Consider the following 72,089-nt stretch of genomic DNA (forward strand, 5'->3'; position numbering starts at 1 on the left):
GCTCGTTATGACTCGATTGTATAGCATGTGAATCACATTGTCAAGTTTCATGCAAGATACAAGTATAGAATCATGTCAGAAAGGTTGCATAATCATTTGGTTAAGTTTGACAAAAAGTCAAACTTTGGTCGGGTTAAAGTCAACGAAAAAGTCAACACGTTCGGGTCGGGTCCCGAACAAATTTTCTGAGGTTTTTAATCATATATAAGCATGTTAGAACAAGTTTCATGTGAATCGGAGGTCCCTAGCATAGCAAACATTTTTCTTAGAAGTGACAAGTTGGTCAGCCCACTTTGGCGCGCCGCGTGGGGATATGGCGCGCCGCGCCATTTCCTGTGCAGAAAATTCTGGCCATTTTCAAGTTTAATGCACGGACCTAACTTCAAACAATCACCATTTATGACCCGCAAACAACCAAAACATGTATCTTATATCATCGGAAAGGTATTTTGACAAGAAAAACAACTAAACACATTTCATCAATCACATTTACTTTTACAACAACCAAAATCACATTCAAAGCTCCTCATTTAATGCATTCAAGCTCATAAATGAAATTCGATGATTCGGCAACCAATTTACATGAATGATATGCCGTTTCGAAGGTGATCAAGCATACAATATAACCTAACACTTACAAATAACATTTCATGTCATTCAAAGCATCAAAAGTCCATTTCAAGTTCATCAAACCCTAACCCAATTTCACCAAAATCACTAATCAAGTTCATGAAGTTTTCTAAAGCAACCTACACATCAAATTGAAGCTAGTGATACTAGGAACACATTTAATACTTGCACTTTATCATAACAACAACATTTAAGCAACCAATTTATCAATCAAACACACCAAACTTTCAAGTTCATGCTAGTTACCAAAAATAACAAGATCGAACATACAATTTATATATTCATGTTAGACTTGAGCCATAGACACTAATTAACAACTTTATAAGTTAAGAACATCAAGAACACAAAATCTAGTAATTTTATAAAGTTACCCAAATTAGTTGTAATCGGTATGGAATCGAAGAGGAAGTTGCAAGGATTCCAAGTATGTAATTTGTTTGGATTGAAGCTTGCTAGATTTGAAATGGATGATGATTCTTTGTGATGAAGTTTGAGAGAAAACTTGAAAGTATTGAAAGAAAATGAAAATGAAAATGGAAAAAGAATGGGGAGGTGGGTGTTGACTAGTCAAAAGCTAGTCACTTCTTTGCTCCCTTGGCGAAATTAGTCCCTGAAGTTCGGTTGCGGATGCGTGAATTACCTAAACAAGATACTTTGAATACGCGTAACAACGAAGGATGTTATAATCATATAACGGACTTTAAATAAATAAACGGAAAAGTAAACAAAAAAAGGCGGGATGTTACATTACCTACTCCTTAAAAGAAATTTCGTCCCGAAATTTAAGTAGGCGTAGTAGTCGTTGTTTCTTCCTCGGGATCTTGCATTTCCGGAACCGGAAACAAGTGAGGGTGTTTCTTTTGCATTTGATCTTGCCTTTCCCAAGTAAACTCGGGTCCTCTTTTGGCATTCCAATGAACCTTAACAATCGGAATTCGGCTTTGTTTCAACGTCTTGACGGAGGTGTCCACAATTTCAACCGGTTCTTCCACAAAATGAAGTTTGTCATCAATAGTAAGTTCTTCGAGAGGGATGACGATATCGGGTTCGGTAAGACACTTTTTCAAGTTAGATACATGGAAGGTAGGATGAACGGAGCTCAATTGAGGTGGAAGATCTAAACGATAGGCAACGGTTCCAATACACTCCAAGATTTCGAAAGGACCAATATACCGCGGATTTAGCTTCCCGCGTTTCCCGAAACGGATTACACCTTTCCAAGGTGCAACTTTTAACATTACACGGTCACCGACTTGAAATTCGAGGTCGTTGCGTTTCTTGTCGGTATAGCACTTTTGACGACTACGGGCCGTCCTAAGCCTATCTCGGATTTGAACGATTTTCTCAGTTGTTTCATGAATGAGTTCGGGTCCGGTGATTTGTGCGTCGCCAACTTCGGCCCAACAAAGAGGAGAGCAACATTTTCGGCCATACAACGCTTCAAAAGGTACGGCTTTAATACTCGCGTGATAACTATTATTGTAAGAGAATTCGGTGAGAGGTAAGTGCTTGTCCCAAGCTTTTCCAAAATCGACAACGCAAGCTCGTAACATGTCTTCCAAAGTTTGGATTGTGCGTTCGCTTTGTCCGTCGGTTTGAGGATGATATGCGGTGCTCATGTCTAAACGCGTTCCCAACGCTTCTTGTAAAGTACGCCAAAATCTAGAAACAAAACGGCCATCTCGGTCGGACATAATCGATAACGGTACACTGTGTCGGGCTACTATCTCCTTAATGTAAAGTTGTGCAAGTTTCTCCATTTTGTCGGTTTCTTTCATAGCGAGAAAGTGTGCGGATTTGGTGAGACGGTCAACAATAACCCAAATAGTATCATAACTGCCCACCGTCTTTGGTAGCTTGGTGATAAAATCCATTGTTATTCTTTCCCACTTCTATTGCTGGATTTCGGGTTGTTGAAGTAACTCTGACGGTCTTTGGTGTTCGGTTTTGACCTTGGAACATGTCAAACACTTGGCAACATAAGTAGCTACGTCCCTTTTGATGTTCGGCCACCAATATTGTTCTTTAAGGTCGTGGTACATCTTATTGGCACCGGGGTGAATCGAGTATTGTGACTTATGGGCTTCATCTAAAATAAGGCTTCGTAGGTCCCCATATCTAGGCACCCAAATCCTTTCGGCGAAATATCGAAGTCCGGTCTCCCTAACTTCGAATTGAGAGACGAGAATGTTCAAGAGCTCGTGTGAAACGTTTTCATCCTTGAGAGCCTCATCTTGGGCTACCCGAATTTGGCTATTAAGGTTTGTGTGGATGGTGATGTTTAAAGCTCGGACACGAAGAGGCACCGCTCTTTCTTTTCGACTTAAGGCATCGGCTACTACATTTGCCCTTCCAGGATGGTAACGAAGCTCGCAATCGTAATCGTTTAAGGTTTCAATCCACCTTCGTTGTCTCATGTTTAGTTGCTTTTGATCGAAGATGTGTTGAAGACTTTTGTGATCGGTAAAGATAGTACTCTTGGTTCCATAAAGATAGTGTCTCCACATTTTAAGTGCAAAGACAACAGCTCCAAGTTCGAGATCATGTGTCGTGTAGTTTCGTTCATGAATTTTGAGTTGTCGAGAAGCATAAGCAATGACTTTCGTTCATTGCATCAACACACACCCAAAACCATGTTTCGAGGCATCGCAATACACAACAAAATCATCGTTGCCTTCGGGAAGTGACAAGATAGGAGCGGTGGTTAGCTTCGTTTTCAAGATTTGAAATGCGGATTCTTGTTCGGTTGCCCAAACGAATTTTCTTCCCTTATGAGTTAACGCGGTTAGAGGACGAGCGACCAAAGAGAAATCTTTGATGAATCTACGATAGTATCCGACGAGACCCAAGAATTGACGAGTGTGAGTAGGAGTAGTAGGAGTCTCCCATTTACTAATGGCTTCGATTTTTAATGGATCGACTTTAATACCTTGATCACTTACAACATGACCAAGAAATTGAACTTCCTTCAACCAAAATTCACACTTGGAGAATTTGGCATAGAGTCGTTCTTGTCTTAAAAGTTCAAGCACAAGTCAGAGATGTTCCTCGTGTTCTTCTTCATTTTTAGAATAGACCAAAATATCATCGATGAACACGATAACGAATTTGTCAAGGTACGGTTTGCACATGCGGTTCATAAGATCCATGAACACTGCCGGTGAGTTAGTGAGACCAAATGGCATGACAAGGAATTCATAACTACCATAACGAGTCCAGAAAGCGGTTTTGGAGACGTCTTCCTCCTTAACCCTTAGTTGATGATAACCCGAACGGAGATCGATTTTCGAATATATACAAGACCCTTGTAATTGATCAAAGAGGTCATCGATGCGAGGAAGAGGATATCGGTTCTTAACCATCAATTTGTTTAGTTCACAATAATCAATGCACATTCGTAGGGATCCATCTTTCTTCTTAACGAATAAAATCGGAGCGCCCCAAGGTGAATGGCTAGGTTGGATAAAACCACGATCAAGTAGTTCTTGGATTTGACTTTGCAATTCTTGCATTTTAGATGGAGCGAGTCTATATGGTGCACGTGCTACGGGTGCGGCTCCCGGAATAAGATCGATTTGGAATTCAACCGGTCGATGAGGTGGAAGACCCGGCAATTCGTCGGGAAATACATCGAAAAAGTCACTAATAATTGGCACATCATCGACATGCTTCTCATCGGACTCGACTTTCTTAACGTGGGCAAGGATCGCAAAACAACCCTTACGGAGTAGTTTTCTAACTTTAAGGCACGAAACGAGGTTGAGTCCGGTGCAACTCTTATCGCCATAAACAATCAAAGGTTCACCATTCTCGATAGGAATTCAGATTGCGTTAAGATCACAAAGGATATGAGATTTCGTTTTGGCTAACCAATTCATACCGATTATTACATCGAAGCTTCCTAGTTCCATGGGTATCAAGTAAATTTCAAACTCATTACCCAAAATGTTTAACGTACACCCCCGATAATATGTGTCAGCGCTCAATAGTTTCCCGTTGGCCACTTCAATGGTATAAGTGGTATCTGATGGAAGTGGGGGAATGCTAAAAGAATGAGTCAAAGTCTTGGATACAAAGCATTTATCGGCACCCGAATCGAATAAGCAAGTAACATAAGAGTTGTTGAGAAGAAACGTACCCGTGACTAATTCATTGTTATCTCGGGCTTCCTCGGTGTTGATATTGAAAGCTCGGCCGCGCGTGTTGGGGTTATCTTTCTTCTTCGGGCATGCATTTCTATAATGGCCCGTTTGGCCACATTCGTAACAAGTGCCCGTCTTTGGTGCATTGGGCCCCTTTCGAGCGATGGGGGCGACACTTTTACATTCGTTGGCCTTATGACCAACTCCTTGGCACCGATGGCAAATTAGCTTGCCACATTCACCAAAGTGATGTTTGTTGCATTTGCTGCAAAGAGCTAGGTTTCCGGCATAACCCTTCTTGCCGTCGGAGGTGAAAGGCTTCTTGTTATAGTTGTTGTTGCTTGATTGGGGGGCTTCCCATTTTCTTTTGTTGTTACCCGACTTATCCTCGGCTTTAGGTGTCGGCACTACAATTTCGTCCACCGTTTCTATCAACTTGTGGGCCATGTTCAAAGCTTCTTGATGATTAGTGGGTTTGGATGACATTACCCCGTGTTTGATGCTCTTTGGGAGACCATCCATGTAAAGTTCAACCCTTAAAGCTTTAGGGTTCACAAGGTTTGGGCACATCAAGGCTAGTTCAGAAAATCGTTGATTATAAGCATTGAGATCGTTTCCGACAGCTTTCAAAGTTCTTAGCTCTTGTTCGAGCCTTCAGGTTTCTTCACGAGGGAAATATTCGACGATCATCTTTTCTCTTAGGTCAGCCCAAGAGAGGGCGTGAGCTTCATCGGTACCCACCGATTGTACATAGGTGTTCCACCATGTGAGGGCGACACCGGCGAAAGTGTGAGTGGAGTATTTGACCTTATCTTGGTCCTGACAACCGCTTATGCTAAAGACGGCCTCCGTTTGTTCGAACCATCGAGTGAGAGTAACCGGTCCCCCTGTCCCATCAAAAGTATGAGGTTTGCACCCCATGAAGGCTTTATAGGAGCATCCCTCGCTTGAGTTACCGGCTCCTTGATTGTTGTTGTTGTGGTTGTTGTTATTGTTGTTATTGGAGGAGTGACCGGCCATGGCCGCATCCACGGCAGTGGCTATCATTCGTTGTAGAGCTTGTTCGGGAGTCTCATGGCATGGCACACGACGAGGAGGCATTGTTCCTTTAAAACACAAGAATACCGTTGATTAGTATTTTCAATAATACTAATCATGATATGGAATAAGGATAGAGAGAAAAAATTTCCTTGACTCGCCTTAAATTCTTTATGCCACAATGTCAGGACGTTCATATGAGTCACCATAATATAATCCCGGAAATTATATTACCCTGATTCATATGTGCATTCGACATCATTTCATATAGTCAAGGTGGCGTGTCAATCAAATTAAATAACGTGAGATTAAGATGAACAAAGAGTAAATATGAGTAGAAGCGTTCGAGTATAATGCACAAGTAGTCAAGTAATTCCTACTTCAAGTCTATATGTCGGTTGTAGTCTAGACTCACTAATGTACCCTATGACCGGGGGTTGACACCAATGAACTCTAAATCCCTACAACCAATGCTCTGATACCATCTGTAGCGACCCGACAAAATCGTCATTGACGGCGCCATCTACTTAGGTCCCGTTACGTGGTCATAAGTCTTTAAAACAACGTTTGACCAAAAGTATGTAAGATGTTTCAAGGTTTACAAAGTAGTTCGACAACTAGTTACATTACAAAGTTTTAAAGTACGATTGAAACATATGCGACACAATTTAAGAGTAGCCAAAAGACGCTCCACATATGCATGTATACTCGACATCCGAGCAAGTATCAAAAGTAATGAGCGGAAGCATGTATCATAAAACGTTCAAGGACCTGAGAAAAACATAGAAATCTGTCAACGAAAATGTTGGTGAAATCATAGGTTTAAGTAAGTAAGTACAAGTGAACCACAAGATTTGTAACATTGATATAATAGTAATACATTCCAAAAGTTTATATTCACGAGCACCCAATTATCAATGCTTAACATTCCTTCCATAGAACCCCATCACAATAGTGTTAGAACATACACTGTTTCTCGAAAATATATTCCATTCGTATACGGTAGTGAACCGTTTGAATGAGGGTTTTTCAAACCCATATGGCCATATAACATAAGTTCTCGCTTACACTCGGCAAGTGTAACTAATGATAATCGAATTGAGGATTTTTGTTCAAACTCGTATGTAGAATGTTTGTTTTCCTGTACTTGTGTTCACTTAGTAAAAAGAACGTTTATGTTTTCTCATCCTAAATGTAATTTCAAAAAGAGTAAAAGTGGGACTATGATCTCACCTTGAGTGTACGTATGTAAAAGTACTTCAACAAGTAAACGTGTGCAAGAACGAATGCTAGTCTTGACCTAAACAAATAGGTTTGTATCAATATCGGTAAACACGATAGGTCAAAGTGTTCAATTAGTCCTATGGCTCGTTACGACTCGATTGTATAGCATGTGAATCACATTGTCAAGTTTCATGCAAGATACAAGTATAGAATCACGTTAGAAAGGTTGCATAATCATTTGGTTAAGTTTGACAAAAAGTCAAACTTTGGTCGGGTCAAAGTCAACGAAAAAGTCAACACGTTCGGGTCGGGTCCCGAACAAATTTTCTGAGGTTTTTAATCATATATAAGCATGTTAGAACAAGTTTCATGTGAATCGGAGGTCCCTAGCATAGCAAACATTTTTCTTAGAAGTGACAAGTTGGTCAGCCCACTTTGGCGCGCCGCGCAGGGATATGGCGCGCCGCGCCATTTCCTGTGCAGAAAATTCTGGCCGTTTTCAAGTTTAATGCACGGACCTAACTTCAAACAATCACCATTTATGACCCGCAAACAACCAAAACATGTATCTTATATCATCGGAAAGGTATTTTGACAAGAAAAACAACTAAACACATTTCATCAATCACATTTACTTTTACAACAACCAAAATCACATTCAAAGCTCCTCATTTAATGCATTCAAGCTCATAAATGAAATTCGATGATTCGGCAACCAATTTACATGAATGATATACCGTTTCGAAGGTGATCAAGCATACAATACAACCTAACACTTACAAATAACATTTCATGTCATTCAAAGCATCAAAAGTCCATTTCAAGTTCATCAAACCCTAACCCAATTTTACCAAAATCACTAATCAAGTTCATGAAGTTTTCTAAAGCAACCTACACATCAAATTGAAGCTAGTGATACTAGGAACACATTTAATACTTGCACTTTATCATAACAACAACATTTAAGCAACCAATTTATCAATCAAACACACCAAACTTTCAAGTTCATGCTAGTTACCAAAAATAACAAGATCAAACATACAATTTATATATTCATGTTAGACTTGAGCCATAGACACTAATTAATAACTTTATAAGTTAAGAACATCAAGAACACAAAATCTAGTGATTTTAAAAAGTTATCCAAATTAGATGTAATCGGTATGGAATCGAAGAGGATGTTGCAAGGATTCCAAGTATGTAATTTGTTTGGATTGAAGCTTGCTAGATTTGAAATGGATGATGATTCTTTGTGATGAAGTTTGAGAGAAAACTTGAAAGTATTGAAAGAAAATGAAAATGAAAATGGAAAAAGAATGGGGAGGTGGGTGTTGACTAGTCAAAAGCTAGTCACATCTTTGCTCCCTTGGCGAAATTAGTCCCTCAAGTTCGGTTGCGGGTGCGTGAATTACCTAAACAAGATACTTTGAATACGCGTAACAATGAAGGATGTTATAATCATATAACGGACTTTAAATAAATAAACAGAAAAGTAAACGGAAAAAGGCGGGATGTTACAAGGGCTTCGGGCCAAAAACTTTTCGGAGCCATGGATTCAATTAATAAGGCTCTTGTCATTTCTAAAAGTAGTCGATTCTTACGTTCGGTTACGCCATTTTGCTCAGGGGTATGAGCACACGAGGTTTGATGAATAATCTCATTATTTTCGCAAAAAGATTTCATTGATGAGTTCACAAACTCACCCCCATTATCGGATCTTAACATTTGTATGTTTTTATTAAACTGGGTTTGAACCATTTTATTTTTTAAAAATGAGAAAAAATTTCAAACACTTCCGATTTGTGAGTTAAAAAATAAATCCAGGTCATGCGAGAATGATCATCAATAAATAGGACAAAATATCGGAAGTTTTTCCCTCCAGTGACCGGTGTAGGACCCCAAACATCCGAATGGATTAAAGCAAAAGAAACATCTTTTCTTGTATTACTAGGTTTAAAAGTACTTCGGTGGCTTTTAGCCAAAATATAAGTTTCACAATTTAAAGTAACGTTTGATGGAAAAAGACTTGGAAATAAAGCATGTAGGTATCCGACAGATGGGTGACCCAACCTCCTATGCCATAACCAAGCTTCCCTCGAAGGTGTTCTGTGAGCAAGCATCACGGTACCTTGCTAGGTTACTTCGTTCACATAGTACAACCCGCCCCGTTCGGTGCCACGCCCAATAATTTCCCCAGTTCTGATATCTTGAAGGATACAGAAAGTGGGATGTAGTAAAACGGAACAATTCAATTCTTTTGTAACGTGACTAACGGATAAAAGTTTATGTGACAAGGTTGGAATATATAAACAATTAGATAAGTTCATAGTCAGAGTAATTTCAATTTTTCCACCCCCTTCAACTTGTACAACACCTCCATTGGCCGTTTGAATTTTACTAACCCGAGGTTCTGTTTGAGCATAAAAATCTGATTTTTCAAAACTCATGGTGTGGGTAGCACCACAATCAAAAATCCATTCGTTATTCTTAACGTTATTTGAAATAATATTGGCTTTTCCGATATGATAAACATTATCAGTTAAAAAATTTTCAAAATTTTGGACCTCAAAAACTTTAGACATTTGGGCCTGATCTTGTTGAGTCTTCCCAACCCTTTGGCCCAATATCATATCCCTTTCTATTTTTGGCCCAATATCTTGTCTTAGCCCAAAACTATTTCCCTTTATTTTACCCGATGTATTTATGTGGTCAACACATACGTGACCAGTTGTCTTCCCAACTAGTTGAGATTCCCCATATTTGTTCTTCCCAACCCTTTGATTCTTTTTCCTGATTACGCATGGGTTCAATCCCCTATTTGTATTATCCCAAAAAAGTTTATGTTTACTGGTATTATTATCATCTTTATTGATAGATCTCGATTGAAAAACGGGTTTTAATCCCTCTTCAGCTTCACTATTTTGAAGACATGAAAACCGATTGTGGTTTTCTTTGATGAATTTGGGATCTTCCTTTTTCAATTTAATCGATTGATGGGAATAAATGGCCTTAGGGTTTGAGGGATTAACCCTCACCTATTTTGCAGGTTCAATTGGTTTGGGATTAACCCTAATCGATTTGGGGCTTTTCCTCTTTAAATGAGGTACATAATTAAAGTTTGAGGTACCTCTTGTTAAATTCTGAGATGATTGAGAGATGCCGTTGCCGGTAACTCCATGGTGGTCGCCGGTTGTCTCCGTTATCATCACCACTTTACCACGTTCCGGTTTGTACCACCATTTGGGATATCCAAGAAGCTTATAGCAGTTGATTATTGTATGTCCTTGCATTCCACAATAAACACAACTTATCGGTTGTGGTGGTTGATGGTGATTAATGGTGACGGTATTTTATGGTTTACAGAGCACACTCAGGTAACTCTGATCATTTATGACTTGAAGTTGTTCTTGGTTATTGGCCAAGCTGCCGTCAACATTTGACATGGTAGCTTGGTGTAATAAGCTTTTCTGTATTTGCATCTTAAGCTACCGTCAATTTTGACATGGAAGCTTATTCAGGTAAATGATTGAAGCTTAAAAACGTGTGAATTGATCCTAGATCTTCACCGTTAGCTCTGATACCATGTTAACACTTAAAGATTTATGAATGTATTGATCAGTTTGATATATAACTTGAATTGATACAAGATGAATTAGTAATCTGTTTTACATATTGCTAAGTGTTTTATACACAATGAGCTATAACAGCTGATTCTAATAAAGGAATGGATCCAATACATCATTTGGAACCTCCTTTTACTAAAGTGGAAATGGGCAGCTGCTGGAACCGTTATCTTGGCATCTTGTTGAATCTTGTGACATGTCTTGAAAGGGAAAGAATGAAAGTTTACTTTCTGATCCCAAAAGTCAAATTACCAAATATGGTAATTTGACTTTGAGTTCCTTATTGCAGTATTCTAACATCCACTACAACTCGAATTTCACTGGTAGTATGTGCTACCGGTCACCACCATATAGATCCGCCCCTGCTTGACCTCCACATTAGAAGGTAAGAGTCTTACCATGCCACCACCACCCCCATGTCACACATTCACAACTTGTGTGTTAACTAAGTTTTCGAATAAATGGGGTTTACGTAGCACACACGCTCTCATGTGTGTTAACTTAATTTTGCGAATAAATGGGGTTTACGTAACACACACGCTCTCATGTGTGTGGACTGCTGAATAATAAGGGGCTTATATGATGTGTGCTGAATTGCATACTGAATGCCCATCCAAAGGCTTATGTATGCCACTGCCTAGATATTCCAGATACCCTTGCAACACAGATGGTTTGCACGACAGACAAGGGTCATGCCAAATGGAGCATCAATTAAGTAAACTTGTCTAACACAAATGTATTTCATTTAGTGATATTGAATCTGCTGCAAACGGAGGGCGTATCATTAAATATCATCTTAATGCCTGAAGTTTGGTTATAGCTGTTTCCAAAAAAACTAATCCTAACTTTAATGGTCCAAATATCCTTTCCTTTCTACCATCAACTTTTTAACGAGGCATTTTGGACCACATTTCAGACATATTTTGTTGTTGATCAAGTGTTGCTGCGAACTACAATATGCAGGGCTGCTTACTCATTATACACAATAACATCTTGTTCTTGGTTCTTCACTTCTTTGTAAAAGCTTACTTATGAATACTGATATGAAATGAACAGCGTGTTGGGTCCAGATGGTGAGATAAAGCAACTTGCTTGATTATGTGGTGCACTTGATTGTCGAAAGTGCCTGTTTCAGGTAATACATCAGTAACTCTTGGATGCACAAGTTTGATTTTCTCGAGCCAACTTTTGTAAAGATTCGTAGGGCTGACAAATTCCAGTAAAAACGCGTGGGGCTGAAAATAGTGATTTTTTTATGTCATCGTCCTTTAATTGTGCTTGGCTGATTATTCGTATACCTTCTGCTATCATGTTCTAGAATATTAAGTTTTAAGTTTTCATGAATTACGCCTTATAACGTATATCCTAAAATAACAGTACTAAACATTTCCTTGTAGAAAAAATGATTGTTTATTAAACACAGCAACTGATTATTTACGATTATCCTAACCATGGTCAGCTAAGCAATGTAATTAGTAGCCTTAATGGAGCTGCTTAATAGAACATATTCAAGTGTAACCCTTAACTGATGATTTGTATATAGCATCCTGATAATCTATTAATTATGTATATACCATCTTTTAGTAGTTGTTATTAAATCGTAATCATTGGGATGTTGACAGTGAATAAAAAGATAAGTGCATAACTGCATCCGTAAGGGCTATTTAGAAACAAACTTGTTTTCTCATTTAAGCAATTAGTTTATAGTGCACATGTATGTTATGACATTGTTACAGTTTCAAGCAAAACCCTGAGTAATGGGATGTAACTATCAGTTCTGAAAGTTATAATTTGATAGTTAACGGCTATGTTTGGCGACTAGCTTTTTAGAGTTTTTTGGAGCTTTTAGCTTTTGTGAAAAAGCTCTTGTATAATTATCTAGCTTCGTTTGGATTAACAAGCTCAAAGCTTTTAGTTTGCTCAAAAAGCTCTTAATTAAAACGCCACTCCATCTAGCGTTTATGAGCTTTTGGTTTGTAATTTACTTAAGTACCATTCCAAAATACTAGAACCTCTTAAGAATCCTATTAAGAATAATTCATACATGTCCACAACATATATATTATATTTTTATTATTATCATTATCATTATTATATATTATATTATATATCTTATATCTATCTAATTCTAATTCTAATAATAATAATAATAATAATAATAATAATAATAATAATAATAATAATAATAATAATAATAATAATAATAATAATAATAATAAAATAATAATAATAATAATAATAATAATACTAATACTAATACTAATACTAATACTAATATAACAATAATAATAATAATAATAATAACGCACTAAATATGTTAATTTAGCATTAAGTGTTTTTTTTCTTCCTCGTGTCTACTTTTGTCATTTAACATTTTTTTAGCAGCTTCAGCTACTTTGCCAAACGCAAATATATATTTAAAAAGTTTCAGCTACCAGCTTCTAACTATCAGCTATCAGCTTTCAGCTAACAGCTACCAGCTTTCATCTAACAGCTACCAGCTAGTTTTGCCAAACATGCCCAACATTCAGTAATGGACTTTGCATGAGTCATTTGAGCACATTTCAAAGTTTGTAATACTTGTATCCTTTCTGTAAGTGATCATCATTATTATTATTGTTATCTACTAATACTAGATGTTTACTTTTTTTCTGAATTAAGCTTTGTTCTATTTGACTCTTATTCTGAAGGGGTGTCTCATTCTATGTCTCCTGAAAATAGACCTTCAGATTTAGTGAAAAAGATACAACAATTTTACTTACTGGAGATTAAGAGTTGTACATAAACAGACCATTAAGTGAAAAGTATACGGGCCTTACTGTCTTTATGGTGCAAACTAGGGTGATATGTGAAATAGGTACTTGCATACATCAGCTTGTGCCTCTACGAACAATACTTGGTTAACAGGTAAAAATGTTTTAAGATGGGCTCAAGCAATAAGTTAGTGACTTCTAAACCGCCAGTAACAAAAACAAGGATAACAGACTACAAACAAGAGGATGAATCACTCATAGTCTCAAAATCAAGGTTATATTGCTTTTTTTTTTCTTGAACGGCTATTTCGACATCGAATACTCCCATTTGTCACCCACACGCGCGTTAGGAGGAAACTCAGAGCTTATATAGCTTTAACCTCATGATTCGCCATTTTGCTGTTAAATACTCTAATGATACCGCAGCCCGCATGCGCATGTAACATACACACGGGCATGCGCTATGGTGCGTATGCGGGGTGCTCTCATGCGTCATGCGGCATGCGGATCCGTATCTGGTCCCTTTACGGCAGTTGCTTAGCTAACAAGCAAATATCTTTTCCATAATTATATCCGTGATTCGGGGGAGATGGTTATGGAAACGATTCTCACTATCCTATGACGGTTCTAGAATTAGGGTTGGCCTATAAATACAAACCCTAATCGTCGTTAGTAACATACCACGTTACATAGCCATCTTCTACCACACATCCTACGTAACTTACATCCTCTATCATCTTCTAAAGGTTAACAGGTTAGTCCTTTATTAACTGGTACCTACGACCTTGCTTGGGGCCTTCTGATCGACGGACGTCATCGAAGGTGGACTTAATCACTTGGCCACCCCGCCGACATCATCATGTCGGCCAGGGTTATTCACGGTAGCCGGACCGGAGAGCCACGTTCTAAGATCCTTAAACCCCTCCTTTACGTTGAGCAAGCATGTTAAGACCCCTCGGTTAAAATATGCATGATCAAGTGGTGCTTTCATTGAGAGTCGAATTAATTCAAAACTGTTTAATTGTTCTTTCTTTTTAGGTTTTGAATTATGATTCGCTATTTACAGAATTTTTTGAATTTTTTCTTTTTAACAGTATCATGACTTCCGAGGAATCATCGGAGCATACTCAAACAGCAATTCAACACGCGCCGTCTGGTAGTCAGCAAATGCCAGTTTTGACTACGGAGGCGGCTGCTCAAGCAGGGTACACAATGTACCCCCCACCTGTATCCGGCGAACCCTTTCAGCGGTTTAAGCCGATATATCCGGATGGGGTTACACCGCCAAGAGCAAACTCACCAGTCACAACCACGCGGTTGGATTTTTCATCGGTGGGTCCAAGGGTTATCCCGATAAATGCTGGTGGCGAAACCATGGGACCACATGTAGTTTGCTGCGGCCAGGTACCTATTTACAGTACCACTGTTTCGATACCTCTGCAGACGCAGACTATTCAGCAAAACTCGTCGTTTACACCCCTGCAACCTTGGCAACCACCGCGCCCAGTTTCTCAATTCTTAACCCCTGCGGATGCGCAGGCGTTACTTAACAGCTGGGGATTTGGTGTCATTCCAGACGCAAACTCTCATTGGGCGCCAATAACAGCGCAACAACAAAGCACAGCGCAAACGGTTGGGCTCTTGAGTGTGTATCCTCAATTTTCGCAGGCATCTGCGCCACAGGTCTCGCTCCCCTTACAACCTGTGTATTCGGCATCTTCAAGTAATCCCTCTTTTCCAACACCGCAGCCGTGGGTATATCCGCAGATGCAGGGTCAACCTTGGCAAAATATTCAGGGGCAGGCTAATCTTGCAGGGCAATTTATGCAGGCCGCACCCCCTGACATGGTTCACTTATTTTCGCAGCCTGACTTCGTTCAGGACATGATGCGGCGTTTCTTTGCGGGTTTAAAAGGGGATCCTGTTAAACCACCTTTCGAGCTGCCGACTACTTTTGACAAATTTCCTCCGCACATAACTGCATATCCGTTTCCAGCAGCACCAAAGATACCTGGTACGCTAGGTACTTACAATGGTTTGTCCGATCTGGATGACTTTTTACAGCGCTTTGAGGGTGCAATGCGCACTCAAGGTTGGGTGGATCCGGTTGCGTGCCAAATATTTCCAATGACTTTGCAGGGCATTGCTCGCGAATGGTTCAATAAACTCCCGGCAGGCAGTATTGCCGGATTCATGGATCTGCGAACAAAGTTTTTATTGCAGTATCAGAACCAAAGACCACGCAAGCGCACTCACATTGAATGCCATGATATTACGCAGAAATCCAAGGAATCTTTGGGAGAGTATCTCACAAGGTATACTAATGAATGTTTGCGCATTCCAGATCTCAAGCCAGAACAACAGATATCAGGACTCATACATGGCATCAATTCAGAACGGCACCCAACGCTAGTCAAGCGTTTGCGTCATACGGTGCCAACAACTTACGCTGAGGCGCTTAAAGAATGTCACGATTATATGCGGAGTGGCGAAGATAACGATGTTCCCACAAGCAGCTCGCGAAATGAAAAAAAGGATGATGATGACCACTCACGAGATCAAAACCGCGGAAATAATTCTCGCGGGCGTTACCATAGTGGCGGTCCTATCAGAAGTGAAAAGGGGAGATCTAATGGCAATTATCGAAGCAATAATCAGCGCGGCATCAACAATCAGAACTATGCGCTTCTTAAAAGCTTATCCAAAAAGCCCAAAGAAATTTTGGCGACGGAGCCAGTATGCGCGACCTTCGCGGTTCCAACTCCGCTTACAGAATTTGGTAAGCGGGATAAGACAAAGTATTGTGAATTTCACGATGATTACGGGCACGATACGAATAGGTGTAAAAACTTGATGGAACGGGTACTGGAGGCGCTCCGTGCGGGTAAGTTGGATCACCTCAAACCGCCAAAGAAAGATAAAGGGAAAGCCGCAGAAGAGGGGTCAAAAATAAAACCTTCGCGTGGCAGAAAGTGGATAAGACCAAAAATGCTGATTTAACCATTAACATGGTTGACGCAGAGAAATTAGGTCAGCGAAGAAATTATAACGATCATCAGGATTGGGAACTTCTTCCAATCACTTTCCCTCCTGTGATGTCAATTGACAGGGTGAATGAACCTATCATTATCAAGTGCCGCATTCCTTCTTGCGGGGTGCAGGTCAAGCGCATGCATGTCGAAACTGGGAGCGGCGTTGACATTATGTACGAGCATTGCTATCAATTTCTTCCCGAACACGTGAAGGCGCAGCTACGTCCGTCTGATATCACGCTGTCTGGTTTTTCCGGAGAAAGCTCATGGCCCGTGGGACGGATAGAGTTATTAATAGAGCTCGAAGATGACAAGAATCCGCAGTTAATAAGGAACGAATTAGTTGACTTTTATGTGGTTCGCTCGACTTCGCGATATAATGCGCTACTGGGAAGAAATTTCATACGGCGTTTTAACATCATACCTTCGGTAGTGCACGGTTTGATTAAGTTTCCTACTAAGGGAGGAGTTGCCACAATGGCGTCACATCAAACGATTGAGATATGTGCGTCAGTTGTGCAAATTAACATCCCTAGAGTCGGGGAGCAGATTGCAAGCAGTACGGTCATTGCTAATCGCTTGCATCCAGATAAGCGTATAAAAATCGGCGCAGGTTTATCAGCTGAAACCAAGGCTAAGTTACATGGTATATTGTCCGCAAACGCAGATGTTTTCGCATGGAGCGAATCAGATATGACAGGTGTCCCGCGGGACATTGCGGAACATAAATTGAATGTTAATCCATCGCTCACACCTGTTAGACAAAAGAAGCGGCATATGGCTTTAGACCGCAGTGATTGGCTATGCCCAGAAGTAGACAACCTTGTGAAAGCAAACATTCTACGCGAAGTGCGTTATCAAACATGGGTTGCCAATCCGGTGTTGGTGAAAAAGGCTGATGGTAACTGGCGAATGTGCGTTGATTTTAAAGACATTAACAAAGCATGTCCTAAAGACAATTACCCTCTCCCGGAGATAGACTGGAAGGTTGAATCTTTGTCTGGATTCAGATATAAGTGCTTTCTGGACGCATACAAAGGTTATCACCAAATTCTAATGGCTGCGGAAGACGAAGACAAGACTGCTTTTCATACGCCGCAGGGTATTTATTGTTACACAAAGATGCCTTTCGGCTTGAAGAACGCGGGCGCGACCTATCAGCGTGTAATTGACGCAGCATTCAAGCCTCAAATTGGCAGAAATCTTGAAGCGTATGTCGATGACTTGGTAATCAAAAGCAACACCGAAGAAGACATGCTCGCAGACATCCTAGAAACGTTTGCGTCTCTGCGAAGGATCAACATGAAGCTTAATCCGCTTAAATGTAGCTTTGGAGAGGAGGAAGGCAAGTTTCTAGGCCATGTGGTGACAGCGCGGGGTATCAAGGCTAATCCCAAAAAGATTGAAGCTATTGATAATTTACCATCTCCGAAAACAAAGAAAGATGTGCAGAGTCTCACTGGGAAGCTCGCAGCAATCACGCGGTTTTTGTCAAAAGCCGCAGAGCGTCAGCTACCATTCTTTAACACTTTGAAAAACTGTTTGAAGAAAAAGGATTTTGTCTGGACTCAGGAAGCAGAATCAGCCTTTCAGGAGATGAAAAAGGTGCTTGCAGAGTTACCAACACTTACTGCGCCAGTCCCTGGGGAGACGTTAACGCTGTACCTTGCGGCATCAAAGGAAGCAATCAGTTCAGTTCTCATCGCAGACCGCGAAAAGGTAACTTATCAATTTACTTGCATTATTTATTTCGCAGAACTTTAACGCTGAGGTTTTCTCAGACGCAAATGCCGGTCTACTTCGTAAGCAAGACGCTGAAATCAAGCGAAGTAAACTACTCGCCAATAGAGAAGCTAGTATATGCGCTTGTCCATACAGCGCGGCGTTTGCGCCGATACTTTCAAGCACATCCGATTGTGGTTCTAACTGATCAGCCAATCAAACAGGTTGGTACATGATTACTTTGCGGCAATGACCGGGGTTACCGCATTGACTAACGCAATTATTTTATTTCATTTAGGTACTGTACAAGCCCGAGATTTCTGGCCGAATGGCCAAGTGGGCAGTCGAATTGGGAGAACATGAAATAAACTTTTCTTCTCGCAGTGCGGTTAAGGGTCAAATACTTGCTGACTACCTAGCAGAAATACCTGCGGATGTCGAAGCGTCAGCAGAACATCAAGATCCGCCCGCACCTGTTCTATCACCATGGGAATTATACACCGATGGTGCGTGTAGCGCATCTGGCGCAGGCGCAGGTGTAATTTTGACAGGTCCAGGCGGTGAGGAACATACGTACGCACTGCGATTTAATTTTGCTGTCACAAACAATGAAGCAGAGTATGAGGCTCTGCTAGCAGGTATGCGCATCGCGCATAAGTTAAATGTTAAAATCTTGCACGCTTACGTGGATTCAAAGCTAGTATGCAATCAAGTCTGCGGAGACTTCGAAGCGCACGACATTGCTATGCAGCAATATTTATCGCTTGTTCATAATCTCGCTGACCAGTTCGAGGCTTTTCAAATCTCGCACGTAATGCGGGGGCAAAATAAGAAGGCGGATGCGCTAAGCAAACTAGCTGCCTTGGCTTTTGATCATATGGGTAAGAAAATTCTAATAGAGGAACTCAACGCAAAATCTATTGTCATGATGCCTCTAGTGGCACCGGTTGAGGAATCAAGCCCAACGTGGATGACGCCCATCATCGCTTTTTTACGGGACGGCACTTCACCCGCGGACTCCTCTGATGCGAAGAAAGTCCGCACAAAGGCACCGCTTTATGCCCTTGAGGGTGACGTCTTGTATCGAAAAAACTATTTGGGACCGCATTTAAGGTGCATAGGTCCGAAAGAGGCAGAGGAAGTTATACGCGAGGTGCATGAGGGTGCATGCGCCCTTCATTCGGGACACAGGTCCATTGTGTCAAAAATCATGCGATTAGGATATTATTGGCCTACTATGTACGCAGACACGGCGCGTATTGTCAAGCAATGCGAATCATGCCAAATACATGCACCTATCAGCAGGGCACCTGCGCATCCAATGATACCGGTCTCCTCACCATGGCCATTCTGCAAATGGGCGATCGACATAGTCGGACCATTCCCCAAAGGCCAAGGTAATATTGCCATTCATTTGCTAAATATGCTACTTACGTCATTATCTTACGCATACTCTGCACATGCAGGAAATGTCAAATTCTTAATTGTTGCAATCGATTACTTCACGAAGTGGGTCGAAGCGAAACCGCTGGCAACAATTTCAGGGAAAAGAGTGCGGAATTTTGTATGGGAAGACATTGTCTGTCGATTCGGCATACCCAATGAAATTGTTAGTGATAACGGTACACAATTTGCCGGCGATCCTTTTCGCAGTTGGTGTGCGGAGCTTAATATTAAGCAAACTTTTACTTCAGTTGCGCATCCGCAGGCGAATGGCCAGTGCGAAGTTACCAACCGAGATATAGTTGCTGGAATCAAGGCAAGGTTGGGTCATGACCGCGTTGGTTGGGTGGATGAGCTTCCAAAGGTTTTATGGGCGCATAGAACCACACCCAAAGCAAGCACTGGTGAGACTCCGTTTAGTTTGGTTTATGGGTCAGAAGCTGTTGTACCCGCAGAGATTGGGGTGCCAACGTTCCGCATACAAAACTTTGATGAGCAAAATAACTCTGAAGCTCTGCGGGAAAATCTTAATCTGCTTGAAGAACGCAGACTCTCTGCGGCTGTTAACGAAGCAAATAACAAGCAGAAAATCGCAAAGTATTACAATCAGCGTGTGCGTTCACGCACTTATAAGTGCGGTGATTTGGTTTGGCGCCAGAACGATGCAAGTCATGCGGAAGATACTGGGAAACTGGGACCTCGTTGGGAGGGCCCATACAGGGTAGCAAAAGCAAGCAACACCGGGGCATACCATCTAGAGACATTAGATGGCAAACCTGTGAAACGCACTTGGCATGCGACGTTATTGAAAAAATGTTACATGTAGCTAGATGGACTTGATCACTCCAATTTGTTTAGCACATTATTTTATTTTTCATCCTTTCGGATATGTCGCAGTTGTAATCATAATTAATGCCAAATAAAAATAATTACATGCGCATACTTTTGTTGTCCATTTATATTTTTTGTATGCGTTTCCTGCCTACTTAAGGGGTGTCCTCTAGCCCCCGTGCGGCAGAAGCCTGTTTGGTTACAAGGCTAGACAATAACGGCAGGCGAAGGGAATTGGTTTTCCCCTAGCCAAGCGCCACGCAGACTAGATGGCTGCAAAGTCGACTTTTTAAAAAAAAAAATACAAGCGTTGGTTTGCTTGTGCTTAATCGCTCTCGCATTGGTTTGCTTGAGGAACTCCTAAGCATAAAAACATTGGTTTGTTTTTAGTTGCGTTTGCTTACCATACAACTAATAGTGCACCTCTAGTACATGACAAAGCAATAGCGCAGTAGCTTTTGAGTCTAAATTATTAAAGGTAAGTTAAAATATTGGTTTATTTTACGCAGTACCATCCGCATACGCATAAGTTGTGGTTAACTATGCGCATGCGCATGCGGTTCATAATTTGTTTTGATTCGCGATATATAAACAAGGACATCACGCATGCATAACAGACAAACATATATACACATCCAAATAAATTATTACATAAGTAATTGTTTCACATGCCTGCCCAACATGGGACTTAGGGCTCCAAAATACATTTACAATTACCTGCCTAAGATTAGGGCTTACGGCATGTAACAACCCAAACCAACCGCCGACTAAACCTATCAAATTTCGAGACAAAAAAAAATTTTTGCTGGATGACAGGTTGCGCGCCGCGCGGACACCCTTGCGCGCCGCGCAAAAAGGGGCTGTCCCCGGTGCGCTTTAATGCGAAAAGATTAGGTGCTTCCCGACACATTTAGCCAAAACGCTTTTAACCGAACATTTATATATGTAAAACTAACACATAACTAAGGTTTAAACGAGTTTTACAAAGTGGGGCCCACACGTGCCCAAAACGCCGCTAAGTGTAAAAATACAAATTTAATACAAATTAGAGTTTCGACCACAAAAAGTTTAATTGCCAAACGACACAACGAGCATGGTGTTTGGGGTTAAACTACCCAAGTCTCGGTCAAACTCCAAGCCAAAGCCAAAAGCGCTTCCTAATCATCAAAGCGGGAAACTTAATCCAAGGTAATGCCCTTACCCTTATCCACACACGAACCTATAAAAAGGTAAACAACGAGAGGGTAAGCAAAGCTTAGTGAGCAAAATAATTATACATATACATATATAATCTACCTACTTGCATCACTTACACACCATCATACTCGGTTTAACATTTCGACAATCATACAACAATATTATGCATATACCATGAACCGCAAATCCACGAGTAGCTAATAATACAATAGCATACGATTCATAATTAAATACATTCAATACATAATTCACGCAACCTTGGTTAACCAATTCGAACAAGGGAAACGGTACTTACAAGACCGTTGGAGTTCATAACATCCACTAGTGTTACTTACACACCGCGTAATCACTAATCCCCCGGGTGATGTCTTGAACACCGCGACTAACTCACCCTTACGACAATGTGGCGTCTTAAACACCGCGACGAATCCACACTTCATTCAATACAATGAGTGGTGTCTTAAACACCGCGACAATTCCACTCCCATGACAATGTGGTGTCTTAAACACCGCGACAATACCACATGTCAATTAAACAATGAGTAGTGTCTTAAACACCGCGACAATACCACTCGTCAAACATACTATGAGTAGTGTCTTAAACACCGCGACAATACTACTCGTTACCTAGAATGTGGTGTCTTAAACACCGCGACAATTCCACATTCGTACACACAAATAAATACATTATATACGTACACGCATAATTATTCCACTCACCTTAGCAAAGCTTAGATGATGATTATGCACTTCCGATCTTCAAAGCAATCGTACCTAATACATAAGTACACATTCAATTACGCAACTAGTGGAATTAACCACAATACTTACACTTGAGCATTTAATGACCCAATATGCATTAAATAGCTCGACTATACCAAAACCGCCCATAAATGGCCAAGACTCAACTAACATCAATAAAGCTAGTGAATTAAAGTCTATTAACTTCAACTAGCATAAACTTAGGGTATTTCATGCCCATTTCACCCCATTAGGTCAACCTTGACTCATTTCACCCATTTTAATACTTAACCCTAAAATTGGGTCAACTTCACCAAAAACCCTAACTCTTAACATTTAAGGTCTTCATACACATTTAATCACTAGGTTCCAACACAAAACACTAACATTAACCAACATTGGTCCATTTTGACCCATTTGACCTAATAAAAGTCAATACACTCATTTTGGGTCATCTATACCCAAATAGCACCCATTTATACATCAAGCAAGTGTTCTAACCAATTATTAGCCAATTAGGGTTTCTTAACATCAATTAACACTTTTAAAACCCTAGCTAACCCATTATTGAGTCTACATGACCCAATTTACCCAAAACACCCAATTTACCTAGAAATGGGTCTTAGTGTTCATCTTCAACACAAACCCTAACCCATACACAAAATCAAAACAAGAAATGGAAGTTAAGGCATACCACAACTATCAAAATGTAGCAAATGACGAGATGAACAACTTTAAAGCTTGCGATTAAACCCGAAACGAACTCCTTCTCCTTCAAAATGAGCTTCCTCTCTCAACAATCAACTCTCTCTCTCTAGAGTGAATGGGAGAAGATAAGGTTGGTGTAGTGGGAGTAAATGAGTTCCCAACCAACTGATCTAGGTAATAAATTCGGGTTATAGGTGAATTTACCAATTTGCCCTCGCTTTAAATTAAATAGAACAAGGAATCTGGCAGCTCGATTATGTGCGGCGCGCGCCTCATCTGCGCGGCGCGCAGGTACCTGGACAGTAACAGTTTCCCCTTTTTAAATTGTAAAACAAAACCCCAACTTCCGAATCATTTATATTTACATATATACAAGGAATACACGGGTCTTACAACTCTCCCCCACTTAGAATCGATCACGTCCCCGTGATCCACGTCACTTAACTGCCCGGAACCACGCTCTATGGTACTCAACAAACGTTACGATCCGATTTCCATCACAACACGCATTAACCCAAAGATTGACCCAAGAACTAAATACACATTTGCACGCATTCCGTAACGTGCAATACACACCACACCCGAAGTCTATAACGAGAACTCAGGATACGCGAGAACGCCACGTACCCTTTCCACTCTTCTATGCAATCCTCCCCTAAGAGTCATCACCAAAATTGATTCGTCACTCGCGATTTGTCAAAATCCCTTTCTTCAGGAAAAACTCAACCGACCTCGTACCGAGATACCAATGCCAAAAACAACCGAACTCAACCGTCACGTACCCCTTAGCGTACTCTTACCTAGTACAATGCTAAAAACAACCAAAATTCTCAACCCAAGGTCAACGACCCAAACGATGAAGACCGGACAAAAGAAAATCCTTACGGATAACACTTATTACTCAACATTCTTAGTAGCGCGCAACCACGACTAGTTCACAACTATCGTAAAATCGTAAGCAAGCGACCAAAAACCGCTGATGTCGAAAACGACTATTACTCACCACCATGTGCACAAAACGGCTAAGTGCACAATTTACACGGGCAATTAACATCATAAACCTACGAGTAACGGTTCTTTCCGAAAACCGCTCACCACCAACCACAACCAAGAGTGGTTAACGAAGAGCTAATCCTCCCGGATATCACTCATCACCTATTACTAGTCAAACGCGGTCAACCTAGAGATAACCCCAAATAAATACTTACATGTAACCATCTCGTAATACACAATAATGGCTATTGTGTAACTATCACTCAAAGTATACGATAATGAGGCATCGTGCCCTTTCTCAAAGTCCCATTATGCCATTTCCAAGGTAACCAAACGGCTAACACAATCGAGCCAAAAACAACCCATATTGCGCATAGGCGCAACAATAATCCCCTAGAAGAGAATCCGGTACGCACATCCCTTAACCGAGGGACCTTACCTTACTCGTCGAATACATCAATTATCTCCCAAGGAGATTTTCCACATTACCACCTTGGTGGTAATTTGAACCCAAAACCATAAGCACAATTTATTCCAAATTGTACTTTTGCCACCGTCGACCAATGTAGGTCTCAACACTAGCTTCGTATCCATACGAACGTCATCCAAAATAACATTACAGTAGAGCACCTTCGTGCGAGAGTATAACTCCCCCACTTAGGACTCTGTTCCGTAACCACATCGTGGAATAATAGCATCCCGTGGGAGGTCCACTTATCCACATACACCATCGATGTCCTCATTGGTCATAGTTCTCGAATTCTCGCGAATTCATCCTTAATAATAAATCCCGACGATAAACACATATTCGCGTTCGCAGAAAGAGTGACCACTAACCTAACAACTAATTCGCCAAATCGCATTATCGTAATTCCTATAAGAGAGACGAGGTTCACCCGTCTTGCATCTCTTAATACGCACGTCACCAAAACCTTGCTCCAACCCCGAGCATACGAAGGAATTTAACCTAACCTTAAACTCTTTAAACGTAGAGTTTACCACGATATACACAACCTTGCACTTGCAATAATCCCATTGCTATAGCTCATCAATTTTCCACACGAAGACGAACACGCCCTAACATCCAAAACCAAAGCCCGTCTCCATGGCTTAGTAGAAAACATTTCCCAAACATTAAGGAATGCTTGGTTGCACCAAGTCTTACGCCCTGCGGTCGACGATCCCAACTCCAACGTAGGGTAATTCCGTTAGGAATGCTATCCGTAACAATACCACGTATTTACACTAATGCATTCGCCCCTCAAGTCGCATTCACATGAGTCAATGACTCAAACGCTACCCTAGTGCGCTGTCATCTTATCACTAGCCACGCGCCCGTAAGGGTACGGTTAAAATATACGTTCGCTTAAAACTTATTAGGTTTGGTAATGAGATTTAGGTCTCAATTTCATAACCGAATACATTGGCACACAACATCAATAATAGTAAGGCATATTTGCATCGAGAAGTGAAGGTACCTGAAACAACATCGCTCGGTGCTTCACCACCCATCGAATACTCGCGCTCTAACCTCTTAACCCGATCGGCAAACGCTTCCGAACACTCTGACTTTCGATGTCCCTCCTTCTGGCAAGCAAAGCACTTGATCGTGCTCAAAGGTGTACCCGTACAATCCCGTGCCAAATGGCCTCGTCCTCCACACTTAAAACACGTAAGCACCCAACCTCCAAACCTCCTAGTCTGATTACTAGCTAAATCGGGACACTCAGACCTTTGGTGCCCTTCCTTCCAACAATAAAAACATACAGTTCTGCCCGACGGACAATCGCGAGACTTATGTCCCCGTTGCCCACAATTGTAACACTTAGACCCACCGGAGCCCGTTACTACCTTCCTCATGCTACTAGACGCCTCATTTACACTTCTACCTTGATCATTGAGCAACTCGGGACACTCCGACCTTCGGTGTCCCTCTTTATGGCAATGGTAGCACATTCTGTTTTCGTTTCTCGGCAACGTGCACTCCCATATCTTGTGGCCCCTAACACCACAATTGAAACATCTAGATGTGTAACTTCCCTTGTTCTTCTTTTTCACATACTCTACGCCTTCAGGCGTACCTCTTTTCCTTTTACCCGAAGTACCATGTGGCTCTAGCCTTGCATGTACTTCTTCGTCACCCCTACCTCGAGGTTTAGGAAACCTCTTCTCAAACTCTTCCCTTACGACCTTCGTCACTTGGTCTCGGACCATTTCGGTTACCCGTCCTTCGATTGACTCTTTGACTACTTGGCCAACTCCGTTGGCGACACCCGAGACACATTGTTCAATCGCGGCTTCAACCATTACCGCTAATTCGTTCTTCTTTTCATTAGTAGACCCTTCCGTTCCGTATTCATCTTCCATCTTCATTCTTAAGAAACAAAATAGATTAACCAATGAAACGAAAAGATATAACACGTATGTATATATATACATATATATATACATATGCCACACTACCCCATCTTGCTTAACAATCGTCGTACATCGCTTGTTTGACACGATTTGCACCCGTAGTAAGGGTAGCTAATCATTACTACGCGAGCACGTCGCGTTAACTCGCTAGTACAACGTCCATTTCGCTTGATGATCGCTACACAACACAAACAAATAACGCATGATTAGTTCATATAAATCTATGTGCTAACCAAGTCCCGGTCCGACCCAAAGTCCTACAAGTCCCGCACAATGCACACACAAAAGTCTAAGTCTAGGCGCCTATCTCAAGTCACCTAAATCCCTTAGACCAGGCTCTGATACCACTTGTAACAACCCAAACCAACCGCCGACTAAACCTATCAAATTTCGAGACAAAAAAAAAATTTTGCTGGATGACAGGTTGCGCGCCGCGCGGACACCCTTGCGCGCCGCGCAAAAAGGGGCTGTCCCCGGTGCGCTTTAATGCGAAAAAGATTAGGTGCTTCCCGACACATTTAGCCAAAACGCTTTTAACCGAACATTTATATATGTAAAACTAACACATAACTAAGGTTTAAACGAGTTTTACAAAGTGGGGCCCACACGTGCCCAAAACGCCGCTAAGTGTAAAAATACAAATTTAATACAAATTAGAGTTTCGACCACAAAAAGTTTAATTGCCAAACGACACAACGAGCATGGTGTTTGGGGTTAAACTACCCAAGTCTCGGTCAAACTCCAAGCCAAAGCCAAAAGCGCTTCCTAATCATCAAAGCGGGAAACTTAATCCAAGGTAATGCCCTTACCCTTATCCACACACGAACCTATAAAAAGGTAAACAACGAGAGGGTAAGCAAAGCTTAGTGAGCAAAATAATTATACATATACATATATAATCTACCTACTTGCATCACTTACACACCATCATACTCGGTTTAACATTTCGACAATCATACAACAATATTATGCATATACCATGAACCGCAAATCCACGAGTAGCTAATAATACAATAGCATACGATTCATAATTAAATACATTCAATACATAATTCACGCAACCTTGGTTAACCAATTCGAACAAGGGAAACGGTACTTACAAGACCGTTGGAGTTCATAACATCCACTAGTGTTACTTACACACCGCGTAATCACTAATCCCCCGGGTGATGTCTTGAACACCGCGACTAACTCACCCTTACGACAATGTGGCGTCTTAAACACCGCGACGAATCCACACTTCATTCAATACAATGAGTGGTGTCTTAAACACCGCGACAATTCCACTCCCATGACAATGTGGTGTCTTAAACACCGCGACAATACCACATGTCAATTAAACAATGAGTAGTGTCTTAAACACCGCGACAATACCACTCGTCAAACATACTATGAGTAGTGTCTTAAACACCGCGACAATACTACTCGTTACCTAGAATGTGGTGTCTTAAACACCGCGACAATTCCACATTCGTACACACAAATAAATACATTATATACGTACACGCATAATTATTCCACTCACCTTAGCAAAGCTTAGATGATGATTATGCACTTCCGATCTTCAAAGCAATCGTACCTAATACATAAGTACACATTCAATTACGCAACTAGTGGAATTAACCACAATACTTACACTTGAGCATTTAATGACCCAATATGCATTAAATAGCTCGACTATACCAAAACCGCCCATAAATGGCCAAGACTCAACTAACATCAATAAAGCTAGTGAATTAAAGTCTATTAACTTCAACTAGCATAAACTTAGGGTATTTCATGCCCATTTCACCCCATTAGGTCAACCTTGACTCATTTGACCCATTTTAATACTTAACCCTAAAATTGGTTCAACTTCACCAAAAACCCTAACTCTTAACATTTAAGGTCTTCATACACATTTAATCACTAGGTTCCAACACAAAATACTAACATTAACCAACATTGGTCCATTTTGACCCATTTGACCTAATAAAAGTCAATACACTCATTTTGGGTCATCTATACCCAAATAGCACCCATTTATACATCAAGCAAGTGTTCTAACCAATTATTAGCCAATTAGGGTTTCTTAACATCAATTAACACTTTTAAAACCCTAGCTAACCCATTATTGAGTCTACATGACCCAATTTACCCAAAACACCCAATTTACCTAGAAATGGGTCTTAGTGTTCATCTTCAACACAAACCCTAACCCATACACAAAATCAAAACAAGAAATGGAAGTTAAGGCATACCACAACTATCAAAATGTAGCAAATGACGAGATGAACAACTTTAAAGCTTGCGATTAAACCCGAAACGAACTCCTTCTCCTTCAAAATGAGCTTCCTCTCTCAACAATCAACTCTCTCTCTCTAGAGTGAATGGGAGAAGATAAGGTTGGTGTAGTGGGAGTAAATGAGTTCCCAACCAACTGATCTAGGTAATAAATTCGGGTTATAGGTGAATTTACCAATTTGCCCTCGCTTTAAATTAAATAGAACAAGGAATCTGGCAGCTCGATTATGCGCGGCGCGCGCCTCATCTGCGCGGCGCGCAGGTACTTGGACAGTAACAGTTTCCCCTTTTTAAATTGTAAAACAAAACCCCAACTTCCGAATCATTTATATTTACATATATACAAGGAATACACGGGTCTTACACGGCACAAACTACTCTAGTAATCCTCCTTCAAAAACCTATCAAGCGGCATCGTCGGGTCAGCCGCAAACGCATTGATCAAAGGGATAGGGATGGACTTGATTGCCTCTTCCGCCTCCAGCAGCGCCGCGGCCGTTCCCTCCTTTAATTTCTTTTGGACAATGTCGGGGAACGGTGGAGTTAGGCCGCATGCCTGGATCACTTCCCGCACAGCCTTGTTCACCTCATGGTCCTTGACCGCATCAACATAGGCATTAAACCGGTCGGACACGGGCTCGGAGTCCATCACTTTCTGCGCAATTGCGGGAAGTGCGGTGCGCAGCATTGTCATATCTGCCTCGGCCAGCTCGCGGTTGGTAACCGCATCGTCCCTCTCCCTCGTCACCTTTTCCAACTCCAGCCTCACTCGCTCAGTTTCCCCCTTTGCCTGATCAACCGCACCCACAAGCTCTTGATTCTTTTTTCTTTCTTGAATCAAGAGGGTCTTGGTTTCGGCCGCAGTCAATTCAACAGCTTTGCGGGCCTCCTCAGCAGCGTCCCTGTCCTTCTTGACCTGATCTACACCCGCCTGCAGCAAACCCAACTCCACCTCTTTGCGCAGTGCAACATCGTATAGGCTGGAGGATCGACGGGCTTGATCCGCAAACATCCCAAAGAATACCAGCCCGTTCTGGACAAAGGCGTTGAGCGCCTGGTTGAACGGCAGTGCGGCCAGTTGCTCGCGGAACTCTGCTGGGAAGATTTGCTGCAAAAATGCAGATTGCTCCGCAGCATTTTCTGCGGAGGACTGGCAAAGTTGGCGGAGGTTGGCAACACGGAAGCTGCCTTGCGGAGGAGGTAATGTAGACTCAGACTCGACGGGGATCGCCTTGTCTTTGGATGTGGCAGTGGCCTGCAGCTCGGGGTTGACCCGCGGTGTTGTTGGCTGCGTCTCCTCCACATGCTCTGCAAAATACTCAGATTAGTACGCAGATTTTTCTACGCGGTATACATGCGAAAAAATAAACGCTCACCATTAATGGGGGGAGGTAGGTCTGCGGACCGCGGCTCGATGGCAACAAAATTGTCGTTGCGCATATCCTCCAGCTGCTTAGGAGTCTTCTTCTTCTTCTTCTGAGCCTCGGACGTCCCAGCCGCCTTGCGTTTATTGCCTGACTCCGCCGGCGTTTCCTCCACATGTTCGCTAGCAGCTGCCTGCTCTAGCTGTTTGTCCACATCCTGCTTGCGGAAAGAGATCCCAGCAATCTCCTCCGCGGTAAGCACCTTCTTCATCCTCATCTCTGCAAACAATAAACACCTGCGTTAGAAAATATACAAAAATTTATGTAAGTACGCGTTTATGCTATTCCTACCCTTTCCATCGGGGCCAACTATGGCCGGCCGCACATCCTCCCAAGGCCAATACGCGGAGATCTTCCCCAACCGCAGCATAACATTACCATACGAACGGTGCACCAGTTGTGCGTTGACGCACTGCTTCAACAACTTTTTCTCCTCGTCATCCAACGCTGGCATCTTGTTCACATCTTTTTCTACCTTCTCGCACCAAATGAACGTCTGCGGGAAGCCAGTGCCTACTACGGTCTGGTCGACGAAGAAAAAAGTTTCTTTCCAACTTCCCGCATTCGATTTCGGGGTTTTTGTGAAATTTTGGCGTGCGAAGAAGGTGAACCAAGATTTATGGTGGTTGGCTAAGCGGAATAGGTGGCAAAAAACCTTCACCAATGGTACTGTGTTGAGTGCAACACACCACATCTCGAATAGAACGATTTTGCCTATAGCATACGGGTGCAATTGCCCTAGCCCTACTTTGAAATGATCTAGTACGCCTAAAAAGAAGTCGGAGGGTGGAACCCTAAAATTACCATGCTTAAAAGCATGTTCGTAGATCGCCACCTTATTCTCTGGTGGCTGATGGGCTCGCTGGCTAGGCAGTGGTGGTACCGGATTGTAACCCGCTAGAGGGGGGTATTGCTTAACTAAGTGGTCGATGTTTTTCTGGCCTATGTTGGACTCTACATTCTCTACGAAAGTTTCATTAGCTTTGGTCATTTTTAGATGAATGGAGAACGACTGACCTTTAAATGACGATCGGAATATGACGGAGTTGATCGGAATTGATAGGATTTGGAGGCGAGAGCGTATTTGGGAAGCTTGACACCGGAAAAGTGAAAATGTGTGTGATTTGGGGCTATTTATAGGCAAGATTGGGGGATCGTGGGTTGGAATGGTGTGATCGTGGCCATACACGTGTAATGCAATCGACGGGTAGCATTTGCTGATCGCGCGTGGTGTCAGTTAAGAATGATTACAAACGCGCGCGTGGTTCGCACGCGCCTGCGGCACTGTTACTTTATGTCTTGTCAGCCGAATGGGCTTCTGCGATTGTGACAGGCATCGAGGCGCATGCGAGGACATTAAATGCTCGTCGTCCTTTTGTTTTCTCTTTTTCGCTTAATAGTTTGATATCATATGACTTGCGTCATATAACATCAAACTGGGGGGACTTAATGATACCGCAGCCCGCATGCGCATGTAACATACACACGGGCATGCGCTATGGTGCGTATGCGGGGTGCTCTCATGCGTCATGCGGCATGCGGATCCGTATCTGGTCCCTTTACGGCAGTTGCTTAGCTAACAAGCAAATATCTTTTCCATAATTATATCCGTGATTCGGGGGAGATGGTTATGGAAACGATTCTCACTATCCTATGACGGTTCTAGAATTAGGGTTGGCCTATAAATACAAACCCTAATCGTCGTTAGTAACATACCACGTTACGTAGCCATCTTCTACCACACATCCTACGTAACTTACATCCTCTATCATCTTCTAAAGGTTAACAGGTTAGTCCTTTATTAACTGGTACCTACGACCTTGCTTGGGGCCTTCTGATCGACGGACGTCATCGAAGGTGGACTTAATCACTTGGCCACCCCGCCGACATCATCATGTCGGCCAGGGTTATTCACGGTAGCCGGACCGGAGAGCCACGTTCTAAGATCCTTAAACCCCTCCTTTACGTTGAGCAAGCATGTTAAGACCCCTCGGTTAAAATATGCATGATCATACTCGTAGGCCAAACCAGGCTAGGATAAAACAGGTTTAAACGCATTCATAGTTTCTAGAATGTCACCTACAGTCTACACAGTTGAATGCTTGATGGAAAGAAACATCTCATACACCCCTAATATGTACAATCAAGGTTTAAAAAAACGGAAAAGCGCCTCGAGGCGTTTCTCCTTTGTGAGGCGAGGCATACGCCTCGAGGCGAATCGAGGCGTACGTTCGAGGCGGAGTTGACTTATGTTGACTTTTTAATAATAAATATATATATTATGATAATATATAAATAATAGGGGCTGTTATTGTCATTTTATTAAAGTTTTAAGAGTGTATATTAAGTTTGTTCTTATTATTAACATTTAGTAAAAGTTTATGGGCTGTAATTAAAATTTGACAAAAGAAAACAAAATTATACTCCGTAAAGGTATATATATGTATATAATAGTATATAAATACTCATTAATAAAAATAAATAATAAAATAAAAAGCATTTCCCTATACTATTTCACTAGTCACTAGAATGGTTAAAAGTAGTGTAGCTTCATACTTTTTCCTGACAAAAAGCAACTTATCTTTCAACTACTTCGAGGTAAAAAGAAATAAAAGATAAAATATATTCAATCTCTTTCTTCAACCTCCGGTTCACTCCAATCACTGTGTAAACTTTTAAAGTCATATTTACAGGTAAGTTCTTCTTCTCTCCTTTTTCCTTCTTCCTGTTTTCTTTATTCATCTTTTCTTGTTTCCGGCAACATTTAAGGTTTCCGACGCCAAAATCGAACCGTCTGGGCTTATGAGGCGTACGTTTTTTAATGACCATCAAGGCGTACGTTCCAAAACGAGATTTTCCAAAAACGTACCGAGGCGCGCCTCGAGGCGTACGCCTCGACCGTTTTTTAAAACCATGTGTACAATACTGAATATTTCAAAGAGTAAGATTAAAATTTCAAGCAACTGTATCTCATATCTAACATAAAAATTTCACAAAAATACAATCCAACAAATACACACAGTTAACTATAACGAATGCTAACCAAACAATATTCCATACACAAGAGGTAAAATTAAGAACGACATCAATATCAACACAATGCCTACCTCATTCATCACGGATACCACCCTTTGTTCGATACCTGCGACCACCTTTCAAGCCGCTACCTTTATTTGTAGCCATTTCAGGTTCATCTTCATCCATCATGCAAACGTCCTCACTATCAACAATACTAATCGGAACAACTTTCTTATCTTCATATCCAACTCCCTTACTGTTCTTCATTATAACATCACCCGACTTCTTTTTCGGAGTAAACGTAATCGATTTCAAAGAATCATTCGAAACATCTTCTGTGTCCATCATATCAGACCCCTTCATCGAATTAAACAACTCTATATACACTTTCCGATTTGTTTCTTCGTCCACATCATCCTTTGAATCAAAGGTGTAATGTGTGTACTTTGAAGGGTTGCGTACATAATCCGGAAGACTAGATGAACTTTGAGGGAAAAAGGGTACTACTTTCGTTCCTTGAGGTTCAGTATTCACTAATTGTTCCTTATTTTCTATTGCAGTTTTAGTTGACTTTTGAATGTTGTTCTCAGAAACTTGCAGACCTAATTTTTTAAGAGATTCATCGTCTTCTTTAAGTCTGAGTTTTGCAGCCATGTGATTTGCACGTGGGTCCTTGATCACATCAGAAAATGAGTTGGGACGCTCATTGATGGAATCTATATCAACATCATAATCATTAACACTTTTCAAGTAATAACGATCTGCAGCTTCTTCCTTGCCCACAGCAACCTTGTCAAAAGCATCTTCCTCTTCCTGTATCAGATTTGATAAAGTGACGGCAAACAAAAGTCAGATTAACAGGGCATGTTACATATACTATAATTTAATAGCATAGATGTTCCACCTTGGTGCAGTACTTTATTAAATATTTTCTCATTATAAGTGAGTGTGTTATTGTAATTACATTTGTTCCAATTCCAATTCAGTATGTGAGTCTCACACTTATTTTTACTCGGATTTGGTCAATGAAAGTACGGAAAGCAATTGCTGACATGACACAAATCTGACAATAATACGCAGGTAAGGGGCTGCAAACTGATTGACATAGGTAACCTGTAAATTGAATGGTTCACATTGACCTTCCCAATTAACTACTTAAATTACTATATTTCCACCCAAAATTTAACCATTGTATGGTTCCCTTATGTTTATTCCCTAATATATATGATTGGTTACACTTATGCCCTAATGTTTATGTGTACATTCAGAGTATTCAGACTCTCACCTTCTAATGTTTATCTCCTACCTTTTGATACCAGATCGGGTCATGAATGGGTCAGTGCCACTAAACCATTTGATAAACTTCTACATGTTAGGGTTCAATTTTTGCTCAAAACGACAGAATGGACAAGTTATTATTTGGTTATGAGACAAGTATAATGTATCCGCCACAACCCACAAGCACAAATTGCAAGCCCTAAATAACAGTATGTATGCTTTCTTTATACCCTTTGTGTGGTTTGCTTTTCGACATAAACTAGAAAAAAATAACGTTTACTGTTAATAAAAAGCAAAAAAAAGGCAATCAAGTGAATGCACATTCACCAAGGTTGAACATTAGGCTAATAAGTTGTTTATATTTAACAATTTGCACTAAATAAAAACCCTAAACTAAAAGAAAATCAATTAAATATGATAAAGTAATTACCTCGTTATCGAGAGTGCAATCCATGCCAACTGAAGTACGAATATTCCATTCTTCATTATCATGATCATCCGGTTTAATCAATTCCGGTTTCCGATTTTCATCATCATCATCTTCGTCATCATCAAGCTCTTGAATGTCAGATTCTAGGTTTTTTTGATCGGAAGTTTCGGGTTCAGCAATAAGGCCTTGCAGAAAGGGGGAATAAGGTTTAGGATTTTTAAGACGGTGAATTTGTTCATCGATATCGTCATGAGGTTGTTCGATTTTATCCTGTAACCATTTGTTTCTTTCGATTTCTTCGTCTGTAAGACACCACAAGGAGTTTAAAGATGAAGTTTGTTGTGATTTAATGGTGGAAGATGAAGAAGATTCTAGAGATCCGAAAGCTTTGTCAACTCGAACTTTGAAGGTATCTTCCATGGGTTTAGATTAGGGTTTCTGAAGGTGTATGTTTTGTGCGTTCAGTTTGAATGTATCTTGTGCGATTTAAAAGAAGTTTAGAGAGTTTACAGAAACCACCCTTATAGTTTACTTCAACTTGCATACATAGTCGAATTTCTTTCTATATTATTTAATTTCTTTCAATTTTATAGTCCACTATTACTTTGATCGTCAACTTCGATATACATTCCATACCAACAAAACTAAAACAAAAAAGAAGTAAACAACTTTTAAGTATTCGAATATCACTTAATACCAAGGTGAATGAGTTTAAATGAATCAGTGGTTGTAAACATGTTAATTAACCAAACATATCTGAGAACGAAGTAAATGATATATAAATAAGAGTTATTGAGATGTTAAACTCACAATAGAAGAGCAAATACTTCTCTAGTGAATGATACATACTAATTTATGTGGTCAGATTCAATATTTATCATATCTTTAATAATAGTGTATTTTATGTAAGAATAATGTGTATGTGAATCAAAATACAAAGACAAAGTTATTTAGATAGTCCTTATGTTTAAAAAAAAAAATTGTGTTTAGTTATACTTTTTAGTTACGCTAATAGTCCTTTATTTCATAAGTGTTATCTAATTTAGTCTTTGTACATCAACGATCGTTAAACTTTATGTTTAAAGATAAATTATAATGTGAAGGACTAACTGAAGGATAAAGAAAACATCACGAACATATTAACGGTCGTTAATGTAAATGACTGATCAGGATAACACTCTTGAAATAAGAGACCAACATCATATTTAAAAAAATATAAGGAACTAAACACATTTATTAAAAATAACTATGAAGATCATATACATAATTTTTGTTGGTGCTAATAGGGATCCTAGATCAAACGTTGACTCGATCTAGAGGCGAAATTCACTAGAACAAGCTTTAATCGAATAACTGTAAACTTTCAAGATCGAATAATCAAACCTACAAGAGATTAGAACGATACCTAGAGTTGTTATTCATGTTAGGGTTAATTGGAATCAGAAAACATAGAAAGTACTCGGCTAGGTTTGTGCAAAGTGTGTAACCTCATAATGAAACCCGTAACCCATATTTATACACTGTCAACACTACGTCGTGCCACAGATTCTGTCTATCGTACATTCGTACAACAGACTCACACTATTGTGTGTTTGTCAAGTCTGACAAGTCTTACACCGACTTAACTATATCGTGTGACAAAAACACTCTCGTGCGATAGTCTCTGAATTTCGTGTTGAATTTTAGCAAAATTGTTACAAAAATGTTATAAAAATAACATGAACTACGGACTTACACATTATGCACTAACAATTTTTTTTAAAAAAGTAGACGAATGAGACTATACAAGTCGCATTTACTTCATAAAGCTATTACCATTCAACAAGGTCAGAAAACAGAAAAAAGAGGTTTAAGCAGGGGGTATATTGAAAATATCATAGTCGGTACGAAGAAGATTCCACCGGTATTCGGATCCATCAATTCAATTTTCAATCCACCATCCTCCAATCCTCCAAACAAATAAAAATACAACCAGAATCATAAATTAGCTTCTCATATGCGATTGACCCTAACATATTTACTAAATCCATCTGCTAAATTTTCATGTCCATCTTGCCCTCTCAAAATCTAGGTTCATCATCGTCATCTTCATCTCATACTCACTCTCAAAACCCTAATTGCAATCATGGATCCAATCACCCCCAATTTGACTCTCCTTCCAACCAAACACACAACATTCAATCTCTTCGTATCTCCGATCCCGTTGACATCCCGGATAACGTCACAGGTTATATCTCTTCTTATATTCCAGTGTAATTGTTTTAATTCTTTTGAAACCCTAGAATTTTTTAGCAGTCAAACCTGTCCAATTTTAGGGTTTTGCATCGTTCTGCACAATTTGAGTTCATACTGTTACGATAATTTCATTTTTATGTAACAATTTTGTTATCTGCTTCTTATGCATATAAAATTATATATATATATATATATATATATATATATATATATATATATATATATATATATATTATATATACATGTGTATGTGGTATGATGCTGCAGCTGTTAATACATCACCTATATCTCTTGATGTATTTTAGTTTATTCTAACTGTTGTTACATTTATGCTTGTTTGCAGCACCAGCTACTGCATCACCGGAAGCTTCTAGTGGATCATCCAAAAAGGTAAACTTTTGTGTGTTGTTATTATTTGCATAAGAAACACCTTGCATTTACATGGATCAGTAAGTTAAAAGTTCGAGTTTTTTTAATCGTTATAGGTGAAAGATGAACATAAACCAAATGGTAAAAAGAATTCAGACCACCAAATATCTCGCGGACATAATATTTCTGACCAATCTGGTGTCGGGTTTACTCAACATAGAGGCTCTTCAGGTGGTCAGCAGAGATTTCGCTCCAGCAATCAAGGCACTCCGACATCATCGGGACGGAAAGCACAGGGAGTTAATGCTAATCACTTGCTAAATTTTCATTATAATCCAATTGCTCATCCAAAAGCAAGAGTTAATCCTCCTAGAAGGTTACCAAAGATAAAACCTTACAATAAAGATTTGTTTCTTCAAGCGAATTATAAGTTTGTTTTGTTGGATTCTGGCAATCATGCTCCTGAAATGATGGATCCGGATAAGATGTTGCAGTGGGAGGATATTATATGTTTGAAGTATTTCACTCCACATCCGACTAACTGTCCAATATGTTTGGAGGAACTTTTGTGTCCACAGATGACATCATGTGGACATATATTTTGTTTCCCGTGTATATTAAGGTACTTTTTAATGGGAGAAGATGATCATAAACGTGAATGTTGGAAGAAGTGTCCCTTATGTTTTATGATGATATCATCAAAAGACTTGTATACCATCTACATTGAGAATGTTAAGCAGCACTGTGTTGGTGATGTCATTGAATTTATGCTTTTAACACGTGATAAAGATTCGTTAACTCTAACTGCAAAACAGAATGAAATGGTCAATGCGCAGGAGGAAGTTTATGATTCCTTTTCGAAGTTCACTTTTACTGGAGATGTTGAGCTGTCAGTTAGGAAGGCCATGTCCGATTTAGATAGTTGGCTTGCTAGAGCTGAATCAGGGCTTGTTGATGACCTGGAAAGACTACCGTATGTTTGTGCCGCAATGGAACAGCTAGAAGAAAGGAAGAAATATTGGAATGAACATAGGAAGGTTAATGGGGTTAATTCCCGTAAAATTGAATCTTCTCATGCAGGTTCTCCACCTAGTTTGAATTTTGGTTCGATTACGCCTGAAGAAGTTGCTGTTGTTGATGAATCGTATCTTGTGGGTCGATCGAAATTGGCTGATGTTAATGAATCTTTATTTAATCAAACTGCTGATGTGGATGAATCAGATGATGCTCAAGCTCAAGGTCTGTCATCTTCTTATGATGATAGCAAGGGTTTGCAAATGCCCTTTGATGGTTCTGCAGATAAGAAGATCAAGGCATCATATGATTTCTACCAGGTAACTTATTTTGTGCTGTTCTGTTGAAATATTTATGCTTTTCTAGTTTTAGTTTATTATCGCACTAATTTGTTAATTATTTGATTATCAGGCAGCTGATGGTCAGCACCTCATACTCCATCCGTTTAATATGAAGTGTTTTCTCCACCATTATGGAAGCTATGAGAGGCTTCCACAAAGGTATGGTGCTTTTATAAATATTACTATCAAAAATTCTACAATAAATTCTACAATTTACCCTTTCAAAGAAAGAAATCACCAAATCGGTTGTTCGCTTGTATTGATATCTATAATTAACATATTTTATAGTGCATACATATACATATGACTAGAATCTCAAGTTGATTCTGCATTGAAGTTGTATCTGTACATTCTTCACGGTTCCTTCTGATACATACATTAACATATTTGCAGGATCAATGGTAAGATTTTGCAATTGGAGACGATCACACAATCAGAAGCCATGAGGAGGAGATATCGCTACTTGAGCCATTTTTCTTTAACAACCACATTTCAGGTATGCTGTTAAACACTAATCTGAAAACTAGCTGTAATGAATAAACGGGTAGAGGCGCCTGCATATGCAACAAATGTCATTATTTTATGTTGATCTTGTCTAATTGGTGTTCCTATTTATGTTCAGCTTTGTGAAATCGATCTGACTGGAATACTACCTCCTACTTCACTTTCTCCCTTTGAGGACGAGTTGAAAAATAGGGACAAGCATCGGAAACGCATTGCTAGAAAGGTCTGAATGTGCTGCTACTGTGAATTAATAAATTTGTATTAGTTATTGTAATATGGGAGAATGAGCAACAAATTTACCATTTTCTTATGAAAGCAACAAATTTACCATTTTCTTTTGTATATACTTTTGATGCCGCTTAGGGGTCCCTACCATATGGGAGTATTTGTCTTATTTTTTTATTTCTTTTAGGAACAAGAGGAGAAAGTCAAGGCTGAAGCTGCTGCTGCGAATTACGTGCCTGCAGGATTTAATACACAGCCTTCCCATGATTATGCTCCTTTATATTCTCTGGATGACTTTGAAGGTATACAAGTTTTCTCTTATCTGTTCTATTCTGAGTTGCAGAACTCGGAATTACTCGGCGAGTACTCGGTTTTTGCAAATCGGGAAGTACTCGGAAAATGTTGGTCAAATTCGAGATTACATGCAAAATCGGTCAAAGTCAAATTTGGTCAAGTCAAATATGGTCAAAGTCAAACTTGGTCAACTTATGAGTACTCTCTGATTTTGCCAAGCACGCCCTAAGAAGTCCCAATCGAGTATTCCCGGAGTAGTGATTTATGCAACCTTGGTTTTATTATTCCAAGATCTGTGTATAGATGCATGTCATATTGTCATGTAATGACATACTGACATAAATATTGAGTCTTTTACATTGTTATCCTTTGATTTGTAGCTCTGGGAAGCTCGTCTGCGACATCATCAAGCCCTCCGACAGTGGTAGATAGACCACTTTTTTCGAATGTCACTAGGCTTGGTTTTGCTGCATCACATGATTCCCCTGCTTTAGGAATAGAGGAAATTCACATGTCAAGTGGTTCTTCAACTGGTAAGCCTTGAAAGTGCTGGTTTTGTATATTATGCTATCTTTCTTTGTTCAAGTTATGTCATTGCTTATATATCAAAATAGTATATTATTTACATATTCAGTTTAGCAAGTTATGAATAATGCCTGTTTTGTCCCTTTTTTGTAGAAAGTTTAAGATTTTTTCCTTCTACATGCTAACGTACAGTTTATTCCATGCATATGTATAAACTGATCTGATACAGTATTAGTTAACCAAAGTATCTAAGTCATCTTAACGTAAGATCCCAAAAATTATACAGTCTGAGTAAATTTTTTGTAAGTTGAATCAAGTCAACAAAAAGATAACATGTGGTTTGAGTATTTACAAAATAGAGACACAATCTAAAGTAGATAAATGATACAAAAATGTTAATTGATTAAACTAAGTATACGCATGTTACAGTTTTCTAGATCATCTCTTCTGTATATGTTAATATTGACAAAGGTTAAATATCAAGTGTCTTATGTGAATTCTCTTAAAAAATGCCGCTAATATTTATGTGCATATTTAATGTAGCATTATTTATCATATTCTTTTATGCCAGATTTTGTTATAAAAATATTTTAATACGAGTTTTGATAAGAACTCAAAATAGCAGCAGCAGGTTGCAAGTAATAAAAGATGAACAAAACTTACTATTATTAATAATACGGAGTAAAAGAAGATAAACATAAATCAGAGATCCAATAAATTGGAACACTCTGCCTAATTCAGAGAAGTAGCAACAAGCTAACTTCCTGCCCAAGTTCACTCAAGAACCGATACAAACACACACATAATATTCTGAATGACCTTTCCCCAACTACTAACACACTTTATATAGACATTCTTATTGGACTTGGCCTTGATTATCATTATTAATACGGAGTAAAAGAAGATAAACATAAATCAGAGATCCAATAAATTGGAACACTCTGCCTAATTCAGAGAAGTAGCAACAAGCTAACTTCCTGCCCAAGTTCACTCAAGAACCGATACAAACACACACATAATATTCTGAATGACCTTTCCCCAACTACTAACACACTTTATATAGACATTCTTATTGGACTTGGCCTTGATTATCATTATTGGGCTTGGCCTTGCTATTCTCTATCAATACCGACGTCATGAAGATGAGGCTTGTCCTCAAGCCTGAGATTTGGATATTGGCAATGTTATTGGAGTTTGCGCAAGTGGTGCCTTCCTTAAAATCGTATTTCCATGCGATAAGCCATTGTCGAGTTTGTTTTTCATCTTCTAGGAATGCATAAGGTGTTAAACAGCTACCCGTTGTTGATGGAAATATGATTAGTGCATTTTTCAAAGCCAAAGGCGTAATAATGAAGTCGTATTGTCCATCACGAGTAATAAAGGCCGTCTTTTTCACATTTGAGTTGTGAACCCCCATTTGATAAAAACCCGATTTAGAATTTATCTTTGCAAAGAAACAAGAACCATGATGCTCAAATTCTCTAACGACAGGAATCATGGTGTCTTTTTCCTTTATAAAATTTACTGAGCTTGAAAAATTGCTTTGACTTACCATTGTGTTAGATTTTATCTTTGTAGAGAGCTGAGAAGGGTTTCCTTCTAAACGATTATTGAGTAAAATATGATTCAAGAGTGGTGAACCAATTCTGTGTTGCACCAGATCACCATGAACTTCAAATTTAATTGAGCAGCTTTCTCCCTCTTTGATCGAATCATCCATATCCATATCGATTTTAGTCAAAAGATGATTTGAAGTGAAAATAGGTTTAACAGTCCTGTTAGGAAAATAAGGATTTTGTTGGGCTTGGTGAGTGTGTGGGCTTGATTGAGATTGTAGCTTACTTGATTGAAGACATGGGCTCGTAATTGGGCTTGATTTTTCATTGCCATAATTGGGCCTTACACTAGAACGTGAATAATAAGCATCTGAGCCCTTAGAATTAGGGTTACCTTTACGATTAACTGTACTGCAGCTTTTTGTCTCTTTCGCTTCTTCCTCAGCCCCTTCCAGACACGTTTCGTTAGCATCTCCATTCAATTGATCGGGAACCTTAGTTGGTATCAATTCACATTCCTGAATATATTCCTCTATTTCTTCTCTAACTCCCTTCAACATGACTCCGTTGGTTTGTTCCTCAGACTGAAGATCAATTGAGCTAACACACATCTTCCATTCTACAACCAGATTTCTTCTAGAAATTGTATTTCCTCCATGAGCGGTGGCTATGGCGACGTGGCGTGCGAGATCCATCGCCCGATCACAAGACCCAGGATTCAATAATTGTAACCAATTTCTGATATCTTTTTCTAATCCACTTATAAAAGTTTCAATTGCTTGAGCTGCAGATAGGTTAGGAATTAGGGCACATGAGACTTTAAATCTGTTGATATATTGCTCAATATAATCAATAGCAATACGGTTTTGTTCTGATAGTGATAGTGAAGGTGAATAGGATGAATCTGGAGATGGTGTGAATTTCTCATCATTTGAATTGATTTCGGATTGCAATCTGGTGGTGATTGGTGATTGATTTTCTGGATTCACCATGGTAGAGAAGAGAGTAGAGGGCAATGGAACCATTGATAAGAACTCAAAATAGCAGCAGCAGGTTGCAAGTAATAAAAGATGAACAATGAAGATGAACAAAACTTACTATTATTAATAATACGGAGTAAAAGAAGATAAACATAAATCAGAGATCCAATAAATTGGAACACTCTGCCTAATTCAGAGAAGTAGCAATAAGCTAACTTCCTGCCCAAGTTCACTCAAGAACCGATACAAACACACACATAATATTCTGAATGACCTTTCCCTAACTACTAACACACTTTATATAGACATTCTTATTGGACTTGGCCTTGATTATCATTATTGGGCTTGGCCTTGCTATTCTCTATCAAGTTTACTCGATATCTATGCAAAGTTAAACAGTCTGATTTTTAAAGCCAATATTATGTTAAAAAATATTTTTATAAATAGTGGGGTGTTTTATATATGTTAATATGAATATGAATGAATGAGTAAGCAGACTGTTTAACATTTGCCAAATATGTTAGCTAAATCAACAACAACAACAAAACCCAATACGTATGGGGGAGGTGAGATATAGACAATCCTTATTCCCCTATCCGAGAATAAAAACAAGTCATTTCTCCACCCAGAGTGAAACACACTCAAAAGTAGAGAAAGTGATTCCTCTCTCTATTCGAAGGATAAAGAGATTGCTTCCGAGTGGACCTCCGGCCAATAAGTAGGATTTTTTTTTAAAAAAAATAGTAAAATAAAATGTTAGCTAAACCAAATTTTTGGATTAATAATGATATATGATTCAATTCAATCAAAAGGATGAAAATTTAGTTGTCCCGCTACAATGGGCGGTTAAATTTGTTGGACCAATCTTGACATAAAGTAATAGTTAGAGGTTTATTTTGTGAGATTATATCTCAAATGGATTTGAGGAGGTGGAACGTGTGAACGGAGAACAAGTGGGCTGGCCGTCATTGTTTTCAATTTTGCTTCTTCCTTGATTAGTTCTAATATATTCTAGACTTTATTATCCTAGATTATTCTAGACTTGCTTAATGGACAAGATTAATCAACTATAAATAGAGATAGTTGCTCTATGTAATAGGAAGATTGTAATAAGAGTTTTTCTATAATTGGAGAAGGATTTTCAATAAGTTCTTGTTCTTAAATTTTACTATTCTGTCTTCATAATCTGGTACCAAATTTTTTGCAATTGGTATCAGAGCTAAGTTACAAAAGGGATCGTGTTGTTGATCAAAAGGACTAGATCAATCACCAGATTCTAAGACAGAAAAAATACGAGCGTCGATCGAAGACCAGATTCATGGTGGATATTATCAATACCTCGGATGCAATCAAGGATACCAACCATCTTATGTTCCAGTGCCCTATCCTAACTGCGACCAATTATCCCATCTGGTCGCTTAGGATCAAAACGATTTTTAAGGCACATGGAATCTGGGAATCAATTGAACCTGGAACTGATGTCGATCAGAAAAAGGATAATGCTGCAATCACTTATCTGTATCAGTCTTTACCTGAAGACTTGATTCTTCAAGTTGCAGGTTGCACCCATGCAAAGGAAATCTGGGATGCAATCAAGACCCGTCACCTTGAGTTGAACGAGTAATGGAGGCTAGGCTTCAAACTCTTAAAGCTGAATTTGAAGCAGCAAGGATGAAAGATAACGAAAAAATTGATGATTTTGCAGCAGAACTTTCTGGAATTGCATCAAAATCAATTGCACTTGGAACCGTCATTGAGGAAACCACGTTAGTGGGAAAAATATTAACTGCCATACTAGGAAAATTCTTAAATATGGCAGCCACTATCGAACAACTGGTTGATCTCAAAATGGTGAAATTCCAAGAAGTTGTGGGTAGGCTAAAAGCTTACGAAGAACGAACCAGTCTAAAGACTACAAATAACAGCCATGACCAACTTCTGTTGTCCTATGAAGGATGGAACTCAAGAAAGAAAAGGGAAAACAGCTTTGGTCGGGGTCGTGGACAATTTGGTGGTCGAGGAAGGGGTTCGGTCCGCAGACAAAACTCTCCTGCTGGAAGACAAACAACCAAAAGTTTAACTAAAGATCGATCCAAGCTGTAGTGTTTCCGATGTGATGCATTTGGACACTTCTCATCGGATTGTCCAACACGAAAGAAAAGAGAACAAGCAAATTTGACTCAAGCTAGATCAACCGAACTACCAGTGGCTAATGATGACAGACCTGCACTATTGATGTCCGTAGCCAATCAAAGAAGCGAGAAGGAAGTAATTCATCTAAGTGAAAAGAAGGTTTTTCCAGCAAAGTATGAGTCACATGATGGTGGAGAAAACATGTGGTACTTAGATACTGGAGCAACAAACCACATGATAGGAAACAAAGGACTGTTTTCAAAACTTACGGATATTGGTGGTACAGTGAGATTTGGGGATAAGTCGTGTGTAGATATAGAAAGAAGAGGATCTATTCTTGTAACATGTAAGAATGGTGAACAACGTTTGTTGACCGACATACTTTATATCCCATACTTAAAGACTAACATATTTAGTCTTGGGCAAGCTGAAGAAGGGGGTTGTGTAATCTTGATCAAACATGGTTTCTTATATATGTTTGAGGTAGATGGATCGCTGCTAATGAAGGTTTAAAGGTCTCCTAATCGGCTGTATAAAATTAATCTCGAGGTTGGGACACCAATCTATTTACATGCCAAGATTGATGATCCAACATGGTTGTGGCATGCCCGTCTTGGTCATGTGAATTTTGATACAATAAAGCGGCTAGGGACCAACAATCTAGTTGATGGAGTGCCGGTTATTGATCACCCTACACAGATGTGTGAAGCATGTTTAGCAGGGAAACATTCACGACAAAGTTTTTCTGTCCAGACGACTTTTAGAGCCCAAAATCCACTGGAACAGGTTTATGCAGACCTGTGCGGACCCATATCCCCTGCCACCCAAGCTGGAAACACGTTCTGCTGATTGCTGATGATCACAACAGGTTTATGTGGTCTTTCATGTTAAAAACCAAAGGAGAGGCGTTTGAGGAATTCAAGAAATTCAAGGCGATTGCTGAAAATCAATATGGAAGGAAAATAAAGGTCCTTAGAACTGATCGGGGAGGAGAATTTACATCCAACGAGTTCAATCAGTATTGTGATTATGCTGGAATCACAAGACAGTTGACTGCACCTTACACGCCACAGCAGAATGGTATCGTTGAAAGGCGAAATCTAACAGTGATGAGCACAACAAGGAGTATTCTTAAAGCAATGGATATGCCACAAAGTTTCTGGGCTGAAGCAGTACGTCACTCGGTTTATGTTCTAAACAGGTTGCCCACGAAGATTCTGAAAAATCAAACACCATATGAGGCTTTAAAATGAAGAAGACCAAATCTTGATCATTTACGGGTGTTTGGATGTGTTGGATATGTGAAAGTACCTTCAGATCAAGTAAAAAAACTTGATGACAGAAGTATTCCTATGGTTTATTTAGGAACTGAACCATGAACTAAGGCACATCGTATGTATGATCCCGAGAAGATGAAAATAGTAATTAGTCGAGATGTGGAATTTGATGAAGCACGCAAATGGGATTGGCATTCCGGAGTAGAATACAATCAAGAACCTAATCACAAAGGAGAATTCGTGATACATATAAACCCCGGTGAAGTTGTCTCAGCTGATCAAAATTCAGAAAATGAACCTACTGAACCAGTATAGCCCACAAAGCAGCAGCTCCTCAAGTCAAGGAAGATCGACCAATGAGGAAAGCATAACCCATTCTGATGTTAGCAGTCATGAAACAACAGTAAAACATCGAGGACCTATGATGTCTCGTCTCTCGACAGATACAGTCAATGAGTCAGATCCATCTATGGCAGAAGAGGAGACATATGATGATACACCACCTCGAGGTTGGAAAAATCAAAGTGATATATATGATCTTACTGAAGGAGAACCACCAACAAATTTCAAGGAAGCTACAAGACATAAAGAATGGAAGCAAGCTATGGAAGGTGAAATAGCTTCCATTAAAAGGAATAATACTTGGAGTTAATGGATCTACCCCAAGGACACCAACCCATTGGACTAAAATGGGTATACAAAATTAAAAGGGATGCAAAAGGAAATGTCACACGACATAAAGCACGGCTAGTTGCCAAAGGCTACATAACACATGGTGTAGACTTTGACGAGGTATTCGCACCCGTAGCTAGACTTGAGACTGTTAGACTTATTCTAGCTTTGGCAGCCCAAAGAGGGTGGGATGTTCATCACCTAGATGTTAAAACAGCATTTCTACACGGTGACCTCAAGGAAGAAGTCTCTGTATCTCAACCGGAAGGTTTTGTAATAAAGGGGAAGAAACAAAAGGTGTACAGACTGTTAAAGGCTCTCTATGGCTTGAAGCAAGCCTCACGTGCTTGGAATATAAAATTAGATGGAGTTCTAAAGGAATATGGATTTCAAAGGTGTAAGCTTGAACAAGCTGTATACACAAAAAGAACACAAGAAGGATCACTTTTGGTAGGAATTTATGTTGATGATTTGATTGTAATAGGTAATAACCCGGAGAAAATTAAACAATTCAAAAGGCAAATGGAAGATAAATTCGAGATGAGTGATCTGGGCTTACTTTCTTATTATCTTGGACTCGAAGTAATACAAGGCATAGATGGAATAAAAATTCATCAATCAAGATATGCTAAGAGAATCCTAGAGGAAGCGGGAATGTGGGACTGCAATTCCACCAAATATCCAATGGGACCAGGTCTGAAGTTGATGAAAGATGATGGCAGCACATGTGTTGATGCAACTGAATACCGAAAAACAATTGGATGCCTTCGGTATTTAACTCATACACGACCGGATCTTGCATACTCGGTGGGATATGCAAGTAGGTATATGCAAACTCCTAAAATTACTCATCTTCAAGCTGTTAAGCAAATTCTCAGGTACTTGAAAGGTACAGTATCTGGGTATTCACTATCGAAGGAATGGTAGCAATAACCTACTTGGATTTAGCGACAGCAGCTTTTCGGTGGACCCAGATGATGGAAAGGGTACTGCTGGATTAGTGTTCTACTTTGATAATGGACCTATTGCTTGGAATTCACAAAAACAACAAACAGTGGCCTTATCATCCTGCGAAGCAGAATTTATGGCTGCTACTGCAGCAACTTGTGAAGCAATATGGTTAAGGGGACTCTTAGCTGAAATAACTGGAAGAAAAGAAGAACAAGTTGTGATCAAAGTTGATAATAAGTCAGCAATATCATTGATGAAAAATCCAGTATTTCATTTAAGAAGTAAGCATATCGACACACGATATCATTTCATACGAGAGTGTGTTGAAAAGGAGAAGATTAAAGTTGAACACATTAGCGGTGATTAAAGTTGTGATCAAAGGATTGAAGACTCAAAGAAATAAATGATGACTCAAGGTCAAGATTTGGGGGGGTGATTGTTGGACCAATCTTGACATAAAGTAATAGTTAGAGGTTTATTTTGTGAAATTATATATCAAATGGATTTGAGGAGGTGGAACGTGTGAACGGAGAACAAGTGGCCTAGCCGTCACTGTTTTCAATTTTGCTTCTTCCTTGATTAGTTTTAATATATTCTAGACTTTATTATCTTAGATTATTCTAGACTTGCTTAATGGACAAGATTAATTAACTATAAATAGGGATAGTTGCTCTATGTAATAGGAAGATTGTAATAAGTTTCTATAATTGGAGAAGGATTTCCAATAAATTCTTGTTCTTAAATTTTAATATTCTGTCTTCATAATCTGGTACCAAATTTCTTCAAAATTCTATTAGTTGTGTACTAGCTACAGATTTTTAGATGCCATTGTAACAAAAATGTTGTGTATACAGCCATGCCAACAGGAGGTACACCTTCTTTTGCAAATGTTATATCGAGAGCAAAACCTGTTGAAGTGAAGCCAACTGCTGAGGTGGCGAAGAAAGGTAAGAAGGCTAGTAGAGTCCTCTTATCAACCTCTGGTGGTCGTCGCTATTAGGTACGATAATTAGTATGAGTGATCAACGTTTATTCAACTTCCGTTAAGTAAATAGATAATCAGGGTTTGTCAACAGATTTTTATCATTTGGCTGTTTTTGTAGTTGGTGTTGTGGGTACCAATACATTTTTTATGACAGAACATATATCTGTTTTATCAAGATGTGCCATCAATGTCAGACGTTCGTTAGCTGTTTTGTAATTGTTCGTAATTCACATGTATGTCTGAACAAATCAGGACCATCTCTTTTGTGGCAATCTTGATCATCATACGTTTATGTGTATTTTGACATGATAAATGAGTTTAGGAGGCAAAGTGCTTACAAAGTTGCAAGTAGGGGTTGTTCAATATTTGATTTGAAACTGATGGGTTGTTCAATATTTGATTTGAAACTGATTATCGAATCGAAACCAAATTGAAAATAAATCAAACCGAATTTGAAAATGGCTTTCGGATCGAGCAAAATTGATACCCGAATTTGAGTTCAGTTTTCGGTTTTGAAAATTCAAGTTACCAATATAAAATCGAATACAATTTATACAATATTAGATAAATATATTAAGTTATTAATTTTTGATAAATGGTTTGTATATATCTTAGTTAATTTATATTTACGCAGATTTGAAATACTTTCTGAATCTTTAATTCCATATTTTTTTTTTAATTTCTTTCGTTCTTCATTTTTGAAATCGTAATCTTTCATGTTGACTTTTTGCTCAAACGAATATATGTATGTGTATTTTTTTTTTTTTTTTTTTTTTCAAGGCAAGCAATATGTATATACATTAAAACCAACGAGAGTACAATGTTTATGCTGGGACATTTACCAGCATCCGAATATATACAACCCACGATGTAATTTACACACTATATAACTAATTTACAATTGAAAGTAACAAGTAAAACAAGAGCCACTCAACCAATACCCGTACGATTATAAGATGAGACGACATAGAAGCTCGGATTAATCAACCATTGATGCCAATCTACCCGAACCTTTTTGAAGTGCCTCGAGATCCATTCAAAGCTTAGACATTGCACCTCAGCAAGAATTTTTAATGGTATCCAGATGTTGTTTTTGAATACCTTCTTATTTCTTGCTTTTCAAATACAATATGAACATACCCATTTAACCGCTTCCAAAATTGACTTACCATGAGACATATACCTTGGAAAAATTGGGTCTTCTTTTATAGGTTCTAATAGATGAATTTTATCGACCGGGACGTTCCACCACTTTAAAACGTTTTATTATTTGAAAAATATGCATTACCATATTCAATAGTTTAGAATTTCTATTGGTTATTGATTTTTTTGATATAATATGTATTATATTATGATATTCAATAAACTTATTACATATATGGGTATTTTTTTTTATATAGATTTTATCAAGAGGAAGCACTCTCTGGGGGAAAGGAGAAGGGAAGTAAATTTTTTTTTTTTTTTTTTTTTAATAAACACTAAGATCACGTGAAAATATAAACATTTAAAAAAGACACTTTTAAATAAATATTATTATTTTTACTAGAAAATACTCGAAGAAATAACATTCTTCTTAACGCATGTTATTCTTTGAGCGTTTTTTTTAGGATTTAGAAATTAGGGTTTAGAAATCAAAGTTTAGAGTATAGATTTAGGGTTTAAATTGAACTTTTAACAGGAACGGTTTAGAGTTTAGGAAACATTAAACCATAAACCATGAACTCAAGATCGGGTCAAATATTAAAAAAAACTTCATAGAAGATGAAAAAAAATAAAAAAACGCTCGAAGAATAACATGCATCACGATGAATGTTATCGGGAATAGCATTTATCGATAAATGTTATTTTTTCGCGCGTTTTCTGGTCAAAATAATAACATTTATCAAAATGTGTATTTTTTAAATATTCATATTTTCACCTAATCTTAATGTTTGTGAATTTGTTTTTTGAAAAAAACGAAAAAGAAATTTAACTTCCCCTTTCCCCCTATTAAATTGGTTCCCTCTTGATGATATATATATATATATATATATATATATATATATATATATATATATATATATATATATATATATATAGAGAGAGAGAGAGAGAGAGAGAGAACGAATCAGGAATAAACAACTTTAAGGGTGCAACGGAGATAGATAAAATCACATTTTTTGCGTTTTTTTTTTAAATTTTAATTAAGATTCATAAATCTGCTTCAAAATGCTATTCTAATATATATTTTTATAAGCCAATATCGTTCAAAAAGCATTGATGAATGATAAATTTATCATTCATCAATTATTACCCCATCCGTCTCATTCCAATAGTCCAATTTTGACTTTTAAGGTCTTTTTTGCTCAACTTTGACCTAAAATAACTTTATTTGTGTTATATATTATTTGATGAAAATTATACTAATGAAAACATATTTAAACATTAATTTATTCATATAAATTTCATCGAATAATATATAACACAAACAAAAATATTTTGAGTCAAAATTTAATACAAAAGACTTTGAAAAATAAAAGTGAACTATTGAAATGAGACAGAGGGTTTATTGTAACGACCCGGCTTTTTCGACTTGCTTTTGTGCTTTGTGCTTTCACGAAACTGCGTATTTGTGCGTACTGAGCTAGCTTATGCTCTGGAATCTTTAATCATGATTAGTTACTCTCGTTAATATCTTACAACGTGCTATTAAGTGTGTAATCACTTAACTTGATCCCCGAATGCTTTTACGACCGTTGGTGTCACTTATCCTTTTAAACGAGATACGTACTTGGTACACGTTAAACTTTTGTCGTAATTGGAATATTATGACTGCGTAAACTTGATTGTTATTTATTATAACAATTACTTGGCTTATTGGCTTATTTAATTAAGCTTAGTGTTTACTAATGCTTACTAGTTACCTTAATGGACTTAACACCGTAATTGATTTCCAATGTCTCGACTTGTCTTTGTGACACACGCTTTTCACGAATAATATTTCGAATATTATTTACGTACATAATTAATTATTATTAATTATTTTTAATTAACTAATGTAAGTAGTTAATTACTTGGGCTTTTACTAATTGTTACATACTTGTAATTGGGCTTATATTATTGGACTTGGAAGCCCACCCTACATTTCTTAATGGACTAACTAGTTAGCCCATCATTAAGCTAGTGATTCATTAAGACTAAACATGGATTAATTAGTTAAATGAGAGGACAAAAATGTTTCAAGCATGCATGACCTCTTTTCCATGTATTTGACTTATACACCTTCTTAGCCAACAACACTCTCCCATACATGAAAGTTGGAATTTGACTTCCCTTTTGAGCTCCTCTAAACCGTCAGCCTAGTAAGGGGAGGGAGAGTTCAATTTTTTTTTTTGATACTTATATGCTAGCTTACAACCTCATTTCACACACAACATACTTACACCTTCTTTTCTCCCAACTTTTCTCTCAAACTTTGTAAGTAATAAACTTTATTTTCTTTCTTTTTCTTCCTTGAATTCGACTTGTAAGCATCATCATTATTCTTGTTTGTTGTTTGTTGTTGTTAAAGATCGAACTTTCTAGTTTGTATCTTCATGAATCTTGCTTCTTCCATCCTTTGTTTGATGAGAAGTCAAGAACAAGAATCTAAGCTTGTTAGCTTATGGTTCTACACTTGAAGTATTTTAAAGATCTAAAGTTCATAATGTAGTGACCCGAACTTTTCCATGTTTATATATATTAATTGAGATTGATATTTACATGATTAAATGTTTTCAACATGTTAAGCAATCAAACTTGTTAAGACTTGATTAATTGAAATATGTTTTATATAGACAATTGACCACCCAAGTTGACCGGTGATTCACGAACGTTAAAACTTGTAAAAACTATATGGTGACATATATATGGATATATATATATAGTTAACATGATACTATGATAAGTAAACATATCATTAAGTATATTAACAATGAACTACATATGTAAAAACAAGACTACTAACTTAATGATTTTTAAACGAGACATATATGTAACGATTATCGTTGTAAAGACATTTAACGTATATATATCATATTAAGAGATATTCATACATGATAATATCATGATAATATAATAATTTAAAATCTCATTCGATATTATAAACATTGGGTTAACAACATTTAACAAGATCGTTAACCTAAAGGTTTCAAAACAACACTTACATGTAACGACTAACGATGACTTAACGACTCAGTTAAAATGTATATACATGTAGTGTTTTAATATGTATTTATACACTTTTGAAAGACTTCAATACACTTATCAAAATACTTCTACTTAACAAAAATGCTTACAATTACATCCTCGTTCAGTTTCATCAACAATTCTACTCGTATGCACCCGTATTCGTACTCGTACAATACACAACTTTTAGATGTATGTACTATTGGTATATACACTCCAATGATCAGCTCTTAGCAGCCCATGTGAGTCACCTAACACATGTGGGAACCATCATTTGGCAACTAGCATGAAATATCTCATAAAATTACAAAAATATGAGTAATCATTCATGACTTATTTACATGAAAATAAAATTACATATACTTTATATCTAATCCATACACCAACGACCAAAAACACCTACAAACACTTTCATTCTTCAATTTTCTTCATCTAATTGATCTCTCTCAAGTTCTATCTTCAAGTTCTAAGTGTTCTTCATAAATTCTACAAGTTCTAGTTACATAAAATCAAGAATACTTTCAAGTTTGCTAGCTCACTTCTAATCTTGTAAGGTGATCATCCAACCTCAAGAAATCTTTGTTTCTTACAGTAGGTTATCATTCTAATACAAGGTAATAATCATATTCAAACTTTGGTTCAATTTCTATAACTATAACAATCTTATTTCAAGTGATGATCTTACTTGAACTTGTTTTCGTGTCATGATTCTGCTTCAAGAACTTCGAGCCTTCCAAGGATCCGTTGAAGCTAGATCCATTTTTCTCTTTTCCAGTAGGTTTATCCAAGGAACTTAAGGTAGTAATGATGTTCATAACATCATTCGATTCATACATATAAAGCTATCTTATTCGAAGGTTTAAACTTGTAATCACTAGAACATAGTTTAGTTAATTCTAAACTTGTTCGCAAACAAAAGTTAATCCTTCTAACTTGACTTTTAAAATCAACTAAACACATGTTCTATATCTATATGATATGCTAACTTAATGATTTAAAACCTGGAAACACGAAAAACACCGTAAAACCGGATTTACGCCGTCGTAGTAACACCGCGGGCTGTTTTGGGTTAGTTAATTAAAAACTATGATAAACTTTGATTTAAAAGTTGTTATTCTGAGAAAATGATTTTTATTATGAACATGAAACTATATCCAAAAATTATGGTTAAACTCTAAGTGGAAGTATGTTTTCTAAAATGGTCATCTAGACGTCGTTCTTTCGACTGAAATGACTACCTTTACAAAAACGACTTGTAACTTATTTTTCCGACTATAAACCTATACTTTTTCTGTTTAGATTCATAAAATAGAGTTCAATATAAAACCATAGCAATTTGATTCACTCAAAACGGATTTAAAATGAAGAAGTTATGGGTAAAACAAGATTGGATAATTTTTCTCATTTTAGCTACGTGAAAATTGGTAACAAATCTATTCCAATCATAACTTAATCAACTTGTATTGTATATTATGTAATCTTGAGATACCATAGACACGTATACAATGTTTCGACCTATCATGTCGACACATCTATATATATTTCGGAACAACCATAGACACTCTATATGTGAATGTTGGAGTTAGCTATACAGGGTTGAGGTTGATTCCAAAATATATATAGTTTGAGTTGTGATCAATACTGAGATACGTATACACTGGGTCGTGGATTGATTCAAGATAATATTTATCGATTTATTTCTGTACATCTAACTGTGGACAACTAGTTGTAGGTTACTAACGAGGACAGCTGACTTAATAAACTTAAAACATCAAAATATATTAAAAGTGTTGTAAATATATTTTGAACATACTTTGATATATATGTATATATTGTTATAGGTTCGTGAATCAACCAGTGGCCAAGTCTTACTTCCCGACGAAGTAAAAATCTGTGAAAGTGAGTTATAGTCCCACTTTTAAAATCTAATATTTTTGGGATGAGAATACATGCAGGTTTTATAAAAGATTTACAAAATAGACACAAGTATGTGAAACTACATTCTATGGTTGAATTATCGAAATCGAATATGCCCCTTTTTATTAAGTCTGGTAATCTAAGAATTAGGAAACAGACACCCTAATTGACGCGAATCCTAAAGATAGATCTATTGGGCCTAACAAACCCCATCCAAAGTACCGGATGCTTTAGTACTTCGAAATTTATATCATATCCGAAGGGTGTCCCGGAATGATGGGGATATTCTTATATATGCATCTTGTTAATGTCGGTTACCAGGTGTTCACCATATGAATGATTTTTATCTCTATGTATGGGATGTGTATTGAAATATGAAATCTTGTGGTCTATTATTATGATTTGATATATATAGGTTAAACCTATAACTCACCAACATTTTTGTTGACGTTTTAAGCATGTTTATTCTCAGGTGATTATTAAGAGCTTCCGCTGTCGCATACTTAAATAAGGACGAGATTTGGAGTCCATGCTTGTATGATATTGTGTAAAAACTGCATTCAAGAAACTTATTTTGTTGTAACATATTTGTATTGTAAACCATTATGTAATGGTCGTGTGTAAACAGGATATTTTAGATTATCATTATTTGATAATCTACGTAAAGCTTTTTAAACCTTTATTGATGAAATAAAGGTTATGGTTTGTTTTAAAATGAATGCAGTCTTTGAAAAACGTCTCATATAGAGGTCAAAACCTCGCAACGAAATCAATTAATATGGAACGTTTTTAATCAATAAGAACGGGACATTTCAGTTGGTATCCGAGCGTTGGTCTTAGAGAACCAGAATTTTGCATTAGTGTGTCTTATCGAGTTTGTTAGGATGCATTAGTGAGTCTGGACTTCGACCGTGTTTACTTGAAAAATGATTGCTTAACAAATTTTGTTGAAAACTATATATTTTTAACATGTGAATATTATGTGATATATTAATCTCTTAACGCGTTTGATATTATGTGATAGATGTCTACCTCTAGAACAAGTCCCATTGACTCACCTAATAATAATGAAGAGTCAAATGTAAATTGGAATGATTCGTGGACTGATTCACAAGTTCCCGAAGAGGAACCGGAAGAAGAGTCGGAACCGGAAGAAGAATCGAAACCGGAAGAAGAATCGGAACCGGATGAAGAAATAGAACCGGTGGGGGAAATAATAAAACGGTTAAGTAAAAGAAAATCCTCAACCAACCGACCAAGGTTAATTATGGTCAATGGTGTTTCCGCCAAGGAAGCAAAATATTGGGAGGATTACCAATTCTCCGATGAATCGGATTACGACAAGAATTCCGATGATGTTATAGAAATTACCCCAACTGAATTTAAAAAGGAAAAAGAAAATAATAAGGAAAAGGGCATAAAAATAGAGAAATCTAATTGCAACCCCGATGAACTTTATATGTATCGTCAACCCTCGAAGTCCTTAAGTTGTAACAATGACCCGGGAACCTCTAAACCACCAGGTTTTTCTAAACCAATATGGAAAACGACGGCTCGTATTAGGGGAACATCATATATCCCTAGAAACTTGGCAAAACGAACCAAAACCGAAGAAGAAGAAACAAGCGAGTCGGAATAAGATAGTTGTATTCGTGTGGTGTAATATATGTAATATAGTGTGCTTATGCTTTATGATATATGTAAAAATTGCTTGTATTAATAAGTATTTTTTTTATGAATCTAACTCTTGTCTATTTTACAGTATAAAAACACAAAATGGATAGACAACCCAATATTTTAAGAGACCTACCCGGAGACATGATTGATGAAATCTTGTCTAGAGTCGGTCAGAATTCTTCGGCACAACTATTTAAGGCGAGATCAGTTTGTAAGACATTCGAAGAACGTTCCAAGAATGCCTTGGTTTATAAAAGGCTTTCGTTCGAAAGATGGGGGATATCACATTGGGAAATCCATAAGTTACGATGTGTTTACTTTGACGCATATATTGCGGGGAACCCAAATGCTATTTTACGCAATGGGTTAAGAAATTATTTTGACTCAATATATCCGAATATTGGACTTCATGATTTAGAAAAAGTGGCTAACATGCAACATAAAGAAGCATGTTATGCTTACGGATTAGTAATGTTCGCTTCTCACCAAAGTGAGAACAAGAACATCGGGCTACAACTATTAAACAAAACGTTCCCACAAGTGACGGAGTCGGTAATTGGGGTAAGAAATGAGGTTTTTAGATTGTTACGGGACTGTTGGACATTACGTAACCCTCGTCCCTTTGACGACGTTACAACACGCTGTCTTATCAACGGCCATAACGGTTATGTTCCACAAGACCAAGGATGGGAAGTAGTCCTAGTAAAACCAGAATGCATGACTTGTTTCTGGACGTATGAATTACGTGTCTTTATTGCCTTTGCTGAACGACTTGTGTACTAGCTAGAATTATCTTCACAACCATCTTGTATCAAATTTATTGTGTGCTATATTTCATGCTATATGTAAAATAAGCGGTATTGTAAGTTTGTAAAATGTTGTGTAAAAGTTTGAACGCGAAATATTATTATAATCAGTTTTCCATATAGAATTGTAGTAGTTGAATTGTATATTAGCTACTAAGTATGAACTTAACGGGTAGGTACTACCCGAATTTAAACTTATAAAACGCTAATATGAAGAAAAAGCTTTTATAAATGAGTTCATATTATGCTACGAAATACTATTAACTACTCTTAATATTCTATATGATTAACTTGTTCCATTTGACTATTTTGAAGGAAATGGCACCGACTACTCGACACACCGTGAATATGAATGAAGAGGAATTCTGTACTTTTCTAGCTTCAAACATAGCCTCAGTACAGGCTGCGCTACATACCAACAATAACCTTGGATCTAGCAGTACAGAAAATCGTGTAGGATGCATCTACAAAGAATTCACTGCCTGCAAACCTTTGGAATTTGATGGAACCGAAGGACCGATCAGATTGAAACGGTGGACCGAGAAGGTCGAATCGGTGTTTGCCATAAGTAAGTGTACTGAAGAGGACAAAGTGAAGTACGCTACGCATACCTTCACAGGTTCTGCGTTAACATGGTGGAATACCTATCTAGAGCAAGTGGGGCAAGACGATGCGTACGCACTACCGTGGTCAGCATTCAAGCACTTGATGAACGAGAAGTACCGTCCCAGAACCGAGGTCAATAAGCTCAAGACAGAACTTAGAGGGTTACGAACCCAAGGATTTGATATTACCACGTACGAAAGACGATTCACAGAATTGTGCCTATTGTGTCCGGGAGCATTCAAAGATGAGGAAGAGAAGATCGACGCGTTTGTGAAAGGATTACCGGAAAGAATCCAAGAAGATATAAGTTCACACGACCCCGCCTCCATACAACAGGCATGTAGAATGGCTCACAAACTAGTGAACCAGATTGAAGAAAGAATTAAAGAACAGACTGCTGAAGAGGCCAATGTGAAGCAAGTCAAAAGAAAGTGGGAGGAAAACGATGATAAGAATCACCAATACAACAACAACAGCAATTACAACAATAATCGCAACAATTATCCCAACAATCGCAACATCAATCGCAAATACAACAAATTGCCCAACAACAACAACAACAACAACAACAACAACAACAACAACAACAACAGCAACTACAACAATCATCCCAACAACAATAATAACCGCAACAACAACAACAATCAGAAGCAGCTATGCCAAAGGTGTGAAAAGTATCACTCGGGGTTCTGCACCAAATTTTGCAACAAGTGTAAAAGAAATGGTCATAGCGCGGCGAAGTGTGAGGTCTACGGACCAGGGGTTAATAGAACGAAAGGAACAAATGGTGTCGGAACGAGTAATGGCGGAGCAAGTAGTGTCGGAGAAAGTTATGCCAATGTAGTTTGTTATAAATGTGGAAAACCGGGCCACATTATTAGAAATTGCCCGAACCAGGAGAACACGAATGGACAAGGCCGCGGAAGAGTTTTCAATATTAATGCGGCAGAGGCACAGGAAGACCCGGAGCTTGTTACGGGTACGTTTCTTATTGACAATAAATCTGCTTACGTTTTATTTGATTCATGTGCGGATAGAAGCTATATGAGTAGAGATTTTTGTGCTAAATTAAGTTGTCCATTGACGCCTTTGGATAGTAAATTTTTACTCGAATTAGCAAATGGTAAATTAATTTCAGCAGATAATATATGTCGGAATCGAGAAATTAAACTGGTTAGCGAAACATTTAAGATTGATTTGATACCAGTAGAGTTAGGGAGTTTTGATGTGATAATCGGTATGGACTGGTTGAAAGAAGTGAAAGCAGAGATCGTTTGTTACAAAAATGCAATTCGCATTATACAAGAAAAAGGAAAACCCTTAATGGTGTACGGAGAAAAGGGCAACACGAAGCTACATTTTATTAGTAATTTGAAGGCACAAAAACTAATAAGAAAAGGTTGCTATGCTGTTCTAGCACACGTCGAGAAAGTACAAACTGAAGAAAAGAGCATCAATGATGTTCCCATTGCAAAAGAATTTCCCGATGTATTTCTGAAAGAATTACCGGGATTACCCCCACATCGATCCGTTGAATTTCAAATAGATCTTGTACCAGGAGCTGCACCAATAGCTCGTGCTCCTTACAGACTTGCACCCAGCGAGATGAAAGAACTGCAAAGCCAATTACAAGAACTTTTAGAGCGTGGTTTCATTCGACCAAGCACATCACCGTGGGGAGCTCCTGTTTTGTTTGTCAAGAAGAAAGATGGTACATTCAGGTTGTGAATCGACTACCGAGAGTTGAACAAACTTACCATCAAGAACCGCTACCCACTACCGAGAATCGACGACTTATTTGATCAACTACAAGGCTCGTCTGTTTATTCAAAGATTGACTTACGTTCCGGGTATCATCAAATGCGAGTGAAAGAAGATGATATTCCAAAGACTGCTTTCAGAGCACGTTACGGTCATTACGAGTTTATGGTCATGCCGTTTGGTTTAACTAATGCACCAGCTGTGTTCATGGACCTTATGAACCGAGTGTGTGGACCATACCTTGACAAGTTTGTCATTGTTTTCATTGATGACATACTTATTTACTCAAAGAATGACCAAGAACACGGTGAACATTTGAGAAAGGTGTTAGAAGTATTGAGGAAGGAAGAATTGTACGCTAAATTTTCAAAGTGTGCATTTTGGTTGGAAGAAGTTCAATTCCTCGGTCACATAGTGAACAAAGAAGGTATTAAGGTGGATCCGGCAAAGATAGAAACTGTTGAAAAGTGGGAAACCCCGAAAACTCCGAAACACATACGCCAGTTTTTAGGACTAGCTGGTTACTACAGAAGGTTCATCCAAGACTTTTCCAGAATAGGAAAACCCTTGACTGCATTAACGCATAAAGGGAAGAAATTTGAATGGAATGATGAACAAGAGAAAGCGTTTCAGTTATTGAAGAAAAAGCTAACTACGGCACCTATATTGTCATTGCCTGAAGGGAATGATGATTTTGTGATTTATTGTGACGCATCAAAGCAAGGTCTCGGTTGTGTATTAATGCAACGAACGAAGGTGATTGCTTATGCGTCTAGACAATTGAAGATTCACGAACAAAATTATACGACGCATGATTTGGAATTAGGCGCGGTTGTTTTTGCATTAAAGACTTGGAGGCACTACTTATATGGGGTCAAAAGTATTATATATACCGACCACAAAAGTCTTCAACACATATTTAATCAGAAACAACTGAATATGAGGCAGCGTAGGTGGATTGAATTATTGAATGATTACGACTTTGAGATTCGTTACCACCCGAGGAAGGCAAATGTGGTAGCCGATGCCTTGAGCAGGAAGGACAGAGAACCCATTCGAGTAAAATCTATGAATATAATGATTCATAATAACCTTACTACTCAAATAAAGGAGGCGCAACAAGGAGTTTTAAAAGAGGGAAATTTAAAGGATGAAATACCCAAAGGATCGGAGAAGCATCTTAATATTCGGGAAGACGGAACCCGGTATAGGGCTGAAAGGATTTGGGTACCAAAATTTAGAGATATGAGAGAAATGGTACTTATAGAAGCTCATAAAACCAGATACTCAATACATCCTGAAACGGGGAAGATGTACAAGGATCTCAAGAAACATTTTTGGTGGCCGGGTATGAAAGCCGATGTTGCTAAATACGTAGGAGAATGTTTGACGTGTTCTAAGGTCAAAGCTGAGCATCATAAACCATAAGGTCTACTTCAACAACCCGAAATCCCGGAATGGAAATGGGAAAACATTACCATGGATTTCATCACTAAATTGCCAAGGACTGCAAGTGGTTTTGATACTATTTGGGTAATAGTTGATCGTCTCACCAAATCAGCACACTTCCTGCCAATAAGAGAAGATGACAAGATGGAGAAGTTAGCACGACTGTATTTGAAGAAAGTCATCTCCAGACATGGAATACCAATCTCTGTTATCTCTGATAGGGATGGCAGATTTATTTCAAGATTCTGGCAGACATTACAGCAAGCATTAGGAACTCGTCTAGACATGAGTACTGCCTATCATCCACAAACTGATGGGCAGAGCGAAAGGACGATACAAACGCTTGAAGACATGCTACGAGCATGTGTTATTGATTTTGGAAACAGTTGGGATCGACATCTACCGTTAGCAGAATTTTCCTACAACAACAGCTACCATTCAAGCATTGAGATGGCGCCGTTTGAAGCACTTTATGGTAGAAAGTGTAGGTCTCCGATTTTTTGGAGTGAAGTGGGGGATAGACAGATTACGGGTCCGGAGATTATACAAGAAACTACCGAGAAGATCATCCAAATTCAACAACGGTTGAAAACCGCCCAAAGTCGACAAAAGAGCTACGCTGACATTAAAAGAAAAGATATAGAATTTGAAATTGGAGAGATGGTCATGCTTAAAGTTGCACTTTGGAAAGGCGTTGTTCGATTTGGTAAACGAGGGAAATTAAATCCAAGGTATATTGGACCATTCAAGATTATTGATCGTGTTGGACCAGTAGCTTACCGACTTGAGTTACCTCAACAACTCGCGGCTGTACATAACACTTTCCACGTCTCGAATTTGAAGAAATGTTTTGCTAAAGAAGTTCTCACTATTCCGTTAGATGAAATCCAAATCAACGAAAAACTTCAATTCATCGAAGAACCCGTCGAAATAATGGATCGTGAGGTTAAAAGACTTAAGCAAAACAAGATACCAATTGTTAAGGTTCGATGGAATGCTCGTAGAGGACCCGAGTTCACCTGGGAGCGTGAAGATCAGATGAAGAAGAAATACCCGCATCTATTTCCAGAAGATTCGTCAACACCTTCAACAGCTTAAAATTTCGGGACGAAATTTATTTAACGGGTAGGTACTGTAGTGACCCGAACTTTTCCATGTTTATATATATTAATTGAGATTTATATTTACATGATTAAATGTTTTCAACATGTTAAGCAATCAAACTTGTTAAGACTTGATTAATTGAAATATGTTTTATATAGAGAAATTGACCACCCAAGTTGACCGGTGATTCACGAACGTTAAAACTTGTAAAAACTATATGGTGACATATATATGGATATATATATAGTTAACATGATACTATGATAAGTAAACATATCATTAAGTATATTAACAATGAACTACATATGTAAAAACAAGACTACTAACTTAATGATTTTTAAACGAGACATATATGTAACGATTATCGTTGTAAAGACATTTAATGTATATATATATATATATCATATTAAGAGATATTCATACATGATAATATCATGATAATATAATAATTTAAAATCTCATTTGATATTATAAACATTGGGTTAACAACATTTAACAAGATCGTTAACCTAAAGGTTTCAAAACAACACTTACATGTAACAACTAACGATGACTTAACGACTCAGTTAAAATGTATATACATGTAGTGTTTTAATATGTATTTATACACTTTTGAAAGACTTCAATACACTTATCAAAATACTTCTACTTAACAAAAATGCTTACAATTACATCCTCGTTCAGTTTCATCAACAATTCTACTCGTATGCACCCGTATTCGTACTCGTACAATACACAGCTTTTAGATGTATGTACTATTGGTATATACACTCCAATGATCAGCTCTTAGCAGCCCATGTGAGTCACTTAACACATGTGGGAACCATCATTTGGCAACTAGCATGAAATATCTCATAAAATTACAAAAATATGAGTAATCATTCATGACTTATTTACATGAAAACAAAATTACATATCCTTTATATCTAATCCATACACCAACGACCAAAAACACCTACAAACACTTTCATTCTTCAATTTTCTTCATCTAATTGATCTCTCTCAAGTTCTATCTTCAAGTTCTATCTTCAAGTTCTAAGTGTTCTTCATAAATTCTACAAGTTCTAGTTACATAAAATCAAGAATACTTTCAAGTTTGCTAGCTCACTTCCAATCTTGTAAGGTGATCATCCAACCTCAAGAAATTTTTGATTCTTATAGTAGGTTATCATTCTAATACAAGGTAATAATCATATTCAAACTTTGGTTCAATTTCTATAACTATAACAATCTTATTTCAAGTGATGATCTTACTTGAACTTGTTTTCGTGTCATGATTCTGCTTCAAGAACTTCGAGCCATCCAAGGATCCGTTGAAGCTAGATCCATTTTTCTATTTTCCAGTAGGTTTATCCAAGGAACTTAAGGCAGTAATGATATTCATAACATCATTAGATTCATACATATAAAGCTATCTTATTCGAAGGTTTAAACTTGTAATCACTAGAACATAGTTTAGTTAATTCTAAACTTGTTCGCAAACAAAAGTTAATCCTTCTAACTTGACTTTTAAAATCAACTAAACACATGTTCTATATCTATATGATATGCTAACTTAATGATTTAAAACCTGGAAACACGAAAAACACCGTAAAACCGGATTTACGCCGTCGTAGTAACATCGCGGGCTGTTTTGGGTTAGTTAATTAAAAACTATGATAAACTTTGATTTAAAAGTTGTTATTCTGAGAAAATGATTTTTATTATGAACATGAAACTATATCCAAAAATTATGGTTAAACTCAAAGTGGAAGTATGTTTTCTAAAATGGTCATCTAGACGTCGTTCTTTCGACTGAAATGACTACCTTTACAAAAACGACTTGTAACTTATTTTTCTGACTATAAACCTATACTTTTTCTGTTTAGATTCATAAAATAGAGTTCAATATGAAACCATAGCAATTTGATTCACTCAAAACGGATTTAAAATGAAGAAGTTATGGGTAAAACAAGATTGGATAATTCTTCTCATTTTAGCTACGTGAAAATTGGTAACAAATCTATTCCAACCATAACTTAATCAACTTGTATTGTATATTATGTAATCTTGAGATACCATAGACACGTATACAATGTTTCGACCTATCATGTCGACACATCTATATATATTTCGGAACAACCATAGACACTCTATATGTGAATGTTGGAGTTAGCTATACAGGGTTGAGGTTGATTCCAAAATATATATAGTTTGAGTTGTGATCAATACTGAGATACGTATACACTGGGTCGTAGATTGATTCAAGATAATATTTATCGATTTATTTCTGTACATCTAACTGTGGACAACTAGTTGTAGGTTACTAACGAGGACAGCTGACTTAATAAACTTAAAACATCAAAATATATTAAAAGTGTTGTAAATATATTTTGAACATACTTTGATATATATGTATATATTGTTATAGGTTCGTGAATCAACCAGTGGCCAAGTCTTACTTCCCGACGAAGTAAAAATCTGTGAAAGTGAGTTATAGTCCCACTTTTAAAATCTAATATTTTTAGGATGAGAATACATGCAGGTTTTATAAATGATTTACAAAATAGACACAAGTATGTGAAACTACATTCTATGGTTGAATTATCGAAATCGAATATGCCCCTTTTTATTAAGTCTGGTAATCTAAGAATTAGGGAACAGACACCCTAATTGACGCGAATCCTAAAGATAGATCTATTGGGCCTAACAAACCCCATCCAAAGTACCGGATGCTTTAGTACTTCAAAATTTATATCATATCCGAAGGGTGTCCCGGAATGATGGGGATATTCTTATATATGCATCTTGTTAATGTCGGTTACCAGGTGTTCACCATATGAATGATTTTTATCTCTATGTATGGGATGTGTATTGAAATATGAAATCTTGTGGTCTATTATTATGATTTGATATATATAGGTTAAACCTATAACTCACCAACATTTTTGTTGACGTTTTAAGCATGTTTATTCTCAGGTGATTATTAAGAGCTTCCGCTGTCACATACTTAAATAAGGACGAGATTTGGAGTCCATGCTTGTATGATATTGTGTAAAAACTGCATTCAAGAAACTTATTTTGTTGTAACATATTTGTATTGTAAACCATTATGTAATGGTCGTGTGTAAACAGGATATTTTAGATTATCATTATTTGATAATCTACGTAAAGCTTTTTAAACCTTTATTGATGAAATAAAGGTTATGGTTTGTTTAAATTATGAATGCAGTCTTTGAAAAACGTCTCATATAGAGGTCAAAACCTCGCAACGAAATCAATTAATATGGAACGTTTTTAATCAATAAGAACGGGACATTTCACATAAGCTTTAAGATCTTACTTGTGTTCATGTTTTGTAAACTTAAGGTTTATTTTCCTAAGATCCAAGCTTTGGCTTGAATCTTCTTAAGTATGAAACAAACATGAACTTGTTACTTGTAGATTTAGTTTATTTCTTTCATTTGTATGTAATTCAATTCGTGATGTATTATTATTGGTCAAGTATTACTAGTTAAACTTGATCTCATTTTTCTTGAAACTAAAGTTTAAACTTTGTAAGTTCAAGAACATGGAAGTTTAACTTTTCAGTTATAACTTCACACACTTATGTTAGATCTAAGTTTCTATAGCTTATGGTCTTCCAATTTTGTTGTAAACAAAGGCTTATGAGCTTAAATACATTTTACAAGATAAAAATCTAAGTTTCATAACTTATGGTTTTATTAAAGTAAAGATCCAAGTTCTATAACTTAGGATTTAACTTAAGAACACTAGATCTAGACTTTCTATATCTTCAAGATCTAACTAAGATCTAAGTTCTACAACTTAAGATCTTGTTTATTTAATTTACTTTCAAGTTTATAGCTTAATATTACTATTAGAACTCATGTATGTGTCGGATCTAAGATCTTGATGTAACTTTGGTTCATCAACCTTCATACAACCCTTAAATGAGTTGTGCTACTTATCTTAGACATACACTAGTGTTATGATGGTAAAAAATTGGTTAATATGATGCAAACACATCAACGGGTTGCACTTGAAGCTACAAGCATCAAGGATGAGAACCGTGATGAGCATCAAGCACCAAGAACCCACCGAAACACATTGCTTACTGTTTTTGGAGGTCTGATCAGTACCTGGGCTACTGTAAAAGTTAATTTTCAGAATGTTTGGTTCGATTAGATGACTTTTCGTTTAAGACTCGTCTTAATCCGATTTACGGTTTAGGATTTATAGCTTTCCGAAAGTCACTACACCCTTTTAACGTTGTGCTGAAATTTCTAACCTACTCCCACTTAAACCGTCGCCACGGTCAAACGAAGACAAGTTTGGTTCTGAATTTTGGTCAGCAACTAGTGGACTCACATACGGAACCATAGCCACTGATTACGCATCTTTTCGATTTACGTAGAGGTAGTAGCAGCTGATCAAATTCAGCCTTTGTTTCGATCTCTATTCTTGATTGAAACTTACTTTGCCCTTTTTGACTTATGATGAATGATGACGATACCTAAGACCTAATTTACATACTTTTAAACCTTTGGGAACGATTTACTGACTTAGTAACTTTTGACTTAGGTTGCGGACCTTTCGGACAAACCACTTGCTTACATATCCCGTATCAACCTTACTACTTTTCACAGTGAGTTATAGCATCCCTTTTTACTTTAACTATTTTGGGAACTGCGAATACATGCTCGTTTTACGTTTTACATACTAGGCACGAGTACTTAAACTTTATATATATGTGGGTTATACAACGGCATAAACTTTCCCTTTAGCTCGGTAACGTTTAGTCATTGGTCTTTGAACCGGTGAACGCGAATATTAGATATGGATCCATAGGGTTTGACATCCCCACTCGAGCTAGTCGCGCTAACATTTAACGGGTGTTTAATACTTCGTAAACATACGCACTCGCCAAGTGTACTTTTAGGGGGTGATACTTACGTTAAGTTAGTTACCAAGTGCCCACGGTTGAACATATACTTTATTATACTGATTTGAATTACTGATTTAAACTGCTGGTTGAAGCACTGAAATCTCGTGGCCTACATTACATTACTGATTACAAACAAACTATAGCTCACCAACATTCGTGTTGACTTTTAAGCATGTATTTCTCAGGTGCTTAGACATTGTTGCTTCCGCTGTTAGACTTGTTGTCTTGGTGTTACAGACTTGCTGTGTTAGACTTCCGCTGCATTACTTAAAGATGTCTCAATCATGGAACTTTTATTTTGCATTCGTAACTTACGTTATTTTCAAACAATGGCTTTGTAACGACCTTTGGGTCACGTACTTATGTTTATGATTCTATTCATAGGAAGCACGGTATCTTTTGTAAAACGCTATATTTTCATGAATGCTAAATTGGTTTTCAAACAGCATATAGTGTTTGACCTTGTAATGATCCTGTTGATGATCTGTACATGATGGTTTTGTACGGGGAGTCACATTTGGTATCAAAGCATTGGTTGTAGGGAATTAGGTTGCATTAGTGAGTCTTGACCGAGTCGAGTAGGATTCGCTAATAGGACTAATCTACAACTTGCTCGTTTACTTGTTTCTGCGGAACCTGCTGCATGCTACTGTATTATATTACTGCATGTTACTGCTTACTACTACTGCATGCCACTACTTACTTCTACTGCTGTATGAACTTGTTGCATGCTACCGTTTCCTTTTACTGCTATGTAAACTCGCTGTATGCTTTTGCTTTTTCTCGCTACTGTATACTACTATCTGCTTTTAGTATGTTACTTCGGTATGCTACTATTACTATTGCCATGCTATGTACTGCTGTAGACGATCTAGGCTGCTGTAGCTGATATGCCTGATTACGCTCTTGCTACATGTCTGCTATTCACTGTACCGACTTGGAGAACTTATCTTTCCCAGTTCAGATGTTTTTCTGAACTACTTTCCCACTCGTCTAACCCTAAGAACTAGTAATATAATCCACCTGTTACTACTGTTCCACCATTCCAGAGATCGAAACATTACTTCACGCAATCTAGAAGGAGTACCCCCCGGATTACGCGCCCACTAAAGTTGATCCTCAGAGGAGGAGATATTGGAGGACTTGTCGGAGTAACCACACCCCGAGCTCACTCTAATTAGCCACGTACAACGTATGAACAATAGAAGGTTGTTCAGTTGACACATATTCTGTACGCTTTCATGACCGTCACCTAATACTTTCATTCTTCACCACTGCTCGATAATCTAACGACACTTCTGGACTTAGGTCCCAAGCACTCTTGGGCATTGGAGAAGTTAGGAGGACATCTGATAATGCTAAAAACAAACATATATTTCATAGCATTATCCCTCAAGAAAGACAAGCTTTTAGTTGCAATTGTTCTATTTACAAGTGATATTCGTTTAAATAATAAAAGGTGAAGACAAAAGACAGATTCGACGATTTGAAGACGCAAATGACCAAAAAGCTAAAAAGTACAAAGTACAATCAAAGTGGTTCAAATTATTGATGAGAAACGTCTAAAATTTACAAGAGTACGAGCCGCAAAACGCAAAGTACAAGATATTAAATAGTACGAAAGGACGTTCGAAAATCCGAAACTGGGACATAAACCAACTATCAACGCGTGACGCAACGGAGTTAAAATGACAAGTCAACTATGCACATGAATATAATATAATATATAAATAATTCTTAAAATTATATATATATATTATATATATATATATTAAAAACCGTCGGCAAACAAGAAAACAAAAGTATGTGGTCTGATCCAGCTGGCCATGCGATCGCATGGCCTGGAAGCTTTAAATCCATGCGATCGCATGGATGACTGTAGCAGGCCACATTCTATAAAAAGTCGGTTTTACGGACGAGTTATACACAATATCAATATCTCATTCTCTCTTATATATTTATATTTATAATTTTAATTTTAATTTAAGATTAATAATAATAAGGTTATGTTAGCGAATATTGTAAGTGTGTAAGTCGAAATTCTGTCCGTGTAACGCTACGCTATTATTAATCATTGTAAGTTATGTTCAACCTTTTTAAATTAATGTCTCATAGCTAAATTATTATTATGCTTATTTAAGCCGAAATAATCGTGATGTTGGGCTAAATATTAAAGACGGGGTTATTGGGCTTTGTACCATAATTGGGGTTTGGACAAAAGAACGACAATTGTGAAAATTAGACTATGGGCTATTAATGGGCTTTATATTAACTAAACGATACCTTGTTAATTTAATATAATGGTCACAATTTGACGTATCTATATATAACCACATACGCTTAATCGGGTACGGTGGGCGGGATATCTATAAATACGAATTATCGTTCATTTTACCGGACACGGGGATGTATTAATAGTTAATGGATTTATTAAAACAGGGGTGGATTACATTCAAGGGTAATTGGTGTAATTGTTAACAAAGTAGTAAAACCTTGGATTACACGTAGTCGATAACCTGGTGTATTCATTAAACAAAGTATTAAGACCTTGTTACAGTTCGAATCCCCAATTAGTTGGAATATTTGACTTCGGGTATAAAGATAATTTGACGAAGACTCTCGCACTTTATATTTATGACTGATGGACTATTATGGACAAAACCGTATGGACATATCGAATAATCCAGGACAAAGGACAATTAACCCATGGTAATAAACTAAAATCAACACGTCAAACATCATGATCACGGAAGTTTAAATAAGCATAATTCCTTTATTTTATATCTCATCGCACTTTTATTTACTGTCATTTTATTTATCGCACTTTTAATTATTGTACTTTTTAATTATCGCAACTTTTATTTACTGTCATTTTATTTATCGCACTTTTAATTATCGCACTTTTATTATTGTCATTTACTTTACGCTTTAAATTAAGTTATATTTATTTTTAATATTTTACATTAGGTTTTAATTGTGACTAAAGTTTTAAAATCGACAAACCGGTCATTAAACGGTAAAAATCCCCTTTTATAATATATATATATATATATATATATATATATATATATATATATATATATATATATATATATATATATATATATATATATATATATATATATTTATACAAATATAGTTTTAAAAATATAGCGTTAAACTTGGCTAGCTCCCTGTGGAATGAACCAGACTTACTAAAAACTACACTACTGTACGATTATGTACACTGCCTATAAGTGTTGTAGCAAGGTTTAGGTATATCCACTCTATAAATAAATAAATAACTTGTGTAAAAATGTATCGTATTTAATAGTATTTCATAATAAAAATATAACTATTTCGTATACGCCTCTGCACATATCAAGTATTTTTGGCGCCGCTGCCGGGGAACGCCGAAGCGAAACGCTATAAAAAAAGATTTTTATTAAGTTTTAATGTATTGTCATAAAAATACGTTTTAAATATTAAAAATAAAAATTTAAAACATATAAAATAAAAAGATTAAAACGAAAATATTTATTTTATAAAGTATAAAAGTATTTTTTTTAGATCTTAAAAATATAAGTGTATTTTAATTACTTATTTTGTAAAATTATAAAGCAAAAATATAAAACAGAAAAAAAGTAAAACGTAAAAGAAAAAAATAAAATAAAAACTGAGCCTGCATTTTTCGACCTGCATTTAAATTGAAACTGCAAGCCATGCGATCGCATGGCTCGAGTGTAGAAAACTCATGCGACCGCATGGTGCTCTCTGACACGTCTGAAACCTTTGACCATCAACATTAATTACGGAGTATTATTAATTATTATTATTATTAAACCCTAATTAGGGTTTAGTTATTTAATAATTAAGTTTAGTTTATTTTATTTTTAAGTTTCAATTAGTTTTATTATTTATAAAATTAATACTTTTATAAAATAATAATATTTTTATAAAATTGTAATTTTATTACTTTTTATTTCTTTTTATAAATTGTATATTTTAATCTTTTATTCGTAATATTTGTGTTTTTATCGTTCGTACTTAGTTTTAAACTTAGTATTTTGCCGTAGTTATTTTTATTTCTAGATTTCTAGGCTTTGCCGTAAAATCCCTTTAGTGCTTTTTCTTTAGACTAAGATTTAGACGCTTTAGAATTTTGCGACGCCGTTTTAAAATTTTAGTACTTTTTAAGTAATTGCCGTTTTGGATATAGAATTCTTTTTAAGCTTTAATACCTTTAGACGTAAGTTTTAATTTTTAGTTTTTAGAATTCTAAGTTTCGACGCTTATTTTCTTATTATTATTTTTCGACCTTTTATTTTTCGACGTTTTACGACGCACTCTTTTTCCTTCTTATTTCTCGACGCTCTAGTTTTTAGGACATAGAATTTTCTATTTCTTCTCTAAAATTTCTTTAAACTTCAACGAAAAATTATTTTAAGTGGTTAAATTGATAGACATCTAAAATTTTCTGGTTCGTAGTAATAGTTGGATTTGTTAGTGGCGAGTTGTGGGCTTCTGATTTAAAGGGTCCTGGCTACCTGCTGCATCTATTGGCTATTCGAAACGTGGGAAAAATCAGAAAAGTCTATGAATTTGATAACTTATATAATTTTAATTTTTATAACTAATAGGATATTCAGTGAATGCACCGAGCAAAAC

At 37.6% G+C, this 72,089-nt stretch overlaps 2 protein-coding genes across 2 annotated transcripts; one reads left to right on the forward strand and one right to left on the reverse strand.

The window, feature by feature from the left end:
- Nucleotides 1–33,123: 33,123 nt before the first annotated feature.
- LOC139858509 (uncharacterized) lies at nucleotides 33,124–35,369 on the reverse strand. Its single transcript, XM_071847351.1, has 2 exons — nucleotides 34,929–35,369; nucleotides 33,124–34,033 (listed from the first exon to the last, which is right to left on the reverse strand). The coding sequence occupies exons 1-2, from the start codon at nucleotides 35,346–35,348 to the stop codon at nucleotides 33,311–33,313; spliced, it is 1,143 nt and encodes a 380-aa protein (XP_071703452.1). The 5' UTR covers nucleotides 35,349–35,369; the 3' UTR covers nucleotides 33,124–33,310.
- Nucleotides 35,370–36,873: 1,504 nt separating this feature from the next.
- LOC139856855 (uncharacterized) lies at nucleotides 36,874–49,200 on the forward strand. The gene is made up of 9 exons (XM_071845568.1): nucleotides 36,874–37,155; nucleotides 37,507–37,553; nucleotides 37,649–38,866; nucleotides 38,958–39,046; nucleotides 39,281–39,383; nucleotides 39,510–39,614; nucleotides 39,804–39,918; nucleotides 40,291–40,443; nucleotides 48,859–49,200. Exons 1-9 carry the CDS (start codon nucleotides 36,972–36,974, stop codon nucleotides 49,002–49,004), a joined length of 2,160 nt encoding a protein of 719 aa, XP_071701669.1. The 5' UTR covers nucleotides 36,874–36,971; the 3' UTR covers nucleotides 49,005–49,200.
- The last annotated feature ends 22,889 nt before the right edge of the window (nucleotides 49,201–72,089 follow it).

Source organism: Rutidosis leptorrhynchoides, chromosome 7 (assembly GCF_046630445.1).
Source record: "Rutidosis leptorrhynchoides isolate AG116_Rl617_1_P2 chromosome 7, CSIRO_AGI_Rlap_v1, whole genome shotgun sequence".
NCBI classification, from domain to species: domain Eukaryota; kingdom Viridiplantae; phylum Streptophyta; class Magnoliopsida; order Asterales; family Asteraceae; genus Rutidosis; species Rutidosis leptorrhynchoides.

Coding starts and splice junctions, on each gene's coding strand:
- LOC139858509 (XM_071847351.1), bottom strand. CDS start 35,348: ATGGAAGATACCTTCAAAGTTCGAGTTGACAAAGCTTTCGGATCTCTA. Junction 34,034..34,928: donor ATTGCACTCTCGATAACGAG/GTAATTACTTTA, acceptor AATCTGATACAG/GAAGAGGAAGATGCTTTTGA.
- LOC139856855 (XM_071845568.1), top strand. CDS start 36,972: ATGTCCATCTTGCCCTCTCAAAATCTAGGTTCATCATCGTCATCTTCA. Junction 39,047..39,280: donor TATGAGAGGCTTCCACAAAG/GTATGGTGCTTT, acceptor ACATATTTGCAG/GATCAATGGTAAGATTTTGC. Junction 39,919..40,290: donor TTCTCTGGATGACTTTGAAG/GTATACAAGTTT, acceptor TTTGATTTGTAG/CTCTGGGAAGCTCGTCTGCG.